Consider the following 72,089-nt stretch of genomic DNA (forward strand, 5'->3'; position numbering starts at 1 on the left):
AATAAAACTAACAATAATTAAATGACTAAAATGAGACTAAAACTTTAACACTTCTAATCAAAAGACAAAGATAAATCAAAATTGAACCAAAATTAACACTGTTTTCCAAAAACATTTAGTAAAGTAGCAGACACTGGGGCATCCCCCTGACTTCTGTAAAATATGTAAATGATTATGTACTAAATATTTAACGGTTAACATCTCACAGTGTCCAATATACTGCATTCATTCTGCTGTGGGGATAAGTTTGGTTTACTCACGACGGCTCGCTCATGAAGCCCTAAGGAGAGACAACAGCAGAAACACAAAAACATCCCGACAGCAGGTATTCCGAACCGCCCATGTGTCCTGTTCCTGAATTAGCCACAGCTCCTGTTTATCGTCAGCTTCACGGAGAGACGTCTTGGCCTTGCTGCAGGTTTGCCAGCTTTCTTTATCCACAGCTGAGTGCTTTGAGCTCCCAGGCAAAGCAGACTTGTTTTTAAGAAGTGTGATGACATCCCTAAGTGTGGTCCTCAGACCCCTGCAGCCTTCACTGACCCTAAGAGGGCAACATCTTCAAACAACTGCAAACCCCCTACTGCTTTCATTTCACCCCTTGAGTCTGTGTGTTCTTTCTTTGTATTTATTCTCCCTCATATGTGTGACCGTACGCTTCTACTCTTTGTTTTGCTTTTCCGGCTCCGCCCCTTGCTCCTCCCACACCGTGGCTTTGCTATAATCTGTACCATAAGATCTTTTCACAGTATTCTATTTAGTTCTTGGTGTAAATAAAGCACATTTTTATAGACTGCCATGTGCAGCAGTGCAGTGTCCAACAGCACTTATTGAGCCACTAAAAAACAGCCTCTTTTATAGGGACAGTTGGATTGATTGTTCTAATCTTGCAGTCATCTCTGAGTTAATCTTTTATTCATGCACCATGAGGACAACCCTGCCACATTCTATGACAGATACACTATATGTAGATACAAGCGGTAGAACTTAGTTTTCCCCGATGGGTTGCTGGGTGCTCTCTCCATGATCGGGTGAGGATCTCTGAGTAGTGTCACTGCTCCTTCGCGTAGTGGTTCGGACATTTGATAAGGATGTCTCCTGGATGCCTCCACTGGAGGTATACCAGGGAACTGGGAGGAGGCCCCGGGGTAGACCATGCTGGAGGGATTACATCCCCCGGCTTGCATGGGAACGCCTAGAGATCCCCCAGAAGGGGCTGGTGGAAGTTCTGGTGGCTTCTTCGCTCGCCCTGTTGCCACCACGACCCTGAAATTGATTGAGCTGATAAAGAGATGATGATGATGTCCAACTCTTTGTATGAGGCCAGTGGTATTAGGGAGCTACTTCCATTTGCTAGATATTGGAGCATTGCTGTGAAGGCAACACTCGTTTCTTCATGCGCTGATGTCCTGGATTGTGCCTCTCCGTCTTGCCTCAAAGTTGAATAGAGTTCTGTCACTCCAGAGAATGCAGGGGCACTGCTGAACAACCCAGTTCCGTGGGGCCTTATACAGGTCTTGCCAAATTTAGGCATTGAACCACCAAAGGACCACCACAGATTCAGGTAGTGGCTATATTTCTCAGTCGAGCAGTGACACTGAAGGATTTAAAACTCCAGCAGCACTGCTGTGTCTGATCCACTTAGACCAGCACCACACACACTAACAGACCATCGCCACGTCAGTGTCACAGCAGTGCTGAGAACAACCCACCACCCAAACCACACCTGCTCTGTGGGGCTCCTGACCACTGAAGACCAGGGTGAAAGAAGGCAAACAAGTATGCAGAGCAACAGATAAACTACAGTTTACAAAGTGTAGAACTATAAAGTGCTCCCATATGTTCAGTGGAGCTGATAGAAACGAAGGCGGTCATTGTATCATGGCTGATTGGTGTATATCTCTGTGTATAATATCCTCCTTAAATAGACTGGACTGATCCGTATGATTGAGATTGCTTTGACTGCTACTTTTGAACGTTAAAAAAACGCCATAACGTCTTTTCAGAACTACAGGAAAGAGTAATTGAAGGTTATCTGCCGAAGAGTGCCACCATTCGGCCTCAAAAATCTATCGGCTTTATCTCTCGCAGGGTTGGAAGACCTAGGAGAGGCACAGCGGGAAAGTGTTTTCCCAACCAACCACCCAGACATCAATTACACTTCTACAAGGGAGAGGGATATATCTCCTATTGCCATAGTCAGGGTCGCTGGAGATGGCATAAATAATGCATGGGGCAGCTATTCCTCTTTTCCTCTAAATAACTGCACTAGCTAAGAGCCAAACAGCACATTAAAACTGTAATGATAGCGCAGCCCCAACGCTCTGCTCCAATTCCTAGAAGAACGCATGCCCCTGTCCTTGCAAATGACTTTGTTTAATGGATTTTTAAAGTGTGATTATCTGGGTGACCCCCAGATAATTAAATTACCTTCTTCCCAGCAGCTGGGCAGTGGCGGTGATGGTGGAGGGATGAGGTTCAACAAAACAATTTTCAGCTTCAGTTTGCAATTTAACTTTCTTTAAAACATTCACACACATGGAGCAGCCAACAGACATCACGCCGTCCGTGGAGCAGTTGGAGGTAAGGCGCATTGGGGATGTTGAGGGACAGGAAAGTCCTGTTCCTTTCCTCACATTCACCCATTGTTTTTCCTCCCGGAAAAGCATTCATTCCCAAGCTCACTTCGCTAACCATTAGGCCACAGCTGCCCACAGCATCAGGAAACATTTAACAGAACAAAGACCTCCAAAGTTCAGTCTGAGAAGTTGGTTGCATTTCTTAATGCTTAATTACTGAGTTCATTAAATGGTGAATTGCTTTCTCACGCTTTGTTTGTGATCGCTGGATGTTAAACCAGCGGGTTCACCGTGTTAGATGGCAGTAAATACAGTATTAGAAGTGGGTTTAAACTGCCTTCCAGGGTTGTTTTCTCATCTATACCCGTCTAAGGTCAATAGTAGAGAATGGAGGCATTCGGGCCATTGCCTTCATTTGGGCCAAACCTTACCGTACGTGCCATACATAAGACAGTCAATGCGGTAAGTGAAGTTGTCAGTCAGACATGATGAACTGCTCCGTCATGCAGCAAAACTCCTCCTCAGGATCACTCCATCAATGTCTGAATCTACCTGTCAGTCTCCCGCAGCTTTCCCTTTCATCCTGTCAAAGGCAGTCAGCCGGGAGCAGCCAGCCGTGTGTTACACAGAGTGTTATTTACCCAGTCCACTGAGCATATCTAAGCCTAGACGAAATCTGTCCCACTTTTTGTTACACGTTTGCTTTATTTACCCTTTAGTTACAGGGATTTGGCTGCTGCGTCCACACCAAGGTTGAAAAAAGCCTTACTGGATGAATGGGCTCCAGCTGTCCACACTTCCTGTGTCTAGAAATATTCGCTAGTGCTCCTCTCTCACCCCAGAAAGACTGTGGAGGGGAAAAAGAGGTGCAGAGACAGGAGAATCTGGGTGGAATATCAACATCATCAAATCTAATTCAGAGCTCATCAAACCAGAACCTGTCTAGAACCTGGATCCAACGTCCGGATTTATAAATTACAGTCCTAATCTATTACAGCTTTCCCTATAGACCTAGCCCATAATACTACGGCAGCCAATCACAATACTTACACAGAGCCAGGCTACTCACAATTTATAAAATCAAAGGGTTGGTGGGCTGTTCTCTCTGGGTGTATAGCCCAGCCTACCTTGGCTGCAGCCTTGGCTTTTGGAGGCAGCTACTCATAGTTTCCCCTCTGAGGACCTTGCACATGGACTATTCCATCTGTGATTGGTTTAGTCCAGCTGTGGCTCCACCCTCCACCACCCACCTGCAGCTGATTGTAAAACACAGTGTCTACGTGTGTTTGTCCCCCCCTTTTTGAGGTCTTATTTATTGGCTGATGCTTGTATATGGATTGTGGCCTTGTGGTGTGACCCTTACTTCTTCTTTTTGTGTTAGATTTCCCCCTAAACAAGCTACTCTTCACTTCACACCAAACCAAACACATTTATAGCAGAAACAACCCTGAAGTAGCCTCCATTCTTCAGTGTTTTGATATGATTGAAAGCATTAGGACATGTAAGTATCTTCTTCACTATTTCACGAGACCATAATAACCATGGGAAATGGATTTTATGGCTTTTCTATTTTGGAGCTTGTATTGTTTAATTTCAATGCAAGCTGAGAGTTTGATGCTAGTGTTATTTATAATCAGCAGTGAAAGTGGGTATGGGGCGTTAATTGAGGGCCTCTGTGTTGTGAATACAGGGTTGATTGATTTATCCAGGCTTTTTAACCATAGCAGCACAATCCTGGACCACTTACCTGTTCACAGGGAGATTAAGACCTGAGGGGTGTCACTGGGGTCTACCTTATTCCTCAGAGGTTGACAGGAACTAGTAATATTTTCTTGAACACATGGATTTCCCAAATCGTAATATATATCTTTTAAAAACTCGCATTGTGAGAAATATAGAGGTTTAAATATCAGCCATTTAGGTTTAGAATTTCCTGAAAGAATTTAAAAATAAAAGAATAGAGTTGTACAAACATCTGGTCCGACCAGTAGGCTGTGGACCACCTGTGGGCCATTAAGCACCCTCTGGTGGTCCTTGGACCCCAACCGAATGGAAGCTGGTGGCCATATTTATTAGCACTTAAAGCAATAGTCTAAATATCATCGCTGTAGAACGAACATCATGCATCACCAAATTAGGAACTTTACAGGAGAAGGTAAAAAACACTTTCTTAACTTTCAATGGACGTGTGAAATGATTTTACTCCAAGTCATTTTGAAGCATTTCTATTGGTCCATTTATCCTGACATTTTCACCCAATGTGAAGGACTTCTGCTGTGTTCAAATGATGCAGTACAAATCCACAGAAATAAAAAATGCATGTTTTCTTTGGACGGTGAAAGTAACTTGGATTGTTTTCAGAATCCACATCCCATAGACATGAGCCAGAGAGCACTTTGTCTGTCCTCAGATGGACTCCTGGAGGTGTGTGTACTTTTGAACAGAGGGCAGGGTGAGATCCCTTTCACCTCAGGCTAGTCTCTGCGTCCCAATTACGTGCTTCTAACTAGTGTTTGAGTGTGTAGTATAGACTATGGTTAGTACATAGTATATACTGCAACTCCACCTACAGATCATACAGATTGGGCATTGTTCATTCATTCTTTCATTCATTATCTGTAGCCCTTATCCAGTTCAGGGTCGCGGTGGGTCCAGCGCCTACCTGGAATCATTGGGCGCAAGGCCTACCTGGAGGGGGCGCCAGTCCTTCACAGGGCGACACACACACACTACGAGGACCCTAGCCTACCCCCTAGTGTTTGAGTCGCCATTCCACAATCAAACCCTAGTCTTTCACCAGGATGATGTAGAGTGATCTGTGTCACTGCACCAACAATTTATTCTTCCTTTAAGCGCTAGGGGCTGCGAGTGATTCGCTAAACCCTCAGCCCACACTCCTCTTATTTACGAGTAACTCCTCTCCAAGCCGACATGTTGTTAGGGCTGCATTTTATTGCCACTACATCGCTGTGATGATTCTCCGCGAGACAAAAGGAGCTCTGGGCCGAGCCAGACACTTTTATTAGTGTTGAATTTGTGGTGGATCTTTTGTGGAGGAGATTTATTCCTCGAGGAAAGGAGAGGCGAACATAAAGGACAGAGGCTTTCACTCCGCTCACAGAGGAGGAGGCGGAGGAGGAGGATACGTCCTTTAATGGGTGGCTCGCTCCGTTCCTTCATGACCCCCAGCAAAGTCATTAGGAGTGGTGGGGAAAATAAACCACATCAGGGCCTGGCAGGCTGAGACAAGCCGAGCCCACAGTCTCTGAAATTAATTAGGCGGCTGGTACTTTACAGCAACTGTGTGGGCTTGGGTAAAGAAACCAACAGAGCTTAAAGTCATTGATCTGGGATGATGTGATGAGACTGTAATGTCACAAATGATTCATCTTTGCTGTCTGTGTGTCTCCCGTTCTCATTTGAAATGCAGAGCTCATCCATCTTCCTCATCCGTTTGGGTTAAGCTCCTTTAGACCATGAGTCAGGAGGTACTGCCTTGGTTGTGCAGTGCTCTTCAAATGTCTGTGTATAATTAAGAACTGTATTTTGCAGTTGGGAAAGCCTCGGGGCTTTTTAGACCTTCAGAGAATTGTGCTCGAGTCTAAACTCCATGAAAATTTAGTTTGATGCCTTAACTAAGAACTGGACTTGCGCCTTTAGTGGGTGGTATGGCCTCCTTCTTCTATTATACACACACACACACACACACACACACACACACACACACACACTGTAGGACAGTATGGGCATCAGGTCGCTGACATAGCGGATCTTTTGGCAGTTCTCCTCCAGTGTGTTGAGCTGTCCAGTGTTGATGTGATAACAGCAGTTTGGAAAGAAGCAGTGCTTGGCTTTAGTGAAAGCATAGGCTTGCCTCCCCTCACTCTAGTGAGTGGTATTGTATGTGTTTGGAGGACACTAGCTATGGGGTGGAAGTGGCTACAACTAGACCGGGGAGAAACCTGGGTAAAATTAAACTCATTTTGTAATTAACTCACATTATGTAGGACTTCAGAAGCTGAACTGAAGGCCTAAAGCATTAAATTAACCACTAACAAAATTAGCAAGTGATTAATCAACCAGTGGGCAGCACGGTGGTGCAGCAGGTAGTGTCTCTGTCACAGCTCCAGGGACCTGGAGGTTGTGACCAGTGACACTGACGTGGTGGTGGTGTGTTAGTGTGTGTTGTGCTGGTGTAGAGTGGATCAGACACAGCAGTGCTGCTGGAGTTTAAACCCTGTGTCCACTCTCTGTCCACTCTGAGAGACACTCCTCCCTCGGTGGTCCACCTTGTAGATGTAAAGTCTGTTGCTGCACAGTGTGTGTTGGTCGTCCTTTAGTCCTCTGTCATTGGACGCTGTAGTGACAGGAGGTTGTAGGCTGGATATTTTTGGTCGAGGTAAGCTGTTGAATGTGTGATAAGGCTTGCTTTGAACACTTGTTGGAAGTGATTTTGCTGACCCTTCATGCATAAACTGTCAGTCGTCAGTGTCAGGATGATTACACGCCTGGTTCCACTGTGGTTTTTGTGATTAAAAGCACGTCTCATTTTCGTCCCAGCAGCCTCTCCACAGTGCTAGTGGAGGCTGGAGGGGTTTGAACTGTAGCTGGTTTTTATGAAGTCTTCATGTCGTGTCACACTCACGTTCTCGGACGCTGGAGTGTGGCATGTGATTTAGCAGATGGACACCCTGCATTTACTGATAGAAACGATGTCTTAGATAGCCCTGGTGATTAACATATTAAAACTAAATTGAGCTGATTTTATTATGTAATATGTATCAAATATGTAGCTTATATTTGGCTATTTTAGGTAACACTTAATGTAAACAGTCATTATTTACACTTTATCGCAGTCACACAGCTCCAGGGGCCTGGAGGTTGTGGGTTTGATTCCCGCTCCGGGTGACTGTCTGTGAGGAGTGTGGTGTGGTCTCCCTGTGTCTGCGTGGGTTTCCTCCGGGTGACTGTCTGTGAGGAGTGTGGTGTGTTCTCCCTGTGTCTGTGTGGGTTTCCTCCGGGTGACTGTCTGTGAGGAGTGTGGTGTGTTCTCCCTGTGTCTGCGTGGGTTTCCTCCGGGTGACTGTCTGTGAGGAGTGTGGTGTGTTCTCCCTGTGTCTGTGTGGGTTTCCTCCGGGTGACTGTCTGTGAGGAGTGTGGTGTGTTCTCCCTGTGTCTGTGTGGGTTTCCTCCGGGTGACTGTCTGTGAGGAGTGTGGTGTGTTCTCCCTGTGTCTGCGTGGGTTTCCTCCGGGTGATTGTCTGTGAGGAGTGTGGTGTGTTCTCCCTGTGTCTGCGTGGGTTTCCTCCGGGTGCTCCGGTTTCCTCCCACAGTCCAAAAACACACGTTGCAGGTGGATTGGCGACTCAAAAGTGACCTTAGGTGTGAGTGAATGTGTGTGTGTGTGTGTGTTGCCCTGTGAAGGACTGGCGCCCCCTCCAGGGTGTATTCCTGCCTTGCGCCCAATGATTCCAGGTAGGCTCTGGACCCACCGCGACCCTGAACTGGATAAGGGTTACAGATAATGAATGAATGAATAAAAAATTTGTCTAAAATAATTACTAAACATTATAGAGAGAATATAAATAACTACAGGCCTAAACTGAGTGTTTTAAACACAATTGTGAACATATAAAATTTATGGGCAATAATGTTTCTGACAGAAATAAAAAATGAGAAAAGGACAATGTAATATCAGTTATATGCTTTAAAAGGCTACAGGTGAAAACAGCATGGCGCTTGGGGCCGGTCACAGCAGCTCTTTGCACTTGCAGTAGTAGGTGAAGGAGGGGCGGTGCTGTGAAAAACTGTGCTTTTAGGGCTCTAATGATGCGAAGTATGGCCACGTTTTCCTTTAGCCGAGTGTTTTCTTCTATTTTGTCTTCACGTGTACAGAATTCTCGCTTAGTTTTTCTCTGTTTTTGCCTCTGGGTTTAGTCCCTCTGGGCTTCGGAGTGTTTCTCGGGCTTGGTCTCGGCTTGTTTTTGCGTTGTCCGTTTTATAGTAAAGTCCAAATTACTCACGTCTGTCTCTAGCCTTTGCTTATGTTCAGTAAGAAACTGAAACTGGGCTTTCTTTACATGGATTTCTCAAAAACCTGTGGGGTCCCATTCCCTTCCTGGAAAAAAGTGGAGAAACCCTGTTTCTGATCCCCTTCCCTTACTCACACATTCACTCACACACACACCTACGGACACTTTTGGAGTCGCCAATCCACCTACCAACGTGTGTTTTTGGACTGTGGGAGGAAACCGGAGCACCCGGAGGAAACCCACGCAGACACAGGGAGAACACACCACACTCCTCGCAGACAGTCACCCGGAGGAAACCCACGCAGACACGGGGAGAACACACCACACTCCTCGCAGACAGTCACCCGGAGGAAACCCACGCAGACACGGGGAGAACACACCACACTCCTCGCAGACAGTCACCCGGAGGAAACCCACGCAGACACGGGGAGAACACACCACACTCCTCGCAGACAGTCACCCGGAGGAAACCCACGCAGACACGGGGAGAACACACCACACTCCTCGCAGACAGTCACCCGGAGGAAACCCACGCAGACACGGGGAGAACACACCACACTCCTCGCAGACAGTCACCCGGAGGAAACCCACGCAGACACGGGGAGAACACACCACACTCCTCGCAGACAGTCACCCGGAGGAAACCCACGCAGACACGGGGAGAACACACCACACTCCTCGCAGACAGTCACCCGGAGGAAACCCACGCAGACACGGGGAGAACACACCACACTCCTCGCAGACAGTCACCCGGAGGAAACCCACGCAGACACGGGGAGAACACACCACACTCCTCGCAGACAGTCACCCGGAGGAAACCCACGCAGACACGGGGAGAACACACCACACTCCTCGCAGACAGTCACCCGGAGGAAACCCACGCAGACACGGGGAGAACACACCACACTCCTCGCAGACAGTCACCCGGAGGAAACCCACGCAGACACGGGGAGAACACACCACACTCCTCGCAGACAGTCACCCGGAGGAAACCCACGCAGACACGGGGAGAACACACCACACTCCTCGCAGACAGTCACCCGGAGGAAACCCACGCAGACACGGGGAGAACACACCACACTCCTCGCAGACAGTCACCCGGAGGAAACCCACGCAGACACGGGGAGAACACACCACACTCCTCGCAGACAGTCACCCGGAGGAAACCCACGCAGACACGGGGAGAACACACCACACTCCTCGCAGACAGTCACCCGGAGGAAACCCACGCAGACACGGGGAGAACACACCACACTCCTCGCAGACAGTCACTCGGAGGAAACCCACGCAGACACGGGGAGAACACACCACACTCCTCGCAGACAGTCACCCGGAGGAAACCCACGCAGACACGGGGAGAACACACCACACTCCTCGCAGACAGTCACCCGGAGGAAACCCACGCAGACACGGGGAGAACACACCACACTCCTCGCAGACAGTCACTCGGAGGAAACCCACGCAGACACGGGGAGAACACACCACACTCCTCGCAGACAGTCACTCGGAGGAAACCCACGCAGACACGGGGAGAACACACCACACTCCTCGCAGACAGTCACTCGGAGGAAACCCACGCAGACACGGGGAGAACACACCACACTCCTCGCAGACAGTCACTCGGAGGAAACCCACGCAGACACGGGGAGAACACACCACACTCCTCGCAGACAGTCACTCGGAGGAAACCCACGCAGACACGGGGAGAACACACCACACTCCTCGCAGACAGTCACTCGGAGGAAACCCACGCAGACACGGGGAGAACACACCACACTCCTCGCAGACAGTCACCCGGAGCGGGAATCGACCCCCCCACAACCTCCAGGTCCCTAGAGCTGTGTGACTGCGACACTACCTGCTGCTCCACCGTGCCGCCCTGAAGTGTAATTAATTTAGTTTAAATCACATATTATTAATGATTTAGTACCAGTCAATGGTTCCAAACTAACAAGTGCATATATACTGTAGCAAAATGTACGTAATCCTTTTTCACAAAGGCAGGGTAGTCTTATTAAATCTAGTCTAGGTGTTATATTCCTTGTTATACGTCAGTGAAAGTATTTTACTGTAATGGCAGATGATAACGCTGGTGATTCCTCTTGCTAAGACACCATTTTGTTGCAGTGTGGTGTGCTGAAAGTGCTGGGACTCTGGGATTGACTTGTCTGGCAGAGCTCAGACAGTGAAGGCATATGCTGCTGCTATGAAAGCCCTCCTTGTACAGACTGAGGCGTAATGAGCAGCGAGAAGCATGTGCTGCAGTAGAGCTGCTGCTGGGCCGTATCAGCTTCGACACATTGACAGTGCAGCTGTCCAAAGCCAGGGGGTGGACAGTTCCCAAACAGATTCAGCCGTTCCAGTCTGACAGCGCTCCACAAGCAGCTCCACTGAGCCTGGCCACTTTAATAGAAACACCTCCTTTATACATCCACTCTGTGCTCACTTTATTTGAAACAGCTCCCCTCCATCTCCACACACTGGCCTCCTTTTACAAACACCTATTAGTGAAGAAACAAGGTAGGTGTTTTTAATTAAGTGGCCAACAGTATCTGGGATGTGGTTAATATGCAGAAAAATATGAAACCTCTAACATCAAGGCTGACGGAAAGGACACGTACGGTGCTTGATGTGTAGTGAATAATATAAATTATAAATCACAGTGAGGAAAGATTAGCTAAATCAGTCAACCCCACCCACACACACGCGCGCGCACACACACACACACACACACATACACATGTGCACACACACACATACACACATCCCCCCGTTCCCTCCCGAGCTCAGCTGTGTTCTAAATGTTCAGACACATACAGCGCACTCATGACGACTTACGCTAACAGACTGTATTTTGACCTCCTGTGTATTTAAAGAAAAGTAAGTCAGTAATCTGAGTCTGTAATCTGTACGTGAGAAACATAGAGCATTCTATCTGAAATTCAGAGACAAATGTTGTTCAGAAGTTTCTTTTCTTGAATTATATATATATAATATAGCCAAAGCTAACTTTTCAGGGGGTAATATTATGGAACTTTTTGGTTGTGTGATGCTTGGATGCTGCTAGATTTTATGTTTTGAGGATTGTTGATGCTAACGTATGTTTAAAGATGTTGTTGCTATTTGGTTTGATGTTTGTGCTGCTAGCTTAGCTTTAGCCTAGCCTCACTTTAGCCATTTTAAAACTGTTTGAGGGTGGCAAGGTGGTGCAGCAGGTAGTGTCGCAGTCACACAGCTCCAGGGACCTGGAGGTTGAGGGTTCAATGCCCGCTCCAGGTGACTGTCTGTGAGGAGTGTGGTGTGTTCTCCCTGTGTCTGCGTGGGTTTCCTCCGGGTGACTGTCTGTGAGGAGTGTGGTGTGTTCTCCCTGTGTCCGCGTGGGTTTCCTCCGGGTGACTGTCTGTGAGGAGTGTGGTGTGTTCTCCCTGTGTCTGTGTGGGTTTCCTTCGGGTGACTGTCTGTGAGGAGTGTGGTGTGTTCTCTGTGTCTGCGTGGGTTTCCTCCGGGTGACTGTCTGTGAGGAGTGTGGTGTGTTCTCCCTGTGTCCGCGTGGGTTTCCTCCGGGTGACTGTCTGTGAGGAGTGTGGTGTGTTCTCCCTGAGTCTGTGTGGGTTTCCTTCGGGTGACTGTCTGTGAGGAGTGTGGTGTGTTCTCTCTGTGTCTGCGTGCGTTTCCTCCGGGTGACTGTCTGTGAGGAGTGTGGTGTGTTCTCCCTGTGTCCGCATGGGTTTCCTCCGGGTGACTGTCTGTGAGGAGTGTGGTGTGTTCTCCCTGTGTCTGCGTGGGTTTCCTCCGGGTGACTGTCTGTGAGGAGTCTGGTGTGTTCTCCCTGTGTCTGCGTGGGTTTCCTCCGGGTGACTGTCTGTGAGGAGTCTGGTGTGTTCTCCCTGTGTCTGTGTGGGTTTCCTTCGGGTGACTGTCTGTGAGGAGTGTGGTGTGTTCTCTCTGTGTCTGCGTGGGTTTCCTCCGGGTGACTGTCTGTGAGGAGTCTGGTGTGTTCTCCCTGTGTCTGCGTGGGTTTCCTCTGGGTGCTCCAGTTTCCTCCCACAGTCCAAAAACACACAATGGTAGATGGATTGGCGACTCAAGTGTGCCCATAGGTGTAAGTGTGTGTGTTGCCCTGTGAAGGACTTGTTTTCCTGCCTTGCGCCCAATGATTCCAGGTAGGCTCTGGACCCACCGCGACCCTGAACTGGATAAGGGTTACAGATAATAAATGAATGAATGAAAACTGTTTGATTGTTCTTCTATTGTTAATCTCCCTGTTTTACCACCACTACTGGTGTGGACAGGCAACTACAGGCACCTATACAGTTCATTGTACATGTGCGCTACACCCCACTGTTTTTTATTTTTCCTCTCTGTTATGTTCCCCCAGGTTTAAATTATCCCTCTGAACACCTTCATGATTCTGAATGTGGTTTATCTGCTCAAACAGATGCCAGGGATTGGGGCTAATATTGTTCGGGACTGTTTAAACCCAGAGGGTTGATGTATCCCTTCCTGCCCATCGCTCGCTGTATTAGAGCAGGTGATGTGGAAAGACAAAGGTGAATCTGCTGAAATTGTGCGTTAAAGTCATTATTTGAACCAATTAAAATAGAGCCCAAGGGCGGTGTGCAGCTTGTACAGTCACACACCAGTGAGAGGTGTGTGTGTGAATGCCCCACTTCTCATGCGTGACAGTCATTAGCATTATTATAGCTGGAAAACCATGAAACCTTTTAAAGCGTCTTCAGTTTGGACACGTGTCCATGGCTCAGACGCGTTAAACTATGGTCAGCAAAGTGACCGAAGCCAAAGTGCCCTATAGAGGTATATAGTCCAAACCCCCAGCACTGGGACATGCATTTTCTGAGTGAGGAGGAGTGATGGAGCTCTATCCTGTACCTTGCTGAGCTGGAGTTGGGTTTGTGATCTAGAACTAACCCCCTACTGACCTCGCTAATGTTTACAGGCTGTGGACACACTGCGACCCTGAGCAGCATGTGACTGTGTAATGAACACAGTCCTAACACATGCATTCAGAGCCACTGTCAGATTTACAGATGAAGTGAATATGGTCCATTCTTCATGGAGTAAGTTCAGCAGCGGTGTTCGAATGATGTAGTAAACTAAATATAGACAAAAATGGAGATACCTGTTGTTCTTTGGACATTGATGATATTTAAGCCATAATAAAACACACTGCTTTTTAAAACGGTGTCAAATCTGAACCAATAAGATCCACTTGACAAATCTCAATGAATAGTTTTAATGGTTTGACAGCTCCACATATAAAAATACACAGATGGAGAACCTGGCGACTGTCTTTGAGCTGAATGGACGCTGAGTTTATGCCATAATTATGGTGTGTTCACTGCTTACTTGTATCTGCAGGAGTGCTGTGACCCTGAGATTTCAAGCACAAATAGAATATGCATGAGGACGTTTGAAAAACTCTTGGCATTTTGATGCGCGCGGGGGTTAGTGGGTGCACTAGGGCGCCTTGGCCTGTTTTGAAAGTAAAATTACGATCAGTTTGAAACCTGGAGTTATCACAGTTGGGATTTTTTTTTTTAATGTGTGCAGACCGCAAATTGAGTCGCCTTTTGTTGGAGTGACAGGCGGATCTCGGAGGGGGGAGAAAAAAACGAACAGAAAGTGCCAGTCTGATAATGAACTGCCAAATAAATAAAGCTCCTGAAGGCCACAAGAAGAGCTGTCAGTCAGGCTGGGGTTTACAGGCACTTTTTACTCTCTCTCTCTCTCTCTCTCTCTCTCTCTCATTATCTGGGCATGTACTCCAGGGGCAGGCCGCTCAGATTCCTGTCTCTGAGCGCTCGGTCCACCGAAAGAATGTAGCCGTCAATGTGCATCCTCATGTCCCTCGTAAAAGGGTCAAAGGTCAGTCCGCGAGAGCTGGGCCGCTTGAAGTGACCGTCCCGGTTGCTCTCGGCACACAGCAGCCTCTGGTCAGCCACGCTGATGTTCAGGAAGGACGTGATGACTCTCAGCTGGGGCAGGAGATCCATCTGAAGAGCCTCGTAATGAACCACCAGCAAACGGCTGGAGAACTTCAGCCAGGACAGAGCGTGAGACGCCCACCAGGAGGCGTAGCTGTCCACAAATTCCGGCCACTCTGAAGACGAGACGTAAGAAATGGGACGTTAGTGTGGGACAGTCGAGCAGCTGTTCGCTGTGGAGATGATACATTCAGGTGATTAGTAGTGAGATCAGGTAAAGATGCTGGCACTGATGTGACCTCCACTCCAAATCGTCCTGAAGGTATGGGATGGTGCTCCATCTCTAAAGAGAAGGCACTTTATCCAGTGCCAGAGGCACTGAATAGACCAGTTTTATCTTGTGTCCAGCAGATTCCACAGTGTGTGCACTTTAATTAGCAGAATTAATTTAATTATAAATGATGTCTACAAACATTTGAATTTATTTATGCGTTTTTTTTGTTCAATCTGTTCTGGTATCACGGTGAAAACAAACATAATTTACTAAAAGTGCATTCTCAGACTTCATAAATTGTGTATAAATAAGCTGACAATATCTGGCAACCCATGTTAGCAAGCTGCCTTATTGGATTAGGGAAAACTAAGTTTAAGCCTAAACTTATCATGAAAACCTAACTGCATGGTCCAGGAAGTTAGAAAAGCAGCGTATGGTGTGTTGTGTAATGCTATTGCTAACAAAAAAAATGAGAAAAATCAACTTTCTTCTTCACGTCCACAACAGAGACTTTAGGTGCATGTGAAGGAACAGCGCCACCAGTGGATTGGGGCTTCCTTAATGTCCTCAACCTACAAACGACTTAGTGGTATGTACTTTTAATTGTTCCGTTCCCACAGTTCTTTGCTGAATAATTACAGTACTCAAGATAACAGGCTCAGAGAAATGCACTACGTCGCTAACGTAAACTTTTAAATCATTAAGAAATGCGTTAATGAGTACCGTTACTTTTCCAGTGTGTGTCCGCTGCATAGCCCAAGTGTCCAGCACATTTCCGGTTAAACTCAGCCACCAGGCAGCGGTATGGATTCCTCATTAGCAGAACAGCCGAGTCGAACATCTCGATTTCCCTCTGACCGCTCTCATGCGTCTTCACACAGATGGTCCTCCCGCTTCGCCAGTAATCCTTCTCCCCCTTAAAACCTGCGGAAACCCACCAGGAGCGAGAGAAGATCTAGGGATCAGGTATTTAGCACTTCCCCCATTTACACACCAACCCTGAGAGGGTGAGGGTAGGTGCATGCTTCCTGCGGGACACGTAAAGCCAGCCACCACCTCTTTTTGAACTGGGCAGCTCAATAGGCTCGAAGGAGAATGCAAACTGCCCAGATATGTTACATCAGTCAACAGAGACCAATGCTGGCTAGAACTGTGAGGTATGAGGAGAGGGAGGGCCATCCTTAGACCACTGCCCCACTCGGTGAAAGCATCATTAACTGTAATATAGCTGACCTTTGTTGTATAAAGAGCCGTCAAAGTAGTAACTGCCGGTGTAGTATCCAGTGGCGAGTTCGATGAGGTGCCGGACCCAGGTGTTTCCTGCTCCGGGAAAACTGGACAACGCTGTGAGTGAGGAAGACCGCTCGGGCAGAAACGACCTCTCCTTACACCTAGAATCTAACAGCAGGGGTGAGAATGATGAGCGAACTTACAGGAATCCCCGAAACCCCCAAATCCTTTGTGTGTGTGTGTGTGTGTGTGTGTGTGTGTGTTCTGTACCTAGAACAGGGGTGCTGTACACCTGTAAGACCTCTTGATCACTCGGCAGTGTGTGGTTTGTAGGATTCCTCTGTCCACAGAGGTGTCCCTCCACATTCTTCTCCATTTTCAGAAGAGAGGAGGCGTGGCCACAGAGACAGTCCCGCCTCCGCATTACAGCTAAAGGCAGCTCCTGATGACATCATATATGTAAACACTGCCTTTAATATAAAACACTTTAGTAGAGGAGTTTTTAAATGAGTGAGTGAGTTTGTGGAGTGTGTGTGTGTGTGTGTTTAAGTGTTACACACAAGTGTTCTTTTTGCCATTTCTCAGTGGCTGTTTCCTGAATGTGAGAACGGAAACAAAACATTGCTCCTGTTTATTGCTGACATTTTTATTCCCTGCTTTAAAGCCTGCTCCTCTTTTTCTCATTACAGATCCATTAGTCCTTTATGAGACCTTCATATCTTTTATTTTCCTGGTGGTCTCTTGAGAGAGCAGAGGAGTTTGTTTCTTTGAAAAATCCACACAAGAGGCTCTTAAACCTCAGGGGACTATTGATTGGCGATGGCCTGTTCTGATGTGAGTGAAAGGAAGGAGCACTAAAAGGCCTTAAGTACCAAACCTTATCTGTGCAGGTCTCCACACACAGCTGCAAGGTCAGGTTCTTGTGGCTGGTTTGGACCAGGAACGCATCGCTGCTGTTCTTCGGGGTTTGGAAGCAGCCGTGATAGTGTACATTCCTGTCTGAGAAGGGGAAAGAGATGAGATTTTATTAGCACTCAGTGGCCAGTTTATTAGAAACCCCAGGGTCCACTGTGATTGTGTCCAAACAGAAACGTTTGGTGGCCTTGTTGCTGTTGAGTTCACGCTAACCCTCCATTCCAGAGGTTGCCAAATCCAGACCTTTGATCCAGTGTGATATTAAATTATATTATATCTGGCCAGTCAGGGGCATTAGCAGTTGCAGCTGTTTCCAAATCCTGGCCTGGAACCTGGAGCCAAGTTCTGGTTTTGAAGACCTCAGCTTCGCTTGGCTGGATAATTTTGGGGGCTATGTATTATTTAAAAAAAAAAAAACCTGCCAAGACTCTGTGGTCATTGACTATTTAAAGAGGAAATATTTCATCGATTTTCCACAAGTTTGCACAGTTCTCTGGGGTTTAAAAACAACATCTGTGATGTGCTTTTGGTTAAAACACCACAGGGATCAGAACGGCTGTTTTCAGCTCCTGTTCCTTTACATGAAAACGAGCCGCTCGCTGTTCACCCCTATCACGAGTGCACAGCACTGAGGAACGAGGGGAAGAAGCTCTGGTTTCTAGTCAATTTCACTCAGTTCGCGTTCGTCTATGTTCTCGTTTTTCTGCATATTATTACTAGTAGGTTTTGCTCTGTTTAACCTTGTTTTTGCACTCTCTCAGTGCTGTGATCGGAGAGACTCTGACGAGTGGGCGGGAGAATTCGGAAGTCTCTGTACTCTACGTAAAGCGCAGCACAGAATTAGAACAACTTGTGTTTTCTTCAGATCACAGAAACCAATCGGTCGATCTTATTGACATTGGTTTGTGGGGCTCCTTTAATAAGGTGAAGGGCTAAACCGCCACAGCCATGGTGTGGAACCTTGAACTTCTCCTAAAGTCGTACTCTAGATTTAATCTAAAACCAAAGTCCACTGCTGTTAAGTTTCTCCAGATCTGTGTTTGGGCCACACTTCTGCCCCAGCTCCATCATTCGGGTCGCCCCCAATCAGCCAAAGTTTATACGTGGATTTCATCTGACAATTTCTATTGCAAAGGCAGCTACTGGGCTTAAATTTAATCACGCTCCAACTTACTGTGAAAGTACAGACACAGTTCAGCACTGTACCAGCAAAGTGATATCACATTAATCACCAGTGAGAAATGATGCATAGTCACACTGACATCATTCTCCTCTTTTTCTAACTGCAGGAGATGGCAGTTTCAGATTAATTTTGGCCACAATTTTACACGGCATCTACACAGTGTGCTCAAAGTACATTCCCAGTTACTCGTTTACACCAATGAATCCTAACTAAAACGATCTCCTTGTTTCTAAACTCTATGTCCATATTATCAGCTCCTATCAGCACTTTGTACATCTACAATTTCAGACTGTAGTCCGTCTGTTGCTCTGCATTCGCTGCCATTCCTCTTTCACTCTGTTCTTCAGTGGTCAAAACCCCAGAGAACCCCACATAGCTGGTATGAATGTGGGTGGGGGATCATTCTCAGGGCTGCCGTTACACTGACGTGGTGGCGGTGGTGGGTTAGTGTTGCATTGTGCTGGTACAAGTGGATCAGACACAGCAGTGCTGCTCGAGTTCACTCGTCGTCCATCTATTAGACACATCTACCTCGTATTTTTGGTCGGTGGACTATTCTCAGTCCAGTAGTGACACTAAGGGCTTTAAAAACTCCAGCAGCACTGCTGTGTCTGATCCACTCTACACCAGCACAACACACGCTAACACACCACCAGTGTCACTTCAGCGCTGAGAACGATCCACCGCCCAAATCACAGCTGCTCTGTGGGGGTCCTGTATGTGTCATACTTGATAAATGTGAACTGACCAGTATAAATTCTTACGTGTGGATAAAAGATGACTTTTTAATCATTTTCCATGTCCTTTCAGACCCATGTAAAAGGGGCAGGTTGTAGAAAATGAATAGTGTGTAAATTGGAATACCGAGTGGACCCTAAAGAAGCCAAAAGCGGTCTCTGATATCTGCACACTCACATTTCCTGTGGCCAGGGAGCCTCTCCTCCACTTTGTAGATGGACAGCCTGGCCACGCCTCCACACTGGGACCCCCGCTCCCCCCTGCAGTCCAGGTTACACTCTTCACTCCGAGCTCGAGGGGCAGCGATCCGATTCCCACAGTGACACTCCGTGCCATACTCCAGGCCTGCGAACTGGAACCCACTGGAGGAGGAAAGACACAGTTACTGTCCACTCTGTGGTCAGGGAGACATCAGCTCCTGGCCCCTTTGATATGAAGAGGGGTCCTACCCTCCTTCAAAATGTACATAGTGCAGTTTCTGAGCGCAGAGTAGCAATGACGGAGGCTCTCTTCTCCCAGTTACAGCTCAGTGGAGCGTCCGTGATTTTGAAGCTGGTGTTTTAAGGTAAATATAGTAGTGTTCTTTTAACTACACCTCACCTTTAAATAAACTTCTGGCATTTCCTAGAAGCTGTCTGCAGCCTACATGGTGTGTGACGGCGTTAAGGTGTGGGTGAGAAATAGCAGGCGGTGGACTCACGTGGCCCCATTTGATCCTCACACAAGTTATTCCCCAGTCTTTTTATATATCAGCTGTATTTATTATGTATCGGTGGTGGGGGTGGGGGGCTTTCTGGACGAGACTCTGTGTGTCCTTTGCTGTTAAAGTGGCTCTGATTGGGTAACATTCACAGTGGGGGAAATGGCCAAAGCCAAAGTGAGGCTTGATATTTTCCATTTTCAGGATGAGCATTAATCATCCGTGGCAATTTGCCTGCGAGCGGCTCATTTGGTGCGAGCGCTCGGGATGTTTAAGTGGGCTTTTCAGCTAGCAGCCGCCCTCCGCTCCACCCCCCGGCGGATAAAAAAGATCCACCTCTGTCCTCCAGCACGCAGCTGGACCACCTCCAGTAGTGCCTGCCCAGATTCTGCCACCTGCCTCCACAGTGGCCTCCTTCTTCTGGCCCCACACTGCTGCTTTTCATTCTCTCTGGCCTTGGCTTTAAGACCCTGGAGCACGCTTGGGCTCTGAGTGCTGTTCCTGTCCGGGTCGTACCTCTCTGAGCAGGTGTCCTGACACAGGGAGCTGGTCATCTTGCGGAAGTCGTAGAGCACCGTCCCCCCGAGTGCACGCTGCTTGTCGTCATTGATGAAGCAGCCGATGTAGGTTCCTGGTGAGCAACGGAGCAGAAAGGTTCAAGAGGTCAAGCAGATGTTTTTGAAAACATTGATGGATTATGTTTATATTTATTTTTATGGTCAACAATGTTTAAAATGGGTTTAATACAAAATAGCCGACACATGACTGTCTGTGAGGAGTGTGGTGTGTTCTCCCTGTGTCCGAGTGGGTTTCCTCCTGGTGACTGTCTGTGAGGAGTGTGGTGTGTTCTCTCTGTGTCCGAGTGGGTTTCCTCCGGGTGACTGTCTGTGAGGAGTGTGGTGTGTTCTCTCTGTGTCCGAGTGGGTTTTCTCCGGGTGACTGTCTGTGAGGAGTGTGGTGTGTTCTCTCTGTGTCTGAGTGGGTTTCCTCCGGGTGACTGTCTGTGAGGAGTGTGGTGCGTTCTCTCTGTGTCCGAGTGGGTTTCCTCCGGGTGACTGTCTGTGAGGAGTGTGGTGTGTTCTCTCTGTGTCCGCGTGGGTTTCCTCCGGGTGACTGTCTGTGAGGAGTGTGGTGTGTTCTCCCTGTGTCTGCATGGGTTTCCTCCAGGTGACTGTCTGTGAGGAGTGTGGTGTGTTTTCCCTGTGTCTGCATGGGTTTCCTCCGGGTGCTCCGGTTTCCTCCCACAGTCCAAAAACACATGTTGGTAGGTGGATTGGCAACTCTGTCTGTAGGTGTGAGTGAATGTGTGTGTCTGTGTTGCCCTGTGAAGGACTGGCACCCCCTCCAGGGTGTATTCCCGCCTTGCGCCCAATGATTCCAGGTAGGCTCTGGACCCACCGCAACCCTTAATTGGATAAGGGTTACAGACAATGAATGAATAAATGAATGTGTATAACCCTTATCCAGTTCAGGGTCGCAGTGGGTCCAGAGCCTACCCGGAATCACTGGGCGCAAGGTGGCAACACACCCTGGAGGGGGCACCAGTCCTTCACAGGGCGACACACACTCACACTTATGAACTCTTGAGTCTCCAATCCTCTTGAACCCACAACCCCAGGTCCCTGGAGCTGTGTGACTGCGACACTTCTTGCTGCACCACAATACTGCCCTTATTTATACACTTACTCTTCAATTACTATTATTAAGTCAATAACAACTCTGAGGTCTAAAATTATCCGAAACCATCGTGGAACTATTCGTATTGTGTATTGTGTTATTGATTGTACATGGGATGTGTTAATGTCGGCTACCTTCTTCTATGCTGTGCTTTTTTTTTTTTTTTTTTTTTTTTTTTTTTTTTTTTACATACAGCACCAGTCAAAAGTTTGGACACACCTTCTCATCAGTGATTGGTGGAATGGTGCTAGTCACTGTATAGAGCTGTGTACCAGGCCCTACCTCTGTACAACCCCAGTTACAGACTCAGACACATTAAGAAGGGAGCGGTTCTACAGATTAACTCTCGACGAGGGCCACAGCTGTTCACTGAAAACCGTTCCAGGTGACGACCTCATGAAGCCGACTGAGAGAAGGGACAGAGTGTGTGAACCTATCACCAAAGCAACAGGGGGCTACTTTGAAGAGTCTAAAGTATAAAACATATTCTGGTTTCTTTAACGCTTTTTTGTTTTGTTGACTACATAAGCCCATGTGTGTTCCTTCATAGTTTTATTGTCTTCCACATTCATTTACAACATAGAAAATATTAAAAAACAAAGAAAAACCATTTAATGAGATGTGTCCAAACTTTTGACTGGTGCTGTACATTCACAACATGTGGAACACACCTGCTCTCATAGGAAATAACAGCTGAACTGTCTCCCTGTCACATTCTAGTCTGAAGGTGTGGTAAGGACATGGAAAACCTTTGGAAACCTGCCACACCTCCAGCTGATCTTAGCTGACCTCTCTTATCCCAAATGTTGTGGAAGTGTGGTCTCTCTGTGGCCCTTGATCCCAGATGTTGAGTGCTGCCAGGTCTTGCTCTTACCTTTCTGCCTGGTGGCCTTGTGCACTGGACTCTGCTCTGGTCCGTTCCCCTGAGTCTCTGCTCTTCGCCCCTGGATCCAGTGGTGTCTCAAATGCCTGATTTTCAAATTCCGAGACATGAACCGCTCCTGATCGGCTCTGCTCCCTGACAGATCGGACACACTGTTCTCCAGATCTTCGCTCGTCCTGTATCCCAGCCTCCTGTAGCGCCAGGCGTCGTTTGGCAGCTCCAGGACTCGAGGCGGCTCCAGCACCAAGGGCAAAGCCGAGGCTGTGGCAGGTCCTCTTTGGAACAAGGCCAAGCTAGAGCGCTGGAGCAACAGGACGCTTCCTGCCATGATGTAAGCCACACCCAGGAAGAGGAGGAGCAAGCGAGCCCGCCGCAAAAAGCGCTGCAACCTGTAGAAAGTCTTAGCCATTTCAACTTGATCTACCAAAGGCTGCCCCTTTTCCAACGGTGCCGGATCAGTAGATCCGAGACTGGAGATTACAGGATGTTCCCTTCCACATTCTCTGTGAGATGAACGGATACAGGTTGGAATTGAGTGGCTTCTGGAATATCCTCAGGAATGAGATTCAGGGAACCTAAAGTGGGGGGAAAAATACTTGTTCAAAATGCTCATTCCACTCGATCCTCTCATGCATATGTAAGAAGGGAAGACGTGTAAACAGCTTACTATATCTTTATTTGAATAGCAATACTACAGTAGCAACACCTGGTGTCTTAGGACTAACTCCAACACCACCTTCTCTTTCACTGGTGCCTTGACCTCAAGTCAGGGGCTTTTGAGAAGGCTTTGAGCTTCTGTTTTATAGTTGAAGGATTAGCAGCACACAACCGCAGGGCGTACATCACTCAGAGAGGGTTTCAAAGCAGGGGCTGGCTTGAAAAAACAGTCTAAAACACTGATTTCTGCTCGAATGCAGTAGATATCGTCAAGCAAGGGTACGACGGAAGTCACGTGAGTAGATAAAGGTACGATTTTTAAGAGCAGTCACACTGCAATTGACCTATCTCCACGCAACACAAGTGAGCTGGCGTGACAGATCTGGGCAGTTAGCATTCCCCTCCAACCCAGTAAACATTTAGCCGTTGATTCAACATTGAAATAACGTAATGACTGTCGTCTAATCAACGTTCTCTTAAGGTTGAAAATGAATGTTGAAAAGACGTCCAAACACTGGTTTCCGAAATAAATTACATGTATAAAACGCATTTTGGACGTCCACTGACGTTATCGATTGGTCACCACTTAACTAACTTATTAAGATGGATTTTTGACGTCCATTGACGTTTAAAATATGTCCTTGACGGACAGACTACTTTTAGACCTATTTTGAACGTCCAGGGGCTTTCCTTGTTTACTGGGAAGCGTGTTGGGATGCCCAGTTGCGCCGCGATAACAGCTGTTTGAAAAGAAGTTGTGGTTGTTTTAAATGACTGCAAGGACATATGTGCTCGCCCCCACCTTCCCATGTTGGTCATGGGGGGTAATAATAATAAAAATGACAGATAACAGCACCATCCAATAACACCGCCATTCTTGTTACGGCTTCAACGCGGAAGAACCGGACGTCACTGTGTGGATGGAGGGCTGGAAACATCTCACTCCTCAAATCAATCAGGGCTCAGTAAATAAAAGTGAGGCGATGAGAGCGACCCCTGAGAGAGCGGAGGGAGCCAGAGCAGCTGTTATCTCCATCAGGAAGCGCTCAGCACTTACAGGTTAATGCTCTTATTCTCTCCACTTCCTCCGCTCCTGGAGATCAGCCCAGAGACGCTTCCAGCTCTCAGCATTCATTCTCTCTCTCTCTCTCTCGCTCTCGCGTGTTCTACCTTCTCTCTCTCTTCTTTCAATGTATCTATCTCTACCTTCTCTTTCCACCTCTCTCACTTAATTCTCACTCCCTTCTCACTTCTTCTCCCTCACTTTCTACCTTCTCTCTCTCTCTCTCTCTCTCTCTCTCTCTCTCTCTCTCAGACAGGGACAGACTCTTAAAATTAATGCTTTTCGGTTCAGACGAGATTACAAAGAAAAGTCTGACTCCCTCGAGTCTGAAAGCTTTAAACGGCGCCAGATTTCATACCTTTCCTTTGCATCTAGTTGTTGAGTTTGTGAATCAGGGCCAAGAGTAATCATTACCAACAAGATCTGGCAACCGCACACACACCAAACAAACTCCAGAGAAACTCTCCATTGCAAACAGAGAATAACAACATTACACACACATCAAATCTCTCCCTCCCTTCCTTTTTCTTTTTTTCTCTTTCTCTTCTTCCCCCATTTTCCTTTTCTTTCTACCTTTAATCTTTCTTTCACTTCTCACCCCCTCCACTCTGTTGTCACTCCACTCGTCTTCCTCTTCTCTCTTTCTCTCGGTCTATGCCCCTCTTTCCCTTTTCTCATTCCATCTTTTCTTTCTTCATTCTTCCTGCTCTTTTCTCCTCTTTCACCTCTCTCTCTCTCTCTTTCAGCACCTCTGCTCTGAAGAACAGCTCCGCACTTTCTTCCCTCTTGTCACTGAAGTCGCTGCACGCGCTCCGTCTGCATCGCGGTTAAATCCCGTTCCCGAGCAGCGCGCGCGCGAGAGAGAGAACCGCGGACTCCAGCAGCAACAGTTTGTCACGGAGCGTCTCTCGCGCACAAACTGTTCATCGGCACAGGCTCGCATCACGCGCTTCAGCTCAAACCGTCCTCCCGCTTAAGAGTGAGTGAGTGAATAAATGAATTACTGAATGAATGAGGCTCGTTTACCTGCGGTTTCCTCTCTCTCTCTCCCTATCTTCCTCTTTATGCTCTGATCTCCCGCTTCTCTCGCGCCTCTGACAAGCGCACGTGACCCAATCCACCCCCCCCACCCCCACAAAACACGCGCACACACCCTCCACAACACTGTCTCTGGTAAGGAAGATATAGGTTGCCAGATTGGATTAATTCGTGCCTCTGCCACTGATAAGTCTCATTTAAAAAAGGGCGGTATGTAAAAGGATTGCACTAGAAACATACAATCTGGCAACCCAAGTTATCCTTTATACAATGAGAAAAGTTATAAGTCGAGCTGGTTGAGGTTGGGTCTGGCAACCTATATGTAAATGTGATAATAAATAATAATGTGATAACAAATAATAAAGTAATAATAAATGTAAATATAAAGCTTCAATAATGCATCAATATAAAAATAACGTGTTGATTTATGTAATATTTATTTGATTTTATTATTTGTATTTTGCTAATGTTATATTTCATGACTGGTTATTCAGTAAAATCCATGAATGTGCCAAGTTCAAATTTGGCAGTCTTTCTGATTCTCTAAAAACAGCCACCCTGTGATGTAAATTCACTTAATCTGGCAACCCAGGTTGTACCCTCGCTGTATTAAACAAATATACACAATGAACATAATGTCTGCTTATGTATTTCGTATCTTTATTCTATTGTGGCTGCATGAATCTGGCAACATATTCTCAGATTTACTATAAGATTACCAAAATTCTAAAAAAGGGTTTTATTTGGCAACCCAAACTCTAATTTAAATATTTTTTCTTAGACCAATTCAGTGTTAACATGTTCCAGTTGGGCAACATATTCTATCTTTAATATTACAGTACTGAAGTATGTTTAAATTGTAGCTAACTTGTGAAAAAATCTAATCTGGCAACCCTAGCAGACCGTCACTCAGCCACATTCTCCAGTGATGGTTCTTCAGATTATGAAGGAGCCGTCATACTTACACCTAGTGTCCCCTTAGTGAGCATAAAGACCTTTAAAAAACATGGACTGGACACACATGGGGACATACCTTCAGCCAGTGTGAATGTTTTTATACAAGGCATCAGTTCTGAATGTGGAATACCCCTTTAATCGCCACACGGCGGTCATTTGATGGACAGTAAAAATGAATAGATTTATCTAGAAACCGAACCAGTGACTCAGGAGAGACAGGCCCTGGAAAAGACGTCTCTGGTCTGTGAGCGCTCCCTGGGCTGGAGGTAGACTCAGACACTGTGTCATGTGACATATACACACCAATCAGCCACAACATTATGACCACCTCCTTGTTTCTCTGAGCTCCACCGTCCAGAAAGGAGCACGGACTGTAGTCCACCTGTTGCTCCGCATACTTTATTTGCCCCCTGATTACAGTCCACCATACACAACTACCCAAATGTGCACTACCCAAATAATACTTGCTCTATGATGGTCCTCTGGGGGCGGAGCAAAAGAAGGACAACAGCTTGTAATTGTAGAGCTACAAAATGCATGTATACAGTCAGTGAGTGTAGAAAGGGCTTGGTTTCCATGACATCACAGATGCACTGAATTCCCCAGAGGCTGTTTATAGACCTTAGTTTCCATATATGGAGTAAATGGACAGGATTGTTGGGAATGGACTGGTCATTTGTGAACACAGAGCGGCTGAAAGATGGTCTGGGGAAATGGATGATGACCTCTTGGGCTGTGGAGAGCCATCATCACCTCATCAGGGAAAAGCACATGAGGAAAGTGAGAGTGTAGGCTATGGACTTTATAAAATAAATAACCCAGTGACTTGGAAAAGAGTGGCATATCTGGCTGAAGCGTCCGCTTTAATTGGGGGCTGCTTCCATCTCAGCCTTCATCCGCTCTAACAATGGAGCCAAATCCTTCCTCATCATACCGACTGCTGTCTGGTTTTGTTTTTTTTCCCTCTTGTTTTTGTCTGTTTTCTTGCCAGACGGTCGTCTTGTTGCTGCGTTTATCATTAAATGTGTGTGTGTGTGTGTTGTTCAGGATTAGATTTGTGTTTCAGCTTGTGTCTCCACACAGCTGTCACAGCTGGATAACGCTGCGTTTGTTGTGGATTCAGAAGCGAGTGCGTTTGTTTATCACAGATCATGTGAATTCATTAGGTGTAAACTGGGCTTATTACATCGCGGTGGTACAGACGGACAATAACAGAGAAGCTCAAACCGACGCAAAAATACTCGTCCAAACCAATTATCGACAGAACCTGGGACTTTCCCCCATCGTAAATGAAGATCTTGGCCTGGTTTTGCTTGTGCTCAGAGTGTTGTTGTGTCATTAGCCTATTTTCATTGCCCCAGATACAATACAAACCCTCTCTCTGTTTTCCCTTTCCTTTTGTCTCTTTCGTTTTCACTAAAGGGCGGCGCGGTGGTGCAGCAGTTAGTGTCTCTGTCACACAGCTCCAGGGACCTGGAGGTTATGGGTTCAAGTCCCGCTCCAGGTGACTGTCTGTGAGGAGTGTGGTGTGTTCTCTCTGTGTCTGTGTGGGTTTCCTCCGGGTGACTGTCTGTGAGGAGTCTGGTGTGTTCTCTCTGTGTCTGCGTGGGTTTCCTCCGGGTGACTGTCTGTGAGGAGTGTGGTGTGTTCTCTCTGTGTCTGCGTGGGTTTCCTCCGGGTGACTGTCTGTGAGGAGTGTGGTGTGTTCTCCCTGTGTCTGCGTGGGTTTCCTCCGGGTGACTGTCTGTGAAGAGTGTGGTGTGTTCTCTCTGTGTCTGCGTGGGTTTCCTCCGGGTGACTGTCTGTGAGGAGCGTGGTGTGTTCTCCCTGTGTCTGCGTGGGTTTCCTCTGGGTGACTGTCTGTGAGGAGTGTGGACCCACCGTGACCCTGAACTGGATAAGCGGTTACAGACATTGAATGAATGAATGAATGAATGAATGTATTTTATGTATGTGGATGTTCATGTAAATTTCTGGCAACCCAGTTTGAATAATCAGCCTTAAAACCTTTCCCCTTTCTCTCTCTCTCTCTCTCTCTCTCTCTCTCTCTCTCTCTCTCTCTCTCTCTCTCATTGCCTTAGGAGAGTGCCACTCATCTATTGTCATTTATCATTACCCTGAAAGTAGGATCACCAAGACAACAAGGTCCAGATGAGGTCCATGTGATCTGCACTCATCCAGACTTCAGGTGTTTTATAGTGTCTCAGACCTCCCACTGAATCCCACTATGGTTTAAAGTCATGAACTACCTCCTTTTTACTTCCTTCTTCGGGTTTGTTCGACCGCTGTAGAGTGCTGTTAAACGCAGAGACACTTTAGTCCATGATGGATTTATCTTTGTGGAAGGAGGTGTGTTTTTATTATGAGGAATTGTGCAGCTTTTGCAGAATCATAAAAAGCCATGACATATCTGCAGTATTTCACACCGGACACAGATAAAGATGTGCTTTTTAGACTTGGTCTTTAAAAGGATTTAGCCTCTGCGTTAGATTTAGTCTCATTTAGACTTGAACTGAGTCTTTTGGACTTGGGCTTGAATTAAATCATTTGAATTTGCTCTCATTTGAAGTTGGTATTGAGTTCACACACTACCCACACACACCTCAGCTGCCATGCACATTTCCTTCCTCTTAGAGGGAATTAGGGGGACATTCTAAGTGCACGTGCCTCCGACTCTGGATCTAAACTAGGCGCCTATCTACGTAAAAATACTTCAGCGCAGGATACTGTATTCTGTCCATCAGTGGACGACTCCGTCGTAGGGGCCGCAGTTTGAATGGCAGTTCCCCGACTAATCGCATTACTCCCCCGGTCAAGGTCAGGGAACAATCGACCGATTGATTAGACTCTGGCTTAACAGCTAGGCCCCCACAGGGATAAACTGGATTAGAGCCCCCTGATGACTTGGACCTTTAGACAGGCCACAGCGCAGATAGCATCGACCCACAATGCCTCGGTCTGTCCCTCTGACGTCTCCTTTCTGCTCACACTGCGGATAATTAAAAAAAACAAAACAACAAAAAAAACAGCAGCCCGGGTGAGCCTCCTTATCTGTCAGCCAGAGATTTACCGCTCCGGCATGCGAGAACCGGAATTATTTATCCCTTCCCTTCCCCACCTCCTTCCTCCGTCCCCCCAGGAACCACACGGAGCGCTTGACACCTGAGGGGGAATTACTCGGCTCAATTTTCAAATATTAAAACACTATGAAAGATTCAACAGGCTGAGCTTGTTACGGAGACGGCAGATTGCAGCACACAGACGAGACATGGAGGTATCACTATGATCAGAAAAAAACAGTCCCACAGTGGTGTATCATCACTCACTAAAGGTACTGGGTCTTAATGAAACATCTGTGACCTGCTTTTAGTCAAAATACCACAAGGATCAGTTTCAGCACCTGTTCCTTTAAATGATAACGAGCCGCTCGCTGTTCACCCCGACCCCGAGTGCACAGCAGTGAGGAGCGAGGAGCAGAAGCTGTATTTTTTAGCTGTTTTCACTTGTTTCTCTTTTCTCTTATCTTTATTTTCAGTGCTTGTATTTTTCTCTGCTCTCTTTTTGTTTGTGTTTCCCTGTTTGACCTCGTCTTTGTGCTCTGTGATTGCAGAGAACCAGAGAACAAGGCAGGACTATTATAAAGTCTCTGAAGTCTATGTAAGAAGCAGCACAGAATCAGAATGACTTTATCCCACGTTTTCTGATTGAAGCAGCCCACAGAGAGCTGACTGGATGGTCTTGTTTCACAGTGTGTGGGTTGGTGGGCTCCAGATCCCCCAGTTATTATTCTAGAAGAAAATAGCTACAATAGGAACAGTTAAAACCATCCTGCTCAGGTTCTGGTTCAAACTGTTTTCTTGACTGATGTTCTATCTTTGCCTTTAAAGGTGCAGTCTGTAAGATCTAGCAGCACGTAATGGTGAGGTTGCAAACTGAAAACGATTAAATACCACTCCCTCGCTCTTTTCCAAGCGACTAATCCAAAATAAAACCTCAGAAGGCGTTCTCTGGCGGGACTTTTTGGTTTGTCCATTGTAGGCTACTGTAGAGATAATGAAGCACAACATGGAAGTGGATTGAAATGGGATGAAATAGGAACATGAAATAGGATTCGCTCCCTGTGTTAATATTCAGGGCCTATTCTAAGCCAATGGAAACACAGCTATTTACATTTACTCTAATGACATTCATTCATTCATTATCTGTAACCCTTATCCAATTCAGGGTCGCGGTGGGTCCAGAGCCTACCTGGAATCATTGGGCGCAAGGCGGGAATACACCCTGGAGGGGACGCCAGTCCTTCACAGGGCAACACAGACACACATTCACTCACACCTACAGACACTTTTGAGTCGCCTATCCACCTACCAATGTGTGTTTTTTTGGACTGTGGGAGGAAACCAGAGCACCCGGAGGAAACCCACACAGACACAGGGAGAACACACCACACTCCTCACAGACAGTCACCCGGAGGACCCCACGCAGACACAGGGAGAACACACCACACTCCTCACAGACAGTCACCAGGAGGAAACCCACACAGACACAGGGAGAACAAACCACACTCCTCACAGACAGTCACCCGGAGGAAACCCACGCAGACACAGGGAGAACACACCACACTCCTCACAGACAGTCACCCGGAGGAAACCCACGCAGACACAGGGTGAACACACCACACTCCTCACAGACAGTCACCCGGAGGAAACCCACGCAGACACAGGGAGAACACACCACACTCCTCACAGACAGTCACCCGGAGGAAACCCACGCAGACACAGGGTGAACACACCACACTCCTCACAGACAGTCACCCGGAGGAAACCCACGCAGACACAGGGAGAACACACCACACTCCTCACAGACAGTCACCCAGAGGAAACCCACACAGACACAGGGAGAACACACCACACTCCTCACAGACAGTCACCCGAAGGAAACCCACACAGACACAGGGAGAACACACCACACTCCTCACAGACAGGCACCCGGAGGAAACCCACACAGACACAGGGGGAACACACCACACTCCTCACAGACAGGCACCCGGAGGAAACCCACACAGACACGGGGAGAACACACCACACTCCTCACAGACAGTCACCCGGAGTGGGAATCGAACCCACAACCTCCAGGTCCCTGGAGCTGTGTGACTGCGACACCTACCTGCTGCGCCACCGTGCCATCTTACACTAATGACAACATACCACAATTAATTTCTGCAAATCCATTCCCCTAAATCTTACACTTTGCACCTTTTAATCATGTTAGCATCAGACTAAGCTATGGTCTAGCGTAGGTTGGGTACCTTGCCAGATTCACTGTCTTTTTGAAGATGCAGATATTCAGTCATCAACAAATGACCATTACCAAAATAATATCCAGGATGGTAGTTTGGAAATTAATCATTGTTTTGAAAACAACAGCCCAAAGCTGTGCTTCAGATGAGTACAATCTCCAACTGTTCTCCAATAACATGCTGCTACAAGATTCTGATAAAGCCTCCATGAGTTTGAAACAGTCACAGACACACACCAAGCTGGCTGGAGCCGGCCTTAATTATGCTAAACACACACTGCAGCCAGATTCATAGGGTCTCTGTGCTCATTACAGGGGGAAAAAAAATTTTCAGCAGAAGTTCAATGAATTTCAATGAGCTTCACTGGGCCTAATTCTAGCCGCTGACCCCTGAGAGCAGCGTAGCCTGTGCTCGGGCCTGGGAGCCTTTTATGGGAGATTCAATCAATGCCATTTTATTGCCTTTTGTTTCCAGGCGGGGGGCTAGTTTATGCAGTCAAAAATAAAATAATAAAAAAACCTTCATTTTGCCACAGACAATAAGCATTCTGTGGGTCTGAAGCACTGTTTTCATATTGTTAGTGGAAAAAAAAAGACTGCAGAGAGGTAGGAAGGCTCAGAAAGTGCAAATAAATCCAACCGAGAAATCACAGTGACTGTTTTTATTGTTAAAAAGGCAGTTCTGCCTGGAAACACAGCTGTGGCTAATGAAGAGGACAGGAGAGAAACAATGGAGCCAGAAAAGTGGGCGTTAAGAACACTGGGTTTACTGCAGTGTACACTCACCTTCCTGTACGGGGAAAAGGAGGGAGTTATTACACGGGTAATAGACACACTCTGTTAGCACTGTTTTGTAACTATGCTTTAGCATGCTTTAATTACGCCCTTAAAGATGGTTCTACAAGGGTTCTTTATTAAAGGAAATGGTTCTATATGGCACCACAAACCGTTTCTTAAAGGGGCTGTATAGAACCATCAATCTGAGGAATACTTTCCTAATGCAAAAGGTTCCTTTGGGGTACCATCATTTTTAAGGGTGTACCATTGCACAGCAATACAATTAAATGTAGCCTTTGTATTTAACACATACGCTCTATGTACATAACCTCCCCCCTCAGCACCTGGGGAGCAGTTTGAGGGGATGTCAGCCATGGATGTTGAGGGAGGACACTGTGCAGATCCTTCACTCGCCGACCTCAATTTTTTGCAGGTCTTGGCGAACATACCGGCGACCATTTTGATCTTAAGCACACTTCCCTAACCACATGTGTAACATGAGGAACAATGTAAATGTATTGACCAGCCTGGTCTCAAGGTGAATTGAAATTTGATTAATAGACTGTTCCCAGGATTCGTCCAATGTGTACCAAATATAGTCCAACCTTCAATGACGTACAGATCTAAGGCAAGTCACAATCCTAACTCTTACCTAATCTCAAGAAGGTCAGAAGCTGCAGGATTGTCTGCTGTTGTAATTCTCTCCCACGGCCGTTTACAGCACTGTTTCTGTAACTCTTCTTTGGGATTTAGTAAATGGCGCCACCAGTGGACATTGTGAATAACTAAGGATCCAAATAAATCATTGCTTGGAATTGTCCTGAATACCTTAGGATTTCTCTTAAATGTCCCTTAAAGTTAAGTGTGTTGTAGAAAATATGCCTCAAGTGGTACCTAAGGGCTTTCTTAAGGGAAATCGTTATAACCCTTTTAACTTTGCCTTAAGTAATGAATGTACCTTAAGTTTCTTAAAAACCATTAAGTGTTGTATAAGGTTCCTTAACTGTCAACTCCCTCAGATTATTGAAGGAACACCAAACCTCACCTTAAATATGAAATAAGAAAAAACAATAATGCGCAGCAGAAAAACAGATTTATCACGTAAAACACCAGAAAACGTTAATATTTTTGGGTCTGATCATGCCCAGAGCTGAAGAGCAACACATTTCGATGAGGCAGCACAACTCACCAGAACACGGGTTTCCACGTGTTTGCGGGGTTATTGTCGTTGTCATGGAAACAGTGCAACTTTACTGCAGCAAAACCTCAGTCACTGCAGTAAATCCCTTACCATTCACCCATAGTTAAGTGAAACGACTGAGGGGTTTTATGCAACACACTTAAGGGAAAAGGTGTTTTATGCAACTAGGCACTGTCCTGCTTCTTCTAGTCCTATGTGCACTCATTTTAGGAGAACGTTTTGTTTTGGCACAGTGCACCTTCTGGGAACAAAGTAGGAACATCAGGAACGTACTCAGCGTGTGCTATCACTCAAACCAGTCGTTGTCCTATGCTCTTTGTTACCACAAGGATCTAGAATGTCCTCCGGCACTGCCTGACATATCCACTGTACCTGAGGGACAGCAGTGGCCTTTCCCGGTAACCCTGGATATAATATGCATGCGCTGATTTGCACCCAGCTCCAACACTTCAGACATGTTCATTAAGATGCTCTGGCTTTCCTGTCCCACACATCTCTCCCTCTGCTCTGAGCTGACACCCCCCAGACTTTGAAAGAATCTCTCAATTAGGGCTCTCCTGTCTCTGCGAGGGAGGCTTGATTGGATCAGACGACTTTTTGATCGTCACGGTCCCCGAGCTGTGTCTGACAGACTGAGTTTTACCACTCGACTGGGAGAGGGGGAGAGGAAGGGGGATGGAGGGAGGAGAGGGATGAATGCAGTCCTGTGATCTCCTGGAATAGCAATGCTGTCTACAGCTCTTATCTGGAATCTGGAGGACTGAGTGCCTGTTGTTACAGATCCGGGACTTGATTAAAAAAGGGGACCCCATGCGGATCCTCTTCTAGAACTTGTTTCTTCTCCAGTGCTCTCCAAATCATGCCTCCTTTCAGGGTCTCCCACTTCTCTTCTTGAAGACTCTCATGTCTTTTGGCTCACAAATCTGTCTGTCATCTGCCTGAGCGTTCAGAGTGTCTTCTTTTTCAGAATCTCCAAATAATCCTTCCTTTCTGAAACGTAACTCTTTCCTTTTTATGAACTCCACCTCAAGGACTCTGTCTCAAGTGTCTCTCCACCCTCTCTGTCCTCAAAGTGTCTCTCCACCCTCTCTGTCCTCAAATTGTCTCTCCAACCTCTGTCCTCAAACTGTGTCTCCAACCTCTCTGTCCTCAAACTGTCTCTCCAAACTCTCTGTCCTCAAACTGTCTCTCCAACCTCTCTGTCCTCAAACTGTGTCTCCAACCTCTTCATCCTCAAACTGTCTCTCCAACCTCTCTGTCCTCAAACTGTCTCTCCAACCTCTCTGTCCTCAAACTGTCTCTCCAACCTCTCTGTCCTCAAACTGTCTCTCCAACCTCTCTGTCCTCAAACTGTCTCTCCAACCTCTCTGTCCTCAAACTGTGTCTCCAACCTCTTCGTCCTCAAACTGTCTCTCCAACCTCTTCGTCCTCAAACTGTCTCTCCAACCTCTCTGTCCTCAAACTGTCTCTCCAACCTCTCTGTCCTCAAACTGTCTCTCCAACCTCTCTGTCCTCAAACTGTGTCTCCAACCTCTTCATCCTCAAACTGTCTCTCCAACCTCTCTGTCCTCAAACTGTCTCTCCAACCTCTCTGTCCTCAAACTGTCTCTCCAACCTCTCTGTCCTCAAACTGTGTCTCCAACCTCTTCATCCTCAAACTGTCTCTCCAACCTCTCTGTCTTCAAACTGTCTCTCCAACCTCTCTGTCCTCAAACTGTCTCTCCAACCTCTCTGTCCTCAAACTGTCTCTCCAACCTCTCTGTCCTCAAACTGTCTCTCCAACCTCTCTGTCCTCAAACTGTCTCTCCAACCTCTCTGTCCTCAAACTGTGTCTCCGACCTCTCTGTCCTCAAACTGTGTCTCCGACCTCTTCGTCCTCAAACTGTGTCTCCGACCTCTTCGTCCTCAAACTGTCTCTCCGACCTCTTCATCCTCAAACTGTCTCTCCGACCTCTCTGTCCTCAAACTGTCTCTCCGACCTCTCTGTCCTCAAACTGTCTCTCCGACCTCTCTGTCCTCAAACTGTCTCTCCAACCTCTCTGTCCTCAAACTGTCTCTCCAACCTCTCTGTCCTCAAACTGTCTCTCCAACCTTTCTGTCCTCAAACTGTCTCTCCAACCTCTCTGTCCTCAAACTGTCTCTCCAACCTCTCTGTCCTCAAACTGTGTCTCCAACCTCTTCGTCCTCAAACTGTCTCTCCAACCTCTCTGTCCTCAAACTGTCTCTCCAACCTCTTCGTCCTCAAACTCTCTCCAACCTCTCTGTCCTCAAACTGTCTCTCCAACCTCTCTGTCCTCAAACTGTCTCTCCAACCTCTCTGTCCTCAAACTGTCTCTCCAACCTCCTCATCCTCAAACTGTGTCTCCAACCTCTCTGTCCTCAAACTGTGTCTCCAACCTCTCTGTCCTCAAACTGTGTCTCCAACCTCTCTGTCCTCAAACTGTGTCTCCAACCTCTCTGTCCTCAAACTGTCTCTCCAACCTCTCTGTCCTCAAACTGTCTCTCCAACCTCTTCGTCCTCAAACTGTCTCTCCAACCTCTCTGTCCTCAAACTGTCTCTCCAACCTCTCTGTCCTCAAACTGTCTCTCCAACCTCTCTGTCCTCAAACTGTCTCTCCAACCTCTCTGTCCTCAAACTGTCTCTCCAACCTTTCTGTCCTCAAACTGTCTCTCCAACCTCTCTGTCCTCAAACTGTCTCTCCAACCTCTCTGTCCTCAAACTGTCTCTCCAACCTCTCTGTCCTCAAACTGTGTCTCCAACCTCTTCGTCCTCAAACTGTCTCTCCAACCTCTCTGTCCTCAAACTGTCTCTCCAACCTCTTCGTCCTCAAACTCTCTCCAACCTCTCTGTCCTCAAACTGTCTCTCCAACCTCTCTGTCCTCAAACTGTCTCTCCAACCTCTCTGTCCTCAAACTGTCTCTCCAACCTCTCTGTCCTCAAACTGTCTCTCCAACCTCTCTGTCCTCAAACTGTGTCTCCAACCTCTTCGTCCTCAAACTGTCTCTCCAACCTCTCTGTCCTCAAACTGTCTCTCCAACCTCTCTGTCCTCAAACTGTGTCTCCGACCTCTCTGTCCTCAAACTGTGTCTCCGACCTCTTCGTCCTCAAACTGTGTCTCCGACCTCTTCGTCCTCAAACTGTCTCTCCGACCTCTTCGTCCTCAAACTGTCTCTCCGACCTCTTCGTCCTCAAACTGTCTCTCCGACCTCTCTGTCCTCAAACTGTCTCTCCGACCTCTCTGTCCTCAAACTGTCTCTCCGACCTCTCTGTCCTCAAACTGTCTCTCCAACCTCTCTGTCCTCAAACTGTCTCTCCAACCTCTCTGTCCTCAAACTGTCTCTCCAACCTTTCTGTCCTCAAACTGTCTCTCCAACCTTTCTGTCCTCAAACTGTCTCTCCAACCTCTCTGTCCTCAAACTGTCTCTCCAACCTCTCTGTCCTCAAACTGTGTCTCCAACCTCTTCGTCCTCAAACTGTCTCTCCAACCTCTCTGTCCTCAAACTGTCTCTCCAACCTCTTCGTCCTCAAACTCTCTCCAACCTCTCTGTCCTCAAACTGTCTCTCCAACCTCTCTGTCCTCAAACTGTCTCTCCAACCTCTCTGTCCTCAAACTGTCTCTCCAACCTCCTCATCCTCAAACTGTGTCTCCAACCTCTCTGTCCTCAAACTGTGTCTCCAACCTCTCTGTCCTCAAACTGTGTCTCCAACCTCTCTGTCCTCAAACTGTCTCTCCAACCTCTCTGTCCTCAAACTGTCTCTCCAACCTCTTCGTCCTCAAACTGTCTCTCCAACCTCTCTGTCCTCAAACTGTCTCTCCAACCTCTCTGTCCTCAAACTGTCTCTCCAACCTCTCTGTCCTCAAACTGTCTCTCCAACCTCTCTGTCCTCAAACTGTCTCTCCAACCTCTCTGTCCTCAAACTGTCTCTCCAACCTTTCTGTCCTCAAACTGTCTCTCCAACCTCTCTGTCCTCAAACTGTCTCTCCAACCTCTCTGTCCTCAAACTGTCTCTCCAACCTCTCTGTCCTCAAACTGTCTCTCCAACCTCTCTGTCCTCAAACTGTCTCTCCAACCTCTCTGTCCTCAAACTGTCTCTCCAACCTCTCTGTCCTCAAACTGTCTCTCCAACCTCTCTGTCCTCAAACTGTGTCTCCAACCTCTTCGTCCTCAAACTGTCTCTCCGACCTCTCTGTCCTCAAACTGTCTCTCCGACCTCTCTGTCCTCAAACTGTGTCTCCGACCTCTCTGTCCTCAAACTGTGTCTCCGACCTCTTCGTCCTCAAACTGTGTCTCCGACCTCTTCGTCCTCAAACTGTCTCTCCGACCTCTTCGTCCTCAAACTGTCTCTCCGACCTCTTCGTCCTCAAACTGTCTCTCCGACCTCTCTGTCCTCAAACTGTCTCTCCGACCTCTCTGTCCTCAAACTGTCTCTCCGACCTCTCTGTCCTCAAACTGTCTCTCCGACCTCTCTGTCCTCAAACTGTCTCTCCGACCTCTCTGTCCTCAAACTGTCTCTCCAACCTTTCTGTCCTCAAACTGTCTCTCCAACCTTTCTGTCCTCAAACTGTCTCTCCAACCTCTCTGTCCTCAAACTGTCTCTCCAACCTCTCTGTCCTCAAACTGTGTCTCCAACCTCTTCGTCCTCAAACTGTCTCTCCAACCTCTCTGTCCTCAAACTGTCTCTCCAACCTCTTCGTCCTCAAACTCTCTCCAACCTCTCTGTCCTCAAACTGTCTCTCCAACCTCTCTGTCCTCAAACTGTCTCTCCAACCTCTCTGTCCTCAAACTGTCTCTCCAACCTCCTCATCCTCAAACTGTGTCTCCAACCTCTCTGTCCTCAAACTGTGTCTCCAACCTCTCTGTCCTCAAACTGTGTCTCCAACCTCTCTGTCCTCAAACTGTGTCTCCAACCTCTCTGTCCTCAAACTGTCTCTCCAACCTCTCTGTCCTCAAACTGTCTCTCCAACCTCTTCGTCCTCAAACTGTCTCTCCAACCTCTCTGTCCTCAAACTGTCTCTCCAACCTCTCTGTCCTCAAACTGTCTCTCCAACCTCTCTGTCCTCAAACTGTCTCTCCAACCTCTCTGTCCTCAAACTGTCTCTCCAACCTCTCTGTCCTCAAACTGTCTCTCCAACCTTTCTGTCCTCAAACTGTCTCTCCAACCTCTCTGTCCTCAAACTGTCTCTCCAACCTCTCTGTCCTCAAACTGTCTCTCCAACCTCTCTGTCCTCAAACTGTGTCTCCAACCTCTTCGTCCTCAAACTGTCTCTCCAACCTCTCTGTCCTCAAACTGTCTCTCCAACCTCTTCGTCCTCAAACTCTCTCCAACCTCTCTGTCCTCAAACTGTCTCTCCAACCTCTCTGTCCTCAAACTGTCTCTCCAACCTCCTCATCCTCAAACTGTGTCTCCAACCTCTCTGTCCTCAAACTGTGTCTCCAACCTCTCTGTCCTCAAACTGTGTCTCCAACCTCTCTGTCCTCAAACTGTGTCTCCAACCTCTCTGTCCTCAAACTGTCTCTCCAACCTCTCTGTCCTCAAACTGTCTCTCCAACCTCTTCATCCTCAAACTGTCTCTCCAACCTCTCTGTCCTCAAACTGTCTCTCCAACCTCTCTGTCCTCAAACTGTCTCCTCAACCTCCTCATCCTCAAACTGTGTCTCCAACCTCCTCATCCTCAAACTGTCTCTCCGACCTCTGTCCTCAAACTGTCTCTCCGACCTCTTCGTCCTCAAACTGTCTCTCCGACCTCTTCGTCCTCAAACTGTCTCTCCGACCTCTTCGTCCTCAAACTGTCTCTCCGACCTCTTCGTCCTCAAACTGTCTCTCCGACCTCTTCGTCCTCAAACTGTCTCTCCGACCTCTCTGTCCTCAAACTGTCTCTCCGACCTCTCTGTCCTCAAACTGTCTCTCCAACCTCTCTGTCCTCAAACTGTCTCTCCAACCTTTCTGTCCTCAAACTGTCTCTCCAACCTTTCTGTCCTCAAACTGTCTCTCCAACCTCTCTGTCCTCAAACTGTGTCTCCAACCTCTCTGTCCTCAAACTGTCTCTCCAACCTCTCTGTCCTCAAACTGTCTCTCCAACCTCTCTGTCCTCAAACTGTGTCTCCAACCTCTTCGTCCTCAAACTGTCTCTCCAACCTCTCTGTCCTCAAACTGTCTCTCCAACCTCTTCGTCCTCAAACTGTCTCTCCAACCTCTCTGTCCTCAAACTGTCTCTCCAACCTCTCTGTCCTCAAACTGTCTCTCCAACCTCTCTGTCCTCAAACTGTCTCTCCAACCTCCTCATCATCAATATGTGTCTCCAACCTCTCTGTCCTCAAACTGTGTCTCCAACCTCTCTGTCCTCAAACTGTGTCTCCAACCTCTCTGTCCTCAAACTGTCTCTCCAACCTCTCTGTCCTCAAACTGTCTCTCCAACCTCTTCGTCCTCAAACTGTCTCTCCAACCTCTCTGTCCTCAAACTGTCTCTCCAACCTCTCTGTCCTCAAACTGTCTCTCCAACCTCTCTGTCCTCAAACTGTCTCTCCAACCTCCTCATCCTCAAACTGTGTCTCCAACCTCCTCATCCTCAAACTGTCTCTCCAACCTCTGTCCTCAAACTGTCTCTCCAACCTCTCTCTCCAAACTACCCCCTCCTCCAACTGACTCTCCAAAGCTTCTCCTTTCTAACTCTCCTGACTGTATCTTCTTTCAGGCTCTCGTACCTACCCTCTCCAAACGGTTTCTCCAATCATGGTACTCCATGGTTTCTTTCCCATGGTCCTTCAACTTTTCGCTTATTCCTTCCGTCTCCCTCTCCCACCCGTCTCTCATTTCTGCCTCTCCAACCTGTCCCTTCTTTTTGGCTCACATCTCTCCTCTCCTCCTCTGGGACAGCGCCAATGCTCTGAGTGTTTACTCCTCAGACAGTATGACTTATGCATGAGTGCGATCCCTCTCATTCATCTCGGAGCTCCCGCAGTGAGCGCAGCTCCCTCTGTCATCTGCACGGGGCTCTCAACCCACCCTTTTCATTTCATTCCCTGCCCAGAGAAGTAACAGCAGGTCCCTCAGGGCCCTAATGCTCCCAGAGAATAGATGCATGGGATTCAACACACATGCCTGAAGCATCTGGCCACACGCTTTCTGTGCAAATCTCTCCAGCTGAAGGGGCTTTTAATGTGTGCTGTGTTTGAAAATGAAGTGGGGTGACATTAGGCCTCTACAGTATGATGTATATGTAGTGGTCCTGTGGTCAGAACATCACCAGTGAGGAATGGTGCAGATATTGTGCAGCAACAAATGAGCTGTAGTTGGGAATGGTAGACCTCATGTGGACCTGGCCTCGCTAAAGCACACATGGCTGCTATCAGATCCTCACAGCAATGTTCCAGCAACTTGTATAAAGCAGAGCAGAAGCTGTGCTGCTACAGTTCAGTGTTTGTTTGTTTGTTAATTCATTCATTCACTCTTTCTTTCACTCCTTTGTTTGTCCGTTCTTTCATTCGGTTGTTTGTTCATTGTTTTTTTTTTTCTCTTTACTTTGATCATTCTTTCATTTACTTGTTTTTTCATTCCCTTCTACTTTTCTTTGATCATTCATTCATTCTTTGGTTCAGTTGTTCATTCATTCTTTCATTTACTCATTTGTTCGTCCTTTAATTCATTCTGTGGTTTGTTTGTTTGTTCTTTTATTCAGTTGTACTTTTCTTCATTCGTTCATTCTTGCATTCACTCATTCATTTGTTCTTTCATTCACTTGTCTGTTCATTCTTTCATTCACTTGTTTATTGGTTCATTCATTCACTCATTCATTCATTCATTCATTCATTCATTACCGCTTCATATTCCTGCTTATACTACATTATCCATTTATTCATTAATTCCAACATCATTAGTTTGTTCATTCCTTCCTTCGTTCCTTCTGTTCACTCATTCATTGATACCAACTCTATTAACTCATTCATAATAACTTTAATCATTCATACCATTCTTTTTCTTTCATACAAGCTTTGATTATTGCTTCATTCATTCAGTCAATAAATTTGTTCCTTCAGTTATAAGTTTTGCCTTGATTGATTGATTGATTCATCTATTCATTCAACTGGATCTGATTCACGATGGGTCCAAACTCTTTAATCATTATGTGCAAGGAAGGAACACACCCTGGACAGTCCACCACAGGTCACCCCTCTCTCCTGCAGTGTGTATGTAACTGCAGGAGTTATATTTATCAGCAGAGAGTCTCATGTTCCTTATCTTCTTGTATTTGATAATAACACGTTGCTTCCAGAATCTGACAGAACGCGTGAACACATCTCCACACAATCAGCCTTTTCTCCTCGACTTGTTGGACGTCATAATTGTATCGAGAGTTGTTTGCTCACGGCGGCGCGTTTGATTCCGGCAGCTGCTTCTCCAGATAAAAAGGCTTCGAATCCGTCAGATGTTCAAAAGACAGAGGGGCCAAGACGGGAAAGAAACAATGTGAGGGTTTTTTAATTAAACATTCCCATTTCTGCTTTGGGAAGGCAACGAAAAACATCTAAACTTGCTTTGTATTTACAGAGAAGGACAGAGAAGCAGGCTTTTTAAAAAGAAGAATTGTAGAAGAGCGCTGGAGCGAGAACAACCGGGAGACGCGCCGAACTCTTTGTGTAGAATCTGATGTTATTTGCAGCTGTTAACAGCTCGGTGCCAAAAGCAACTCAGGTACAACTGTTTTTCCCAAAGAAGTGAAATTGAAAATAATGAAGTAAACTGGCATCAACAAATATAGCAGGTGCCTCTGTGTTGGGGATTATTTACTGCGTGGATACTACTTTCTACAAGATCAAGGGAACTGTGTAGGGAACTTTCCAGACTTTATAAAGGATCTGTGACACACCTGTCACCATGAGCTCTTATGGGCTAAGTTAAGATTTGTAGCTATTTTACATTCACTGAGCTCCCGTCCACTGGTGGCGCTGTTTCACCAAACCAACACAAACACTCTGTTATACAGATGAAGTAGAATTACAGAAACAGTGCTGTAAACTGATGTGGGAAACCATCCTGCAGCTCCTGAGTTATTGGAGTTAAGCTATTGTTTAGGCTAGCTATTGTGTGTGTGTGTGTGTGTGTGTGTGTATAACATTCAAACTAAATTAATCGTTTCACAGAAAGTGTTCTCCTCCAAGTGTGTTGAGCTTGTTAGAAGTTGTGCTAACTGTAATAGGACTGTAACAGGGAGCTAGTGGGTGGAACTGGCCATTATTAATAATGAGGAGAAATAACAGGAACAAACTAACAAACTTCATGTCCATGATGTGCAAAATTACAGGTCACTGATGTCCTCGTTTGTCTCTTCGGCTGTCCTCTGTGATAAAAGTGTGCCTTTCCAGCCCTGTGCTCTTAATGGCGGGGGGCCTGACGGCTGCTTCAGGAGCGCATGCTGGGTAAATTGTAATCTTTTCCACTTGGTCCACACTGTTTTAATGTGCTGAGTTGGATAATGAATGGGTGTGAGGGTGGCTGTGCACTTGAGTGTGCCTTGGTTTGTAATTAAAGCGCTGAATTAGGAGTGCGAGGCCTGAGCGCTGTCCACAAACAACATACAGAGACAGAGGAGGGAGGCAGAGTCACCGTGGCTACCACAGAGCTAGTCTTCTTGGACACCTGGTATATCCTGAACCTTGGAAACTCCAGTGTGAAGGACCAAGGTGGCCTTGCCCTTAAGCAAGGGAACACCTCACAACCGTCAACTCACCAGCGGTGGGTTAAGGCTCGACTGGCTCGGCTGATATAGGCCACAGGGTCCTATAACCCACCTTTAGGAAGTTTGTAGTTGTGTCTTGTGTTTGTGTGTTCAGGTCCCGCAGACTGCAAGGCACTCCCTCGCTTAAGGGCAAGGCCAACCTCTTTCCCCAGGCTGGAGGGTCCTCTTTGCCAGGAGCTGGAGGTGTGGTATTGCAAGTAGATATCTGTGATGTACCCAGAACAGCGAGAGAATCTTATTTGATGGTTTTTGGTCATGGTCGGATAGTTTCTTTCAGGTGAGCAATGGTAATGAGCCGGGAATGGCTTATGGGGTTCCTTTATGGCTATTGTTTCTGATTAGACCGTGAGGATTTGAGTAGCATTAACTAACATTGACTAACATTGAAGACCATTCTGTTAGGTGGCATCTGCCAAACTGACATCCCCATGGGGTTTCTCAGCAGGACATTGCTCAGAGCGTCAGTTCCCTCCATGACACATTCTCGGTTCCTCAATTCCCCAGGCTACCACCAGCTCTCAGAATGATGTAATAGCAGGATCCATTTCTGGCCCTCACTAGACGACAAGTCAATGCTGGTGGATGAATGTTTTATTTGAGGCCCTGTCCAAACAGACCTGTAAAAACTGATAAATTTTCTTTCTCTGTTTTTGAAAATATCTCCATCCAGACGAATATGAACATGGTTGCATTATCATGCCAGTCCAGTAGGGGGCTCTCTTAAAAACAGACCTCAAAAAAACAAGACGAATGAGCGAAATAGTGGTTTAATCTCAAATCCCTCCATACACCCTATTTAGTGCACTACACAAGTCATAAAATTCCTTAATATTGCATTATATATTTCTAATACAGCATTATTTATAGCCTGTTCATACGTGGGAATCTGAAATCCAGTGCTAGCTGCATGTACACTGTAGTTTAATGACTTACGTACTTTACTATATAGGGAGAGAAGCTTGAATTTCAGTCAGAGACAGACGTGCTATGTGACCTCAGCATTTCTGAAAATGACCTATAACCCTGATTTCGTGTGTCTGGGAGGCCACACAGACAAAAACCTCAGCTTTTAAAAATAAAGGTATCCATGTGGATGGGGCCTCAGTACACAGAGCCACACATACAGGAGAACAAGAGCTTAAGTTGCATTATGTAAAAGCTCATAGGACTCCATCAATTCTTACCCAACTCACATAATGTCGGCCTGGTTTTCACCAGCAATGCTTTTAAGACATATTTTGCTTTTAATGCTTTTGTGTGTCTCCAGTGCTTTGTGATGCATTGTATCCCACCTCACCCCCTTTCTGTAATGTTCCCACGCCCTGGCACAGGCTAATAGGGTTTATGATAAAGGCCATGCGATGCTGTGGCCTCAACCAAGCTTCTATTAATAGCTCCTCATGTGAAAAGACAAAAGACTTCACAGCTGAGGTGTAGTCTTTAATAAAGAAGGATGAATTAATGTGAGTAGATATTGGATAATAGTGTACTCCTCCAAGCATGTAGAACTTTCCAGTTAAGTCCCATGTGGCTTCAGGAATCTCAAAAAGAAGAATGTTTTATTTGTCACTACGCCGTTTGGTGGCCTGACTAGCCGCCATCTTGAATTTAGCCACACCCTGTATCCAAAATGGCTGCCTAGTCATTATTCCCTAAATTATTCACTATATAGTGCACAATTATAGGGAACTGAACTCAGGAGGGTAGTAATGATTTCGGACACTACCTCATGTGCGTTTTTATCAAACAATGCAGTGGATTATGGGTAATCTGATATCTGTTAGTGTATATTGGTTGTACACTGCTTTTTGCAGTGCATTGTGGAATTGTTTGACTGCACTGAAAATTGTCCACTATGTTTTCGGACACTACTACAAAATGGCGCAACCCCTAAATAGTGCACTATATAATGAATAGGGCACAGTTTCAGACACAGCGACAGTTACAGCCACTGCTACTCATCGGCAGCAAACGTAGTCTGAGGGTCCGGCTGTTTGTAAGTAGAACAGGAGATATTGTTATTATGATAATAACACAATGAAAGCATATCCTATCTATTATCTCCATGTTACTACCTTTTTCCAACAACAAACAAAATCAGAAATATAGATTATAGGTCTGTAATTTCTTCAGCAGTTAGCATTATTAGCTCAATCTATTGTTAGATTGTGCGCATCATTTAAAGAGAGGAAACAGAACATATGTCCACGTACTAACACCCAACGAAACAACACATAATCTCCAAACCGAGGTCTGGCTCAGATCGGTCTGTGTTTTTCTCCACTCGTGATGTGTGTGTTCAGTCACTGCGATCGACTCTCTGTCTCATGCTGGCTTTAGATTGCACCGCATGGGTTTTGACAGCTTTTCACAAGCACACCTCCGCTGTGCAGCTTTAAACACCATATGGGAAATGACAAACTGCACTGATCGGATCTCCCAAGAGCCTCTCTCTTAAGGTTAGTTTTCCCACCTTCAGCCAATTCCAATGCTTTTATGTCAGTCTTTATTTGCTCAACAAACTGAGACAAAAAAAAAACTCATGGACCAAAGTCTATTTTTTTCTTTACTAATGTGGGTCAGGGCGGCACAGTGATGCAGCAGGTAGTGTCGCAGTCACACAGCTCCAGGGACAGGTTGTGGGTTCGATTCCCGCTCCGGGTGACTGTCTGTGAGGAGTGTGGTGTGTTCTCCCTGTGTCTGCGTGGGTTTCCTCCAGGTGACTGTCTGTGAGGAGTGTGGTGTGTTCTCTCAGTGTCTGCGTGGGTTTCCTCCGGGTGACTGTCTGTGAAGAGTGTGGTGTGTTCTCCCTGTGTCTGCGTGGGTTTCCTCCGGGTGACTGTCTGTGAGGAGTGTGGTGTGTTCTCCCTGTGTCTGCATGGGTTTCCTCCGGGTGACTGTCTGTGAGGAGTGTGGTGTGTTCTCCCTGTGTCTGCGTGGGTTTCCTCCGGGTGCTCCGGTTTCCTCCCACAGTCCAAAAACACACGTTGGTAGGTGGATTGGTGACTCAAAAGTGTCCGTAGGTGTGAGTGTGTGAGTGAATGTGTGAGTGTGTGTGTTGCCCTGTGAAGGACTAGCGCCCCCTCCAGGTTGTATTCCCGCCTTGCGCCCAATGATTCCAGGTAGGCTCTGGACCCACTGCGTCCCTGAATTGGATAAGCGGTTATAGATAATGAATGAATGAATGAATGAATGAATGTGGGTCAATGGGCTTTTTCAAGACACTTCATTTTGTAAACTGCACTGTGTTTTGGAACATGACTCTTTAGTCTTTCAAGGTGTAGAATATCTATAAAAATCGGTTCCCGTAATATGTTTGTACGCCCTTGTTTTCTCACAACGACTGTTACAGAACCCGGATATTGACCTTGAACCTCCCCAAATAACAAGGATGCACCGTGATTTACTGATGACTTCGAAGGGGCAGGACATCTTTATCGCTGTTATGAATACTAACGAAAATAATGATTTACTATTTCTACACGTCATTGTTTTGAAGTCTCTGAATGAACCATTTTATGCTCCACAAAGTGGGTCCATCATCTGCATAGGGCCATGTTTTACGTTTTTAACGTTGAGTACATAAACTCTTATATATCCAAGCCACTAGGGGTCAGTATAACGGTTGAAGAAGAATTGCTGTCCAAATAAATGGCAGTGAGACTTGTGTGGGAGTTATTTACGAATGCACAGTGAAAACGAGGCGCCAACTTAACGAGCAATTTTGCTACAAACACGTTAGAGTCTAAAATCTGGTTGAGAAATACGTATAAGCTTTCATTGGGATTCGTTTAAATTCACTCATACACACACCACACTCACACTCTTATCCCTCTAATAGTGGTCTAATGGTACAACACGGGCAGTGTTCTCCTCCAAGCGTGTTGAGCTGTACCTTAACGGCTGTTTGGCCCAGAACAGGTGAAAGGGGTTCTGTTTTGCACAGTGCTGTATTTCACTGAAATTGGGACCTTCCTCTTTTGGACACGGCTTAAACCTGATGCTGTACTCCCTCCATCACTCTCCCCACTCATCGCTGCCAGAAGGCCCTTGGAGAAACGTCTGCTACCTTTTGTGTGACTGTTATTGCCTTTGCTATTGTTGCTGGTTTCCCGTCTTTGACCATCGATCACAGCTCCCATTTTCGCCAGGAGTCCAGGACCTTGGCCAGCGCTTACGGATTGATCACCGCTCATAAATCCAATATCATGACAGGAAGCCTGGGCTAATTCACCTGTTGAGATGGGGACGATACGTGGCTGATGGAGAGAGCTGTCTGGGAGGGAGAGGAAAAAAAGAGAGAGAGCTTTTCTTATATGGCAGAAATGACCTCAGCCGTGTCTTTAATGACCGCTTCGAATTTTGAGCATTTAGACAAACGTGAGGAGCAGCAGCATCAATAACGGACCGAGAGATGGCAGTGTAGAGTGAGAGAGGGGTAATCTGCTGTGGGCAATCAAATCTGCGCAACATGGCAGGTTGAAATTGCTTGGTCTTATTCCGAGCGTGACACAGTTGTGCAATTACAGTTGTATATGACTCAGGTGTCCACTAGGGCGGCGCAATCTTGAGAAGCTTGGGTTCACAAGGGTTCACTGTTGGATGATTGAGCGATCATTCATTCAGCCTAGACAAATAATGCCCTACTTGGTTGTAGACATCATTCAAATACTGTTTACATAGTGAGTAAGGTAGCATTTGGGACACAGCCTTGGCTGTAATGTGTTGTCTCCTTATAGAAGCCAAAATTTACAGTTCACGTTGTGCACTATGTAGGGAGTAGAAATGAATTTGTGACAAAGCTTTGGCAAATAATGCACTTCTTAGTCGTAGAAGCCTCTCAGACAGTTGACGTGGTGCACTATAGAGTGTGTATGCTAACATTTGGGACACAGCCTTGGCAGCAATGCACTGTTTTGGTATAGAAGCCAACTTTTGCAGTTCATATTGTACTTATGCCACAATTTAATTAAATAGAATCTCAATTCATACGTCATGAAGTACACTGTGTAGTGATTACAGTGGCACATGGGACAAATAATGCACTGTTTAGGTGGAGAAACCTATTTTGCAGTTTATATAGTGCACTCTATAGAGGCATTTGGGACACAACCTGGGTCAAAATTGACACTCTGGGTGTAAGAGCCTGATTGTGCTTTTCATAGAGTGCATTTTGTAGAGAGTAAGAAGGCATTTGGGACACAGCCTGCTTAGTAATTCATGCAAAAGTGCATAAGGACCGCTCTGTGATCAAAAGGCCGCCTCAGTATTTCATCATATTGAGAGAACAAAGGTTTAATATCGCTGCCCCTCAGCTCCGGAGCCCCAGCGGTCTGTCAGAGCTACCTCCAACCACTCACTCTTCTTCCCTTTATTATTAAAGGAAATTTGATTACGCGGAAGGGGAGTTTATTAAACCTGCATTTCTTCCCGCCGCGTCGTTATGGGCCTGAGCCGAGTTTCCTGTCACTGTGGCAGGTGCTATTACTCTCTCTTCCTCTTCCCCACGCTTTGCTCTTCCTGCTCAGAGCCGACCACAGCAGGGGGCCGGAAAAAGCCCGGATGCACAGCGATGAGACTTTATGAGACTTGTCAGCTGTGACTGATGTTTCTCTCTCTCTCTCTCTCCCTCTCCCTTGCTTTTCTGTTCTTTTCCCCCTGTAGACTTCTCTACAAACTGACACTTCCAACAATAATGAATTTCAGTCTCATTAAAGCAACACTAGGTAGTATTTTTACTGTATAATTGCAGCTTCAAATTCACTGAGATTCTTCACTGTGCTGTTATGCCTCTGACATTGCTCTTCCAGGCTCAGCACTACAGAAACTGCACTATGTAACATCTGGGGGCGGGTTGGAAACCACCTCCCCCCTGATTTCAGGACAGTTTTGTGAAACCGAATTAAACTCTGCAACCGTAGGGGGCGCCCAAGAGCAAAAACACAATTTTACCTAGTGTTCCTTTAAATTGTAAAGATTTAAAGGAAGAAGTAAGAGAAGCGTGGGACACCTAACGACCACGAGAGACCTGTTGTCATAACAACACTGTCCCCATCAGATAAACAGCACTGAGATACAGGAGAAATCAAGCTCCTTCAACACACTCCCTGGTTCTTTGTCCATGTTTTTCCACTGAGAAGAGCCCACTCAGTTCCATGGGTCTGAAAGGACGTGGAGCCATTACTAGACCCTTACAGAAAAAAATTTAAATAGACACAGATGAAAGCGTCTGCAAATCAAATAAGGAAGCCACTGGCGGTCTCAGGAAACTGGACTGGGCAGCCTTCACTGGACGTGTGTGGGAGTCCGTAGAAAACACCGAACTGACCCCCTGCAGAACGGATGACCGCGCCTGTGTAAGGACGGAGGCTGGTGGACGTAGGTGGATAACTGCTGAGTGAGTACAATGGTCAGTTCACAGCTCAGGGTCCTGCTGCTAAGGAGCGGTCACTGTGGCAGTGGACCTTCTCTGAGCGAAATGAGCCTCCGCTTAAACGTAGTTTTCAGGAAAACAGTTATTATCAGGAGGAAGAAAACGAAGAACAGATGAGCCTCGTCACCATGACAGCAACAATTACAGACACCCCCCCCCCTCCAGCCCCCACAGCGTCCCGGGGACAGGACAGCGCAAATAGTCTCAGATTGTCTGCGAAAAATGGAAATGCCAAGAGCGTAATGAGGAGGTCTATAATTAACTGCAGCGGTGTGTGTGTGTGTGTGTGTGTGTGCTGCTGCCTTCTATTTCAGAACCCTCACAAGCTCAACATTTAGTTTGTTGTACAATTACAGACTGTAGTGCCCACAATCACCCGGTCCCTCAATGGTCGAGACCCCCACAGGACCACCGTGGAGCTACACTGTAAAACATTTCTTGTAAATTTTACAGTAAAATACTGGCAGCAGAGTTCCCAGGCATTTACCGTATTTTTACAGGAACACAACTGTATTTCAAATTTACAGCATATTACTGTAATTGAATAATACAATAATTTACTGTAAATACTGTGATTTACAGTAAAATACTGTAGCAGACTCGCTGTAAATTTACAGAAATTTTTTACAGTGTATGATTTGGGTGGTGATGTTTAGTAGGTGGATCAGACACAGCAGTGCTGCTAGAGTTTTAAACTGTCAGTGTCACTGCTGGACGATGCCCAGCCGATGTCGTCCTGCGTCCACTGATGAAGGACTGACTGCTACGGTCTCTGACTTCACATCTACAAGGTGGACCGACGAGGTAGGGGTGTCGACAGCGAGTGGACACTGTGTTTAAAAGGCTGAATGTCATCAGATCCTCACAGCAATGTTGCTGTGTTGATGATGCTCAGGTGTCCGCGTACTCTCCTGTATCTCGTCTAGACACGTTTACGGTCAGTTTTGTGGCTCAATAACCTTGGACTTTGTCGTTTAAAAGGAGCTGAATCCATTAGTTTGAGAGAGAGACGGAAAAGAGAGAGCTCTAAAGGAAGCTGTTTTTTTTCTTTCTTCTTTCTCTCTTTTTGAAGGACGTTCAAGGAGCACTGACCACTATCATCTCGGCTCGAAGGATGGCTGGGCACTTGAATAGAGAGGCATTGGCAGCTCTGAGGCAAAGGCTTCTCTTTGTCAGTCATTGTGTCCTGCGTTCGGTTCCACTACAGCAGCAATGAGAGCTCATTCAGTAGTGGTCAGTCTGAATTAGAGTCCAGTCCGTTCCATGTAAGGAATGAAAAAGCGCTTCAGGGCTGAGGAATGAAAGCAGTCGCTGTGTGTGCGCTTCATGTCCTCGGGAGCTGGGTGACAGTCCACGATCTAATAAGGGTCCGCGTCATCTGAAAGGCTCTTGGCCGGTGTGGGGTTCTTCCAGGGTGCTGCCCTCATTAGACGGTGGCTCATTACTGACCACATGGGGAAGTTGAACAAGGTGTTCTCGGGAAATACTGCCACATCACAGACCACCACAGAGCCTCGTGGACCCCGAAACAAGCTGTAAACCAGGGGCCTGCTGTTTGTTTTCCTTCACACACTTCTCTGTGAGGACACACCCCTCGTAATTAGTGCACTCTGCTAATTTGATGTCTACAACTAGTACACTTCTATCTCATAAAGCTAGAGGTGAGTGTCTCCTCTCCCAGCTTAGATGTTTGCCTCATGCCCCTCATTAACAACAGAGAGTGCAAACAATATACAGGCTTCATAGTATAACAGTTGTTCCCAGTTGAAGTTGTGTAATAACTGTGTAGATACACATTAATAACGCTTGTAATAACCAATTAACCAGTGAGCTAGTTGTTAAACATGGAGTACACTAATATAGTATATATAATTATACAAAGATCTGAAGTTCAACTTGTTATTAATATGTAATTACACATTTATTACAGACACCAAAGTGGAACCAATGGCCGTTTGTCAGTTAGCATTTCACAGGTAGCTACACTGTTGTTGCTGTTTAAATACACAGTTAACACAGACACCAACATAGGTTCACGGGTAAGTACATTGTGGTTGAATGTATTATTAACAAGTTACAACATTGTTATTAGACACAGTAGAAAGACCAATAGGTGTTTAAGCGAACACCTTATGTGTAGTAATTCATGCTCATTACAGAATTAATAATGAACGTTACAAACTGTTCATTAACAGAGATGGCATCACAATTATTTTTGTTTGTGTGTAAAGTGCATGTTATTACACAGTTGTTATAGACATCTAATAAGAAGTTGTTTGTTTGCATGCATATTTAATGCGCTATTGCCCAGTTTTGTCTAAAAAGAAAAAGGTTATAAAAGGGAAATACTGGTTATTAGCAGTGACTGCATCAGCAGTAGTCTTTGTTTGTGTAGTTAATGTGTTATTATACAGTTATTAAACATTTATTATAAATCTGGACCAAATCCTTGTCCACAGAGGTTTTCAGAGCCTTGTTGAGTCCTCATCAGGTTTAAAGTGTGCTCTGATATTAGCAGTGTCTCTTCTGGGTGACCTGCTGTGTATAATTGGAGACATTTTGCTTGCTAACAGCCAGGGAGATTAGCATTTAATGGAATGGAAAGGCTAATCATCCCTCAAGGTGGCATGCTGTCTCGCCTTAACCATTCAGATTTTTTGCTCCACTCCACTAATTAACAGGACACTGAGCCGGCACCGGCAGCCGTGGGAAGTACAGGAGGAACTGATATGTCATGAGTCCTTTATTAACAGAAAGGTGCGGATTCATTCTTGAGCGTTCAGAAAAATGGCTTTTGGGTGGTCTTCTGTTTGATGTCCAGTCGTGTTGAAAATAGCAGTGCTTTCTCAGTTTTGAATGAGTTAGGACAAGGGAAGATCAAGAAAATATGTCTTCAATCGTTGGCGAGGCATGTCTCCATTAAATACTCCCCCTCTGGCCACTTTATCAGAAACAATCCCTTCTACTTCAGAGCTGTGGTCAGTTTTCAGACTACATCAACATTCTGGCCTCTTTATTATTGACACCCACTTCCTTTAACTGACCGGAGACAGCCTCTGACCATCAATGAAGGGCATAAACTGACCACAAAGATACACACACACACACACACACACACTCCACACATTTATAAGTTGTGCCTCGTCAAACAGAGTGGAGCTAAGAGGTAGAGATTCTGGAAACTCCAATGTAAAGATCCAAACAAATTCCCATCGTCTGTGGAATCATCATGTGGTGTTTGTTGTTTGGGTGAGGGTGCTGGGTGTGAAATAGAGGGACTATTATCCCTCTATTTTTCTCTGCCCAAGGGGCTCGGAGAATTGTGCAAGCTTGCAGAGTCGAGCACGCAGGGCTTCAGTGGCATCAATCAGCTGAAGTAAATTGCCTCAGCAGCGCGGCTAGTTTGGAGGGGACAATAGAAACGGCACAATAGAAATGCTAATAAGAAGATGAGATGAGATGGTGGTCCAAGGCTGGGCATTTTACAGGCTTAAAGGGCCCATGTCTTGGAAACCGGAACTTTTTTTTCCCCCGTTTTGAGGTGGAGGTGGTCTGTTTGTCAACACCGCAAGAGCTCTGAACAGCCCAGGATCCTGGAGAAATCACATCTCAGAATTATCGACAGTGGCAAGAATCAATAGCACTGGTGAGACTTTAGCCTGGTTTGTTTGGGTTTGGACGCCCCTGCAGACAAGGTAGAGAGAGTGGACTTCCCGGAAGATCCATTGTTATATTCAGTCACTGAGAGTTCTGGAATATTCTGTTGAACACAGTACTGTGCAACCCTTTAGGCATCAGATAAAAAGAATTCTACTAGTTCTACTAGACGTCAGTCCATCTGTTACTCTGAATTTCTAACTGGAAGGTTGTCAGCTGGATCCCCAGAGCCAGCAGGTAATGATTGAAGTGCCCTTGAGCAAGACAACTAACCCCCAACTGCTCCCGAGGCGCCGTGGCTAGGGCTGCCCACTGCTCCGGACATGTGCGCCCCCTAGTGTTCAATAGTGTGTGTGTAAATGTGTGTTTCATTGCACGGATTGGGCTAAATGCGAAGAACAATTTCCTCTGTGTGCAAACACCATGGCCAATAAAACTGATACTAACTCTGAATTACATTAGCCCCCTTCTATCCAGTTCCTCAGTCGTCAGGACCCCCCACGGCGCTTCTGGGAGGTTTCAGCTACGAGGTCCTTAGTGAGGTCATGGAAGCGAAGCAATTGAAAAAGCTCCCAAATTGCTTGGAAATTAATCCTGTTCCATTGTAGATGCTGGAGGTTCATTTAGGAATGTACTGAGTGAACACAAAAGGGTGGTGTCTGACCCCCTACAAATTAGTGTTTAATAAACTCTAATATAAAAAAAAAAAAAACCCTGTTTACATCTCTCTGTGATGAAAGTCTCACCGTCAGTGAAGAACATTCACAGCTCGCCTTTGACTTTCAGGAAATATTGGTTTTGGAGCTCTGAAAGCACCCACAGTAATCCATCTCTTCTGACATTAACCGGGTTTAAAGAGTAATTTCTTCAGGCCCGTGATTCTCCCCCCGGATTTCAGTCGCTCTTTGGCTTTCGGTTGCTTCCAGTGTAAGAACAAAAATCATTTTTTGTTGCAGCACACGGAGCAAAGGCTGGAATTTGATTTCTCGGTGCATCTATCTGCACCTTAATGCCTTCATCATGCCTCTGCGCCACAGCGGAGCACTGAAGCGTAAAGCACCCGTACACCGCTTTCCGTCTTTGCTCTCAGAAGGAACATTCCTGTGTTTTGCTTTCCGCCGCTCGTTAGCGGAGGCGCTGCCTCATAACGAAACCTTCTCCGAGCCTGTGTTTAACAAATCAGCTCATTAGAAAGCAGGAGAAAGCCGGGCCTGTAGCGGAGAGCTCTGTTTTGGTTATCTCTCCTTCTGCTGAAAGCGGAGGGGAGGTCGGATGTTTTTCCTGGTCGAGCGGCTTTAAACGGAAAAATCAATCCATTAGAAAAGGCCGCAGGGAGAATGAGAATGGGAATAATTAAGCTCAGGCCATGGGAAAAAAAATGAAAATACCTCGGATAAATTACATCGTTCACTTAACGGAGACCTGAGATGTCTGTTTAATATTCCGGGGAGGTGCTCGCTGTTTTCATTTAGACGGCAGTTCTCCGATGGCTCCAGCTCCTTCTGCGCCAAATGGGGGCGAAACTCAAGGCTCTGAGGGTTGGACAGAGTGGCCCAGAGTGGTCCGGAATGCCCTGGAAAAAAAAAAAAGATCCATATGGCAGGAATTTGTGGCGTTAATGAATGTCTCTCATCTGTAATTAGACCCTAAGTGTGTGAGCTCTGCTGCAGTGTGAAGCTCTGCCAGGTGGCGCTCCAGTGGGACGTTTTGTCTCAGGTATTAATTGCTCAGCGTCTGGATCCTCCGTCTGGCTTCTGTTTCAAAGTCCAGCCTCAGTGGGATCAAGGAACGCTCTGCAAGAACCAGCTGGAGAGCCACGAACCTGAACCTTGGCCTCGCACCAGCTCTGACACAGTCTGAGGATCAAAGACGAAAAACGTTCCTTGGAGAAATGCCTCAGAATGATTCGCTGGTCTGGTTCGCTGCCACAGATCCTGCGTCCCGGACTCGGAGAAACTCGGAAGAACTCCAGTACTCGGAAATTAGGGACTCTAGTGGCAAGGGACAGCTTCTACCTGCAGGTGCAGGTTGGACCAGAGTCCAGCAGGGTGTGAGGATTGGCCCCTTGCTTAAGGGGTGCTTTTTACCTTAGCAACCACCAGAAATACCATAGATCCACCCTAGCAACAACCTGGGATACCATAGCAGCCAAAAAGAAACAACACACTTGGCAAACACCTTAGCTTGGACATTTAAGCATCAAGCTGAAATACCATAGCAACCACCCTAGCGACCAGCTGGAATACCATAAGAACCAACAAGTTAACCTCAGCAAGCACCTGGAACACATTAGCAAAGACTTGGAATTCTATAGCAACCACCTGGAAAACTATAGCAACCAGCCTTGCAGCCAGCTGGAGTACCTTAGCAATCACATGAAATACCATAGCAGTCATCCTAGCAACCACTATGAAACACCTTAGCAACAACCTGACATACCATAGCAACCAACCTATCCACCATATGGAGAACCTTAGTAAAACTATTGCACCCACTTTGCAACATCTTAAAATCCATCTGATTATATGACACCACAAAGACATAAACAACAACCTCAGACACCGTAGCAACCACCAAGAAACACCATGGCAATTAAATAGCACTCAATTTGCAACACCTTAGCAAACAACCAGAACACATTAGCAACCACATTAGCACCTACCTTGAATACCATAGCAACCACATGAAAGACTTTAGCAACAAAATTTCAGGTCGTTTTGCATCTTTTGCTTTGCTTCTTTCAGCCTGAAAATTTCAGACAGCATTTAGGGCATGATGTTGCATATTTGTCATGATACAATTAAGTACATTCAACTGAAATGTGGATTTTAAGGTGGTCAGTTTATTGTTCTGACCACGTCCTGTTTTTGTAATAATATTTAAGAAGCAATGTTTTTAATAAAGCAGATCTGCAGAACTTACTTGAGATGATGGGTTTCTTTGGTGTAATATCATTTAAATGTGGTGTATGATTTATGTAAACCCAATATCAATAAAGCATTCCGGCTCCATATCGCAATTTCCAGTCTGACTTTGAGTCGGAGGCCATTAGGGAAAGGCTAATGCTGAGTTTGTGTAGATGTGCTTGGTTTTATGAATATTTAATCACTTACTTGTCCATGCGAAGAAGGGAAGTAGTTTTGGATTAGCGCTTTCCCACAGCGATGTGTTTCTTAGGGGAGTAAACACAAGTTAGCTGATATTTATAGAGTAGAGGTGTGAAAAAAAAGACATATCTGTATTTGTTTTTGTTTTTTTATTGTGGGGCGGGGTGAAAATGAGTAAACACAAGATGAGAGGTGATAACACACTGTTTGTTTACTTTCTACCCACTCTGCTTTCTTAATTCATAAACACTTTATATCTACACACATTTTCAGATCACACATGCTGCTGTATGTGAAAGAATAAAGATAGCTCTTCTAAATATTGAATACAGCTGCCTGAAAAGGACAGCCATTTTTTGAAGCAGCTACACATGAATCTGAGGTCACCACGATGCCAAGTGACAGGAGTAAACAGCCCCTCAGCACTGGCTTCTGTCACTACGCTGGCATTGCATTCTCTGGGGAGAGCACTGTCCAGTATCTTAGGCATGAGATTGGACCTGACCTTGTTAATATTCTTGTGGCTGCCATCAAATACTCAGAGCCATGTTCCAGCATCTAATGTAAAGTTTTTCCAGTCTCACACAACATGTATTGACAATTGATTTTATTCCATTTATAACCAATCACTCCCGCATTCGTTTTCAGGAGCTGTCCAAGGTGCTGACGCCCATCTGTCAAATCTTTTCAAGCTGCATGAGTAATGTTTCTGTGGAAGCTGGCCGCTTTTGTTTTTGAAATGATCTAAACCTAATTCCTGGATCCCTGGCCTTTACTGACGGAATACCGAGCAGGAAAGTGGCGTCGGGAGATGTGTACAAACAGCCGCATGACTCACGGCTTTAACCCAGGCTGACATTTCAAAGTTCTGGAGAGGTTTCCCTGAACTTTACCGGATTTGATGCTGTGTTCCGGAGAAAACTGATCAGAGCAGAGTTAGATACAACTAGTTCAGGTCAGATATGTTTGTACAGCATTAATTACAATGTGTCGTCATCCTGTCTGTTTCACCACATCACCACTTTATTAGAAACTTCCTCCTTCTACTGCCACTCACTGGTCACTTTATTAGAAACATCTCCCTTCTACTGCCACTCACTGGCCACTTTATTAGAAACACCCTCCTTCTACTGCCACTCACTGGCCACTTTATTAGAAACACCCTCCTTCTACTGCCACTCACTGGTCACTTTATTAGAAACACCCTCCTTCTACTGCCACTAACTGGCCACTTCATTAGAAACACCCTCCTTCTACTGCTACTCACTGGCCACTTTATTAGAAACACCCTCCTTCTACTGCCACTCACTGGCCACTTTATTAGAAACATCTCCCTTCTATTGCCACACACTGGCCACTTTACTAGAAACACCCTCCTTCTACTGCCACTCACTGGCCACTTTATTAGAAACACCCACCCTTCTACTGCCACTCACTGGCCACTTTATTAGAAACACCCACCCTTCTACTGCCACTCACTGGCCACTTTATTAGAAACACCCTCCTACTGCCACTCACTGGCCACTTTCTTAGAAACACCCTCCTTCTACTGCCACTCACTGGCCACTTTATTAGAAACACCCTCCTTCTACTGCCACTCATTGGCCACTTTATTAGAAACACCCTCCTTCTACTGCCACTCACTGGCCACTTTATTAGAAACATCTCCCTTCTACTGCCACACACTGGCCACTTTATTAGAAACACCCTCCTTCTACTGCCACTAACTGGCCACTTTATTAGAAACATTTCCCTTCTACTGCCACACACTGGCCACTTTATTACAAACATCTCCCTTCTACTGCCACACACTGGCCACTTTATTACAAACATCTCCCTTCTACTGCCACTCACTGGCCACTTTATTAGAAACATCTCCCTTCTACTGCCACACACTGGCCACTTTATTAGAAACACCCTCCTTCTACTGCCACACACTGGTCACTTTATTAGAAACATCTCCCTTCTACTGCCACTCACTGGTCACTTTATTAGAAACATCTCCCTTCTACTGCCACTCACTGGTCACTTTATTAGAAACATCTCCCTTCTACTGCCACTCACTGGCCACTTTATTAGAAACACCCTCCTTCTACTGCCACTAACTGGCCACTTTATTAGAAACACCCTCCTTCTACTGAAACTCATTGGCCACTTTATTAGAAACACCCTCCTTCTACTGCCACTAACTGGCCACTTTATTAGAAACATTTCCCTTCTACTGCCACACACTGGCCACTTTATTACAAACATCTCCCTTCTACTGCCACACACTGGCCACTTTATTACAAACATCTCCCTTCTACTGCCACTCACTGGCCACTTTATTAGAAACATCTCCCTTCTACTGCCACACACTGGCCACTTTATTAGAAACACCCTCCTTCTACTGCCACTAACTGGCCACTTTATTAGAAACATTTCCCTTCTACTGCCACTCACTGGCCACTTTATTAGAAACATTTCCCTTCTACTGCCACTCACTGGCCACTTTATTAGAAACATCTCCCTTCTACTGCCACTCACTGGCCACTTTATTAGAAACATCTTCCTTCTACTGCCACTCACTGGCCACTTCATTAGAAACACCCTCCTTCTACTGCCACTAACTGGCCACTTTATTAGAAACACCCACCCTTCTACTGCCACTCACTGGCCACTTTATTAGAAACACCCTCCTTCTACTGCCACTCACTGGCCACTTTATTAGAAACACCCTCCTTCTACTGCCACTCACTGGCCACTTTATTAGAAACACCCTCCTTCTACTGCCACTCACTGGTCACTTTATTAGAAACACCCTCCTTCTACTGCCACTAACTGGCCACTTCATTAGAAACACCCTCCTTCTACTGCTACTCACTGGCCACTTTATTAGAAACACCCACCTTCTACTGCCACTCACTGGCCACTTTATTAGAAACACCCTCCTTCTACTGCCACTCACTGGCCACTTTATTAGAAACATCTCCCTTCTACTGCCACACACTGGCCACTTTACTAGAAACACCCTCCTTCTACTGCCACTCACTGGCCACTTTATTAGAAACACCCACCCTTCTACTGCCACTCACTGGCCACTTTATTAGAAACACCCACCCTTCTACTGCCACTCACTGGCCACTTTATTAGAAACACCCTCCTTCTACTGCCACTCACTGGCCACTTTCTTAGAAACACCCTCCTTCTACTGCCACTCACTGGCCACTTTATTAGAAACACCCTCCTTCTACTGCCACTCATTGGCCACTTTATTAGAAACACCCTCCTTCTACTGCCACTCACTGGCCACTTTATTAGAAACATCTCCCTTCTACTGCCACACACTGGCCACTTTATTAGAAACACCCTCCTTCTACTGCCACTAACTGGCCACTTTATTAGAAACGTTTCCCTTCTACTGCCACACACTGGCCACTTTATTACAAACATCTCCCTTCTACTGCCACACACTGGCCACTTTATTACAAACATCTCCCTTCTACTGCCACTCACTGGCCACTTTATTAGAAACACCCTCCTTCTACTGCCACACACTGGTCACTTTATTAGAAACATCTCCCTTCTACTGCCACTCACTGGTCACTTTATTAGAAACATCTCCCTTCTACTGCCACTCACTGGTCACTTTATTAGAAACATCTCCCTTCTACTGCCACTCACTGGCCACTTTATTAGAAACACCCTCCTTCTACTGCCACTAACTGGCCACTTTATTAGAAACACCCTCCTTCTACTGAAACTCATTGGCCACTTTATTAGAAACACCCTCCTTCTACTGCCACTCACTGGCCACTTTATTAGAAACATCTCCCTTCTACTGCCACACACTGGCCACTTTATTAGAAACACCCTCCTTCTACTGCCACTAACTGGCCACTTTATTAGAAACATTTCCCTTCTACTGCCACTCACTGGCCACTTTATTAGAAACATCTCCCTTCTACTGCCACTCACTGGCCACTTTATTAGAAACATCTCCCTTCTACTGCCACTCACTGGCCACTTTATTAGAAACATCTTCCTTCTACTGCCACTCACTGGCCACTTCATTAGAAACACCCTCCTTCTACTGCCACTAACTGGCCACTTTATTAGAAACACCCACCCTTCTACTGCCACTCACTGGCCACTTCATTAGAAACACCCTCCTTCTACTGCCACTAACTGGCCACTTTATTAGAAACACCCTCCTTCTACTGCCACTAACTGGCCACTTTATTAGAAACACCCACCTTCTACTGCCATTCACTGGCCACTTTAATAGAAACACCCTCTTTGTAATGACACTCACTGGCTACTTTATTACAAACACCCTCGTTTTACTGACACTCATTGGCCACTTTATTACAAACACCCTCGTTTTACTGACACTCATTGGCCACTTTATTAGAAACATCCACCCTTCTACTGCCACTCACTGGCCACTTTATTAGAAACACCCTCCTTCTACTGCCACTCACTGGCCACTTTAATAGAAACATCCGCCTTCTACTGACACTCACTGGCCACTTTATTAGAAACATCTCCCTTCTACTGCCACTCACTGGCCACTTTATTAGAAACACCCTCCTGCTACTGCCACGCACTGGCCACTTTATTAGAAACATCTCCCTTCTACTGCCACTCACTGGACACTTTATTAGAAACACTTCCCTTCTACTTCCACTCACTGGCCACTTTATTAGAAACACCCTCCTTCTACTGCCACTCACTGGCCACTTTAATAGAAACACCCACCCTTCTACTGCCACACACTGGCCACTTTAATAGAAACACCCACCCTTCTACTGCCACACACTGGCCACTTTAATAGAAACACCCACCCTTCTATTGCCACTCACTGGCCACTTTAATAGAAACACCCACCCTTCTACTGCCACTCATGGCCACTTTAATAATAACACCCACCCTTCTACCGCCACACACTGGCAATTTTATTAGAAACACCCTGCTTCTACTGACACTCATTGGTCACTTTAATAGAAACACCGCTTTCTACTTAAATTCACTGGCCACTTTATCAGAAACAACCCCCTTCTCCTGCCATTCACTGGCCACTTTATTAGAAACACACTCTTTCTACTGCAAATCATTGGCCACTTTATTAAAAACACGCCCTTCTACTGCCACTCATTGGCCACTTTATTAGAAACATGTCCCTTCTACTGCCACTCACTGGCCACTTTATTAAAAACACCCTCTTTGTAATGACACTCACTGGCCACTTTATTACAAACACCCTCTTTTTACTGACACTCATTGGCCACTTTATTAGAAACATCCACCCTTCTACTGACACTCACTGGCCACTTTATTAGAAACACCCTCTTTCTACTGAAACTCATTGGCCACTTTATTAGAAACTCCCTCTCTCTACTGAAACTTATTGGCCACTTTATTAGAAACACCTCACTTTTACTGCCACTCACTGGCCACTTTATTAGAAACATCCTCTTTCTACTGACACTCATTGGCCACTTTATTAGAAACACACCTTTCTACTTGCACTTATTGGCCACATTATTAGAAACACCCCCTTTTATTTCCACTGGCTAGCCATTTTATTAGAAACACCCTGCTTCTACTGCCACTCACTGGCCACTTTAATAGAAACACCCTTCCTTCTACTGCCATTTATTGGCCACTTTATTAGAAACACCCTCTTTCCACTGACACTCACTGGCCATTTTATTTGAAACACCCTGCTTCTATTGACACTCATTGGACACTTTAATAGAAACACAGCTTTCTACTTACATTCCCTGGCCAATTTATCAGAAACACTACCCTTCTACTGCCCTTCACTTGCCACTTTATTAGAAACACCCTTCTACTGCCACTAACTGGCCACTTTAATAGAAACACCCACCCTTCTACTGCCTCTCACTGGCCACTTTATTAGAAACACAACACCCCTTCTGCTTCCACACGCTGGCCACTTCATTGGAAACCTTTGTCTTTGTTCAGCTCTCATATGAGGGTCAGTAGGCTGATGCTTGGTTGTCATAGAGAATAATCAGCTGCTCCAAGGGAAGCTGAACATAATCTGGCAGCAGATGACTTTGGGGAAATCAATATCAGGAACACTTGTCATGTACAACTACTGATTTCTGTGAAGATTAGTGTTGACTAATTTGAATAATGACATAATGATTGTTATACCTGAAGGATTTAATAAGCCATGGTATTAATGTAGAAGTAATGCGTTCCACTGGCTCGGTACACCCTGCTCAGCACGAGGCCATCCGCGCATCTTAATTACTCTAATTTATTCCTCTGCATCGCTTTGCTTTCCTGTGCGATGGATTTAGTGCCATGTGTTTACAGGTGCGAGCACAGCAATCAAGCGCCGACTCCTACTGTCAGGACATAACAGAAAGCTGACAGTCGCGGAACACAGTTAACAGTCTGTTTAATGTCGTTATCCAAAAGGGTAATCACAAGGCAGGCAAAGATCAAAAACAGGAGCAAACAGTACCTCGGAGGATGGACAAAAATCGTAGTCAAAAACAGGCAGAGTTCAAAAACCAGAGAATGCAGACAATACCAATAGGGACAAGACAGGAGACGTAAATCGGGTACACAGGCAGGAAGTAGGCAACAGGAGACCGTCAGACAAAGTACAAGGAAACGCGTTGTATGCATGGGAGAACCAAAACAATACTCGGCAGGGAACAGTTCTCAGAGTGAGGTATATATAGGGAGACAGACAGGTGTGAGTAATTAGAACTCTGGTGAGGGAGACCGGTAGGTAGTCATGTGACTGGCAGGTGCATTCTGGGAATTTGAGTCCTGAGATGTAGGCGTGACAGTACCCCCCCCCGAAGACACCGGAGGAGGCCTGGAACGAGGACGACCACGACGACGACCACCCAGCGGAACAGAGTCACCAGAACTATGGACTTCTGCACGTGCGGAGGACTGAGATTGACGTGGGTCTCTGGATCGAGACCTGGGAAGGGACGGAGCGGGATTAGATACCGATCCTCTCGGGCGACCTCTGGGACGGGGAGCCGGCTTCTCAGGATGACGAGAGTGAAACGCCAACACGAGACCCGGATCATAGATGTCCTTTGCTGGTACCCATGAACGCTCCTCAGGACCGTACCCCTCCCAATCAATAAGATATTGGAGAGTTCCTCCACGTCTACGAGAATCTAATACCTCTCGCACGGCATATGTGGAAGAGTCCCCAACGTCCAATGCCGGGGGCGGAACGTCGTCAGGCTGCAACTCATTCAAAGGGCCAGAGATCACAGGCTTGAGGAGAGACACATGAAAGGAGTTAGCAATACGGTATTGTGCAGGTAATTCTAACTTGTAAGTAACCTCATTAATTTTATCAGAAATACGAAAAGGACCAATATACTTAGGAAGGAGCTTCCTGCACCTCCCCTCAAACCTGATATCCTTTGTAGCCAACCATACTCTTTCTCCAATCTGGAATAACGGGGAATTTGATCTGTTTCTATCAGCTTGTTCCTTATACCGTGAAAGGACCTCCGTGATGTGAAGATTAGTTTTCTCCCACACCTCCTCACTGCGTTTCATCCACTCGTCGACTGATGGAATTCCAGATGTAGCTGCAGTCCAGGGTGCCAACGGAGGTTGATAACCTAATATACACTGAAATGGGGTGAGACCAGTAGTCGAGTTAACCAAGGAGTTTTGGGCTATCTCTGCCCATACCAAGTACTGGGACCAGTCTTGTGGATTCTCATGACAATAAATTCGTAAAAACTTTCCCAGCTCCTGATTAACCCGTTCACAGTGGCCATTACTCTGGGGATGATATCCAGAGGTGAGGCTAACATTTACCCCTAAATGTTCAAAGAAAGCTTTCCATACATGTGACGTAAACTGAGGACCTCTATCAGATAAAATGTCTTCTGGGATTCCATAATGACGGAATATATATGTATATAAAGCTTTAGCAGTATCCAGGGCCGTGGGTAATGAAGGAAATGGGATGAACTTAACTCCTCTAGAGAACCGATCAATGACTGTGAGAACTGTAGTAAATCCCTCCGACAGAGGTAGGTCAGTGACAAAATCCAGCGCCAAATGCGACCAGGGACGTTCTGGAACGGGTAGAGGCATTAATTTACCTGCCGGAAGGGTTTTAGGTGTTTTTGCCTGAGCACAAACTGAACAAGATGCTACAAATTCATGTACATCCGCTCTTACTGACCCCCACCAATAACGTGCTAGAATGAGCTGTGTAGTGCGTCTCTCTCCGGGATGACCAGATGACAGTGACGAATGGGCCCATGTAATCAGCCTATTACGGAATTCTGGCGGTACATAAGTTTTGCCTTCCGGACAAGATTCAGATACTCCTTTTGACCGATTTTCCTGTGCAATCAGTTCATCTAACTCCCATCTGATAGCTGCCACCGAAACGGAGGAAGGTAGTATAAACTTATTTGATTCTTCACCTTTCTCTTCTGATTCATTCTGATTAAAACGAGAGAGCGCATCTGCTTTAAGGTTACGATTACCTGGCTGAAACGTGATGGTAAACCGGAACCGGGAGAAAAACAGCGACCACCTAGCTTGTCGAGAGTTCATACGTTTTGCAGAACGAATATATTCCAGATTCTTGTGGTCAGTTAAGACTGTGAAAGGATGTAGAGAACCTTCTAGCCAGTGTCTCCATTCCTCTAAAGCCAACTTTACCGCTAAAAGTTCTCTATCCCCGATACCATAATTTCGTTCAGCAGGTGATAATTTATGCGAAAAAAAAGCAATGGGGTGTAACTTAGGAAGTTCCCCACTACGTTGAGATAATACCGCCCCTACACCCGTCTCTGATGCGTCTACCTCCACCACAAAGGGGAGTTCAGGGTTAGGATGTTTTAATATGGGAGCGGTAGTGAAGGCTGTCTTGAGACGTTCAAAAGCACCTTGGGCCTGAGCAGACCAACACAAACGATGAGGACTACCCTTTAGTAAAGCAGTAAGTGGGGCTGCAATAGAACTAAAGTTTCTGATAAACCGTCTGTAAAAATTCGCAAACCCTAAAAAGCGTTGAAGCTCCTTCACGTTAGTTGGGACTGGCCAGTTTACGACCGCCTCTACCTTCTGGTCGTCCATGACTATACCCGACACACTGATAACATATCCCAAGAATGAAATGGTTTGTTGATGGAATTCACATTTCTCTCCTTTGACAAAAAGGTTATTCTCCTTTAACCGCTGAAGCACTTGACTGACCTGTTTTACATGAGTTTTAACATCTGGAGAGTAAATCAAAATGTCATCAATGTATGCAATTACAAATTTTCCCAACATGTCCCTAAAAATGTCATTGATAAACTCCTGGAACACAGATGGAGCGTTTGCCAACCCATAGCTCATTACCAAATACTCATAATGTCCCTTGGTAGTACTAAAAGCAGTTTTCCACTCGTCACCCTCCTTAATTCGCACTAGATTGTATGCACTACGAAGGTCCAACTTGGAGAAGATGGTAGCACCTCTAAGTTGCTCTAATGCAACTGGAATAAGGGGTAGAGGATATACAAATTTCTTGGTGATATCGTTCAGAGCACGATAGTCTATACATGGTCTTAATCCACCGTCCTTCTTTTTGACAAAGAAGAAACCCGAAGATATAGGAGACTTTGATGGACATATGAACCCCTGTGTTAAAGCTTCTTTGACGTACTCTTCCATGACTCTTTCTTCTTCTAAATTCAAAGGATAAATACGTGATTTAGGTAAGGTAGCACCCTCAACAAGTTTTATTGCACAGTCATATGGCCTATGCGGGGGTAGTTTAGTAGCTTTTGTTTTACTGAAAACTTCTAAATATTGGGAATAAACGGGAGGAATTTCTACTGACATGGTTGAATCTGGACTCTCCACTGAAGTGGAATGGATAGAAATGTTTTTAAGGGCTAAACAGTTTGTGTGGCATAAGGATGACCAGGATGTGATTTCGCGTTGGCTCCATGAGATAGCTGGGTTATGAATTTCTAACCACGGTAGTCCTAAAATAATCTGAAAATCCGCCTTGGGTAATACCAAGAAACGAAAGCCATTCGTGATGCAAGAAACTTGTCTGGAACCAAACAGGAACTGTCTCTTGTGAGATGAAATCTCCTCCAACGGGACAGCCATCAAAAGCTCGGACTTGGATCCGTTTGCACAACTGTTTTGTCTTAATTCCCAGCCGGGTAACGAGGGATTGTTGAATGAAGTTTCCTTCAGCTCCAGAATCTATTAGCGCTGAAACGACAAAAGAAGTTCCTTGGCAGTACACTTTGACAGGTATGAGAAAGAATTTTGATATTAACCCTTTTGTGGGTACACTCACCAAATTAGCACGAAAATTCCTCTCCAGGTTTTGAGTCCGGATTCGTGGAGGTAAGCGTGTACAATCACGACGAATATGATCGGATCCTCCACAGTATAAGCATAGTCCACCGTGGAGACGACGTAGGCGTTCTTCATGAGAAAGTCGCATATTATCACATTGCATAGGATCCGAAGGAGGATTAGGACAGGGAGCTTGACCTTGTACCGGGCGAAATAGAAAACCAGGAGCGGATTGACGCTTGACAACTTCTTGTCTCTTACACGGTGGTCGAGGACGTTTTTGTAGGAGTTGGTCCAGGCGGATGGATAAAGAAATTAACTGATCTTAAGTCAATCCGTCATCTCGACAAGCCAGTTCCGTGAGTATTTCTGGATTTAGACCATTACGAAAAACATTAATGAGCGCAGGTTCATTCCAGCCACTACCAGCAGCAATAGTCCGAAACTCTAACGCATAATCGGCAGCTGTTCGGGCTCCTTGCTTAAGAGTGAGAAGGATCTCACCACAAGAACGTCCCTCATTAGCATGGTCAAACACTTCCCGGAAAGTATTGACAAATTCGGGATACGTGTTACTGACTATACTGTTCCAAATAGCGGTGGCCCACTCAAGTGCTTTACCAGACAGACGGGAGACCAAAAAGGCGATTTTTGCCTGGTCATTACTGGGAGGAGAATTCTCAAAAAATATAGAACATTGCAATAAAAACCCGCTACATTTGGCCGGATCGCCTTCAAACATCTCCGGTTTACTGACAGGATAACGAGAGTTCAAACTGACAGACGCTACAGGAGGACTGGGATTAGGGCTGGGAGCAGGAATACGCGCTACAAGGGCGTTAACACTCTCCAACACTTGTTTCAGCTGGAGCTGTTGACTCTGTTGTTGTTGAGCGAGAGAATTAACTGATTGAGTCACGCTATCCAACATTTGCTGGTGTTGTCCTAGCATCTGGCCCTGACTAGTGATAGCCGTTCTGACGGCATCTGTGTCCGCTGTCTGCATGTTGGCCGAGTATTCTGTCAGGACATAACACAAAGCTGACAGTCGCGGAACACAGTTAACAGTCTGTTTAATGTCGTTATCCAAAAGGGTAATCACAAGGCAGGCAAAGATCAAAAACAGGAGCAAACAGTACCTCGGAGGATGGACAAAAATCGTAGTCAAAAACAGGCAGAGTTCAAAAACCAGAGAATGCAGACAATACCAATAGGGACAAGACAGGAGACGTAAATCGGGTACACAGGCAGGAAGTAGGCAACAGGAGACCGTCAGACAAAGTACAAGGAAACGCGTTGTATGCATGGGAGAACCAAAACAATACTCGGCAGGGAACAGTTCTCAGAGTGAGGTATATATAGGGAGACAGACAGGTGTGAGTAATTAGAACTCTGGTGAGGGAGACCGGTAGGTAGTCATGTGACTGGCAGGTGCATTCTGGGAATTTGAGTCCTGAGATGTAGGCGTGACACCTACGACTCCATGTCAATGTAAAATCTTCTGTTTTCAGACACTGCCTCCCCTGATGAGAGGTTTGGGGGTGTAGGGGTTGCTGAGGTTTTTAATGCTTCTTGAATATTCATCTACAAGTCTCGGATGAACCCAAAAAAGCTCAAAAAAAAAAATACCCTGCTAGTAAATTGTCGGTCTATGATGTGGAAGGCAAATGGAGGAGGTCTGTTCATCAACAGGCCCCTGGTTCCCTCTGCACAGGGGCTCAACCCCTAGGTGTTAGCGCCCCCTGTGTGTAGTGGCAGAGGCTTGATTTGTATGCGCGCATTTCTTTGTGTGGTGTCCGAGTAAACGTTACTGCGCTTTGCCTCGTTCTTCACTGAGAATTCATATACATCAACTCCTCTCAGTCCCAGAGGACAGTTTACTGTGTAAATATTCATCCGCCCCCCTCCAGCGAGGGTGTAATGAATACCATTTCTGCGCAATAAGGTTGTAATGCCTCAGTGACATAAGGAGTAATGTCTGAGTGCTGGAAAACAATGGCTGAGGGATGGTGTGAGTTTACTCAGCTAGTAGTGCCATGTTGTATTGTGTGTGTGTGTGTTGTGTGGCTTGAATTGAGCTTGTGATTTGTTGTGATTGGGGTCAGGGGGCCGTAGGAATGCTGTTTGGGTTTTGTTAGCTTTGAAAAGAGTTGGCTCTCCAGGGAAATAAGGAGGTTCTGGCTCCGGTAAGACAGAGAACAAAAAGAGAGGGGAATGCGTGAAACTGGGTGACTCTGGACTTTCCACAACGGAGAGCTACAGCCCTCAAACTTAAAGCCACAGCAACAAGGCATTTGCAAAACTCAGGGTATGAGAATGAGTCTTTGGCTTGAAGGAACACTATGTACTGTTTTTACCTTAAAATGATTGCTTCTAAATTGTGATGCTTTGTGATGCTTCAATGACCTGTGATACAGAGAACAGAGCTTCTGTTGTTGCTACTCTGGGCCCTGCACTGCAGAAACTGAACTATGTAACCGTTGGAGAGGGTAGGAAAAGAGTGGGTTTGTTCAGGCTCATTATTTTTTTCCAACAGTGAGATCACACCTATTAGTTTTGTACCTTCTTTTAGAGTAAATACTCCATGGCGGTGCACTGTCACCCCCTGGTGGTTAGTGATAAATGTCATGAGAGAATTTGAAGCCGGTTGGGAATCATGAGTTAGTTCCACATCAGAAATACATGTGTTAAATGTGTTTAAATGTGTGCACTTCATAATTGTTTTTATTCTCTTCTGTACAGTTCTTAAAGGAAGTGTTTAGAAGCAAATCAGTGCTACACAGTTACACACAATTTAACCCACACCACACTAACATCACTGGACTAACTAAGACTGGAAGTAAATAGGTCATTTAATCTCGTTTGTGTATAATTTACCAGTAGTTACATTGTTATTAAGGCATTATAAATGTGTAATTACAAAGTTATTGCAGCAATAACATAAATAATGTCTCAAAAATGCTTTCTGCTACAACTACACTGTAATCAATTGCTGTAAATTTACAGCAAGTCTGCAGTATTTTATTGTAAATCACAGTAAATTATTGTATTATTCAATTACAGTAATATGCTGTAAATTTGAAATACAGTAGAGTTCCTGTAAAAATACGGTAAATGGCTGGGAACTCTGCTGCCAGTATTTTACTGTAAAATTTAAAAGACATTTTTTACAGTGTACCTTTCGAATAAATATCCACTAGCACAATATTACAATGGAACAAAACCTTGTACATCAATTTTCCTGTTTGTTTTTGTAATTGTACTTTGTTTTGCACGAGTTGGAAAAGCCCAGCTGCCTTTTTCCACATGTTACAACTTCACGAGGAGCCTTCAGAAGGGCTACGAAAGAGTGGTGTGGAGGGTGAGGGCGGGAGGAGGGTGCATCTCATAAGAAAATTTGGTGAACGTTAACGTCTTGGAGATGTGAGGTTTTGTTCCGACAGTAGACGACGGAGTCGATCATCAATGGCAATGAGTTCCTTGTCTGTGACACAACGCTGTGTTTGATTTTCCACTGACCTCGGCTCTGAGAACTGTAACGTCTGTCTGAGGTGTCAGACTTTTTATTAGCGTACATTCACTGCGAGCTGAGCAATGCAGCATGGAGCTGTTTGTTTGCACACGCCCCTGGCACAAGCCCAGCATCTGAGAAAGTGTGTGTGTGTGTGGTTTTTTTTTAAATAAATTCCAGTCAAAACAGCCATGATCTACAACAGAAATCCTCTGTGAATAAAGAACGTGTCCATCTTTTTTTTTATAGTTTCTCCAAAGGTCAGTTCAAGACGTAGGTGGCACTTTCTGCTTCCCAAACCCACACTGTAAAAAATTACTGTAAATTTACAGCGAGTCTGCGCCAGTATTTTATTGTAAATCACAGTATTTACAGTAAATTATTGTATTACTCAATTACAGTAATATGCTGTAAATTTGAAATACAGTAGTGTTCCTGTAAAAATACGGTAAATGGCTGGGAACTCTGCTGCCACTATTTTACTGTAAAATTCACAGTACATTAATGTCCTTTCAGACCCATGCTGCTGTTGTTGTTGTCTCCCAGTAGAAGGATGAACACAGCCCTGTGGACTTCTCAGATCATGGAGCTGGACTTTTTTTTCCACCTGTCCTTCACAGTAATAGAATAATGAATATGAACTAGATGCTAAATATAGAGGCATGTAAACAGCGCGTATGTCACAAACACATTGTGTCAAGCAGCTGAGAGCGCTGGGTCAAAACCTTCAGACGTCGGGTTACCACCAACACTGTGAACAGATCTGCTGTTACATTACTCTACCCACCTGTGTGTGTGCGTGTGCTCGCACGCTCTACGTCTATGTCTGGGTTCTATCACCGCGTCCGGACAGAAAACAGCCGAATGAGTCACTGCTCCCCCACTCGCGCTTCCATGATGCCCCTCTCTTGGCCGCAGGTTTGGATTCCTGCTCTGTGTTGAGGTGGAAGACGTCATGGAGGCGGAGGAAGCTGACTGAGGCGAGCGCCGCGGGGCCGGTGTGTAAGTGTTATTACTGACTCACGCCATTAGAAAGTCTAAATCACCACAATTCTGCTCTCATAAAACCCACAGCCAGGCACATACTGTATATCCATCACCAGCCACACTGTAAACATGTTAAGGTAGCTGTTAAGCAACATTTGGGGATGCTAACGTCGCTAACAGTGAATGAAAGTGAATGGATATACAAGCTAATAGATGACTAATGCCTTCTATTCAGTGGTGGGCTCATTAGCATGTTTGGTCTGTGTACTTGTTTAAAATTGTAGGTTTTTATATTATTTGGGTCTATTACTGTAGCGTAACTATGTTATTACATGTTTATACATAGTGAGTTACATTGAATTACACTTATATTGTGTATTTACAGATTCTGCATAGTTTACAGGCATGGAATGACAAATATAAACCATGTGTATTGTATTTATCCCCAAACGGTAATAAATGTATCCAATTTTAATCTTAATAAAATGTATTTGATGAATACACACAGTCTAAAAATTTGGCACAACTCCAAATCAGAGAGCTACATCATACTCACTTTGGCCTCACTTTGTCCAGCTCTGGCTGAGACCTTGCTGTCCCCTAGTGGCCAAACAGTCACAAAACACTGCTGGATTCTAAGCCCACAGCCTTAAAATCTACAGTCAGTGTATGAAGTGCACAGAGAGCGGAGAGAACACTTGAAAGCTCTCTGTGGCGTGCGCCGTGCGGTAGCAGCGAGACTCGTGAGGGCTGGTGCCTTGGCGCTCTGCCACAGCGAGCAGGAAGGGAGACATGTCGTCACCTACATTTGTCACTCAACACGTTTCAGTTGAGTCAGGGATTTCCGTGATTCATTGAAGGCTCTGAAAAAAGAAAAATGCATTGAGAAGCCTCCACCTCCTCCTCCTCCTCTTCCTCACTCCTCTGCCACCCACCTCCTTCTCACATTTGACCGCTTTCTGTTTGAACCCATTCACATCGAGCTTCTCACACCACACGCTTCCTTTATTCACTGCCCTTTGCACTGGACTCCGTTGTCTACAGCCGCAACATGTAGAAGTCAACCTCAGCTTTGTGTTCTCCCTGTGTCTGAGTGGGTTTCCTCTCATAGTCAAGAAAGAAATGTGGGTCGGTGGGTTAGCTGTGCAGAAATATCTAAAATGTGTGTGTGTGTGTATGTGTGTGAG

General features: G+C 45.9%; 1 protein-coding gene across 3 annotated transcripts; it reads right to left on the reverse strand.

The window, feature by feature from the left end:
* Window positions 1-13,945: 13,945 nt before the first annotated feature.
* On the reverse strand, window positions 13,946-24,960 carry wscd1b (WSC domain containing 1b). Of its 3 annotated transcripts, none has more exons than XM_066651687.1 (9): window positions 24,900-24,960; window positions 22,145-22,728; window positions 20,110-20,224; window positions 19,071-19,255; window positions 16,935-17,056; window positions 16,328-16,499; window positions 16,061-16,225; window positions 15,557-15,751; window positions 13,946-14,729 (listed from the first exon to the last, which is right to left on the reverse strand). In XM_066651687.1, the coding sequence occupies exons 2-9, from the start codon at window positions 22,560-22,562 to the stop codon at window positions 14,377-14,379; spliced, it is 1,725 nt and encodes a 574-aa protein (XP_066507784.1). In that variant the 5' UTR covers window positions 22,563-22,728; window positions 24,900-24,960; the 3' UTR covers window positions 13,946-14,376. The 3 variants fall into 3 exon arrangements, with proteins under 3 accessions (XP_066507784.1, XP_066507782.1, XP_066507783.1); XM_066651685.1 differs by having other exon boundaries at window positions 15,551-15,751; XM_066651686.1 differs by lacking the exon at window positions 24,900-24,960 and adding an exon at window positions 22,860-22,950 and having other exon boundaries at window positions 15,551-15,751.
* Between the last annotated feature and the right edge of the window lie 47,129 nt (window positions 24,961-72,089).

This window comes from Hoplias malabaricus, chromosome 18 (assembly GCF_029633855.1).
Source record: "Hoplias malabaricus isolate fHopMal1 chromosome 18, fHopMal1.hap1, whole genome shotgun sequence".
NCBI classification, from domain to species: Eukaryota; Metazoa; Chordata; class Actinopteri; order Characiformes; family Erythrinidae; genus Hoplias; species Hoplias malabaricus.

Bases quoted from the DNA above. Each gene is read 5' to 3' on its own strand.
- wscd1b (XM_066651685.1), bottom strand. From the start codon at position 22,562: ATGGCTAAGACTTTCTACAGGTTGCAGCGCTTTTTGCGGCGGGCTCGC. The intron at 19,256-20,109 runs GTACGACCCGGA...TTCCTCCTCCAG, and splicing joins CAGGACACCTGCTCAGAGAG to TGGGTTCCAGTTCGCAGGCC. The intron at 16,500-16,934 runs GTTTGGTACTTA...TGATGTCATCAG, and splicing joins TGGAGACCTGCACAGATAAG to GAGCTGCCTTTAGCTGTAAT.